The 72,089-nt window shown below is 36.8% G+C and overlaps 2 protein-coding genes across 2 annotated transcripts; one reads left to right on the forward strand and one right to left on the reverse strand.

The window, feature by feature from the left end:
* Window positions 1-14,877: 14,877 nt before the first annotated feature.
* Window positions 14,878-15,807, forward strand: LOC309575730 (heparan sulfate glucosamine 3-O-sulfotransferase 1-like; the record flags this gene model as incomplete). Its single annotated transcript, XM_082286502.1, has 1 exon — window positions 14,878-15,807. The coding sequence occupies one exon, from the start codon at window positions 14,878-14,880 to the stop codon at window positions 15,805-15,807; it is 930 nt and encodes a 309-aa protein (XP_082142628.1).
* A 12,840-nt stretch (window positions 15,808-28,647) lies between these two features.
* On the reverse strand, window positions 28,648-51,791 carry LOC309575412 (endogenous retrovirus group K member 5 Gag polyprotein-like; the record flags this gene model as incomplete). The annotated part of the gene is made up of 2 exons (XM_082285828.1): window positions 28,648-30,483; window positions 51,609-51,791. The coding sequence occupies 2 exons, from the start codon at window positions 51,789-51,791 to the stop codon at window positions 28,648-28,650; spliced, it is 2,019 nt and encodes a 672-aa protein (XP_082141954.1).
* Window positions 51,792-72,089: the final 20,298 nt, after the last annotated feature.

Here is a 72,089-nt window from a genome sequence, read left to right on the forward strand (position 1 = left end):
TTTGCAAAGAATCCTAGGGGTAGGGCTTTCCAGGAAGTCTGAGGGATCTTGGTGTCCATCTCTAATTTGAAATTCAAATTTCAAATGAATCAGTAACTGAAGCTCCTTGGACTCCTTTGAAACTCTCAGCCATTCTCTTTTTCTAAAGAGATGTCTGGTGCAAGGTTGTGAATTAACTGGGTGTTGAGGATTTCCTGTGTATTCCTGTACTTTGCTTTCCGAGCTATTTTTTTTAATCCACATTGAGTCTTTGCTTTTTTACCCTGAAACTAATAGTGAAGTATTTTGTCAGAAGGGCAAATAAACTTTGCCAACCTGTTTTTTCACTCCATGTTATTTAGCTTGCATGATCGATGGAATCCAAAAGCAGTGTAAAAATTTTGCTCAGCAAAATAGGATGTGTTTGTTCGTATGGGAGGGAGGTATAATCTAAATAAATTGATTTAGTTTTAGCATATCATCACTCCTTTCCATTTTCTCATTAATTTTGATGTAATTTCTCTCAATTTACATCAATGATCATGACATTTTTGGTACTGTTCACAGGTTTAAAATATCTTTCAACATGTGGGCTGATATTGCTTGGTAGTTTGTCAGCTCTGTAATTTAAAATCCTTCCAGAACACCTGGATGTATTTCTAAACATGCATAGTGATTTAATATTTCCTTTATTGTTCAGCTGTAGCAATGCAACGCAGCATTTCAATCTTAAAGAATTCATTTTATGGTTTCCTCCACTTTTCTATCACCTGGACATTCAAAGTGTTTGAATTTGTCTTTGTAATATAACTACAAGGTGAGAAATACAATTCTGAAAAGCACAAGATGAGGAAGAGAGGGGAACATTTAAAAATGTTCATAACTTTGCTACTAAGTAAATAATTCTATTACTGACTTCCGTGGGACTAGAATGAGACCAGCGTAAATGGTTTGGAAAAATGTTACTCTCAAGGCATGTCTTCAAGGGGATAATACTGTGAAAAAGCTGAGGTGTAAATTTTAAAACACATTAGCTGCTGAGCATTAACTCCCCCTGTGAATAAACAGAGTTTGAGTAAGTTGCTCTCTCTGGGAAGCATGTGATCAACTGTAAATTCAAACTCCCTCTCACTTTGTTATGGCATAAGTTCCCAAGGCATGTTTGATCCAGTCCCCACAAGAACATGTGGAACCTGAACTCCAATTAATTCAATTTCCACTTGAATCTACCACAGTACCATCCTTAACCACTTTTGCCTCCCTTTGTACCTGCACTATAGTAGAATCTAAATTTTCTTAAGGTTTGATATGTAGTAACAAATGTAAGTTCTTCTGCACTTGAACATTTGATTCTGACCATGTTTCCAGTGTACACACATTTATCTATTTACAATGCACTTTTACAATCTATGTTTATCAGCCTCGGCTGCATTGCTCATAAACCCAAGTAATTTAAATTCTTTAATCTGCCTATATTGTTTTCTATTACTGTCTGTTCTTTATTTCTCTGTGTGCTATATATGTGTGTCTGTGCGTATTTGCACAAGTATAGAACCTAACTCTCCTCACTAAAATGATTTATAACCTTTTTTTTTTCCCTACAAATGTTTCATTTTTTGCTCTTCATCACTTCCCTTGATTTCTGCACTCCTTTCCTCTTTCACTACTGGCTTTGTGGTGCTTTTAGTAGAAGATGGTTACGTGTTATAATTTAAAGTACTTCACATTCAATTTCTCTTGCATACTCACACATACACAGCAGATCATGATGTTTTATGAAATAGGCTGGACTTCATGACATTTCTCCTGGTACTTTTATACTTGACTGAAATATTTCCAGACTCTGAGTGACAGATATATCAGCTATATTTTTTTAAATGTCAGAGGAAATAGCTTTATTTTATGATTTTTTTTTTTGACATGCTAAGCCCTAATTTCTTATATAATTTTGGTAAGCTCCATAGCATAGGAATCAAGACTCTTTCACATTCAGTAATTGAACCCCTTATTTCTCACACACTGACACTTCAATGTTGTTTGATCCTAGTATCTTGATTGTGATCTCAAAATTTGCTCTGAACTGTTTATTATCTATAAACTTAAAGTGACTTTTTCTTTTGACTGTAACTCCTCTTAAGGTATCAGTGGGTGTAACAGTTTTCCTAGTACATCCATGTTGTCTCCCTGGACAAAAAACCTTGCAGAAGAAATTTAACCTTCAATTAATATTGTTCTTTTTGCTTAAAATTGATAGATTCCATTAAGACTATGTGGGACATGAGTGTAAAAACATTTTAGCTAAGAAATGCCAAATTACAAATCTAGAGATGAAAATTCAGCATTAAAAATGTGAAATAATATATACAATTTATAGTCTGTAGAAGAAATACTGCCCTCCCTTGAGAGGAAAAGCTATTACCATTGCTTTAAAACAGAGCTGGCATCAATAACCAGTACCTTACACTGCGTATTTGCACTACCTTTTTTAGTATGCTACAAACAGAAATAACTATTCCATATTTTATAGTTACAAATTAAATTTCAAATCCAGATTTATTTTCCCCTGTGAGCATATATTTAAGGTAAGAGGAATGAACATAATCATAATCAGAATGCACAAAAAAAATCCTTTGTTGTCACAAAATTAAACATGATGTTGCTTTAAATAGAAGTACACATTTCTCACAAACTGGGCTCAGGGGAAATAGTATTATGACTATGCTTTCAAACCACTATATGTGGCAGTGGCCAAACACTGAGGTACTAAACCCTGAGAGCAGGAGGATGGATAGGTTGTGGAAGTAATTTGGGGATTCCACCAGTGATCCTCTTTCCCTAATTAAATTTCATATTAATCTTTCTGAACTACTGTGTCTATGTGAGGCTTTTTCAAAATATTAAAGTTCCTATGAAATGGTACAAAGTTTGGACACATCATCAGCTGCAAAGTGGGAGGCTGCAAATGTCTGCCAGAGAATCTTTGCACATACTGGCATATGTTTCTTCCATGTTGCTGAGTTGGAAAATTGTTGTACCAGTGACTGAAAACAGGCAACCTTCAGTGGAGTTCTCAGCCATCCTAAAATGCAAAAAAAGCCTCATGTGCTCAATATCTTTAAAAATTGCACTGCAATTTATGTAGTGAATTAAGATACTGCAGTCTTAGCTTCAGCACTATCCAACTCCATCTCCATTTTATTAAAGGAGTAAACTCCTGGTCACTGCAGAAAATGGCAGCAGAGCGTCGTTCTGATTTTACATGTTTCTAGGCAGTCCGATTTGAAAGTGTTGGTTTGGTGCTTCACTTTCCATTTTTTTTCTATGAATCCCACTGGACTTGCAAATTAACTGGTATTCACGTGTTGACATTTGTTCAAAATGTTTAAAGTAACTGCTAAGACACCGATGAAGGATGCTGCAGAAAAAAACTGCTAGTAATATACTGTTAACACTGCAAAAACTCAGAATGCATTCACAAGGAGGAAAAATGTCAGATATAAAAGGTGCAGTGAGATAATTATTTTCTTTAAAATTGCACCATCCGTAGGGACTGCTGAGGGGGTTCATGGGGCAGAGAAAGAAGGATCAGGATGCACAAGATGTGTATTTTATGTTTAAAACCACCTCATACTAAAACCTACATCTTTGCTTTATATAACAGTGTTTTACTGGTAGTGGAGAATAAGGAAAAGAGAAATGAGTACTGATCAACAAATTTTCTATTTTTTGCATTTCCTGAGAAAAAAATTAAGTGGACTAGAACAGTATGGAATGTGTGGATCATGAGCTATATATACTAATAAGAAAAAATTACCTGGAGCTAGAACTTGGATCAAGGATCACAAAAATGATCACCTCCTCCTACAGAAAAAGTAAAGTTTTTTTGCCAGTTTGGAACTAAAATAAGGAAATTTTGTGCTTTGAGGGGTTTTCTCTTTTATTTGGGAAGGAAGGAGACTGAGAGGGAAAATATAAGATAATAGAGGTGCTTTATGCTATGTTGAAGTATTGGTCCTTGGGGACATATCCAGTTGTTGTGGCACTATGAGATCAGTCTGCTTTGTATTTTGAGTGGCTTCAGCTTGAGTGGATGAAATCAGGGGATTTAGAATCAATTAAAGTGCATGTGTTGTACAGTCTACCCAGTCTTAAGAAAATGGCTTTGAACATTCTAACTCTTTATTGCTCTAATTGATATGCAGTTAGTTATGAGAACATATCAGACCCCTTCCCTACCTCTACCTCTTTCTCTGCTATAGGTGTTCATAGCACCTTAACAACTCCCTGAATACTGATAAGACCATTCAGATTTAAGGAGAAAAATATGAAAAGGTCATTATAAGATACCTAGGTGCAACAGATGTTTTCCAAATTGATACTACAATTTCAAATAAAAAATTACTACTAATATATTTTATTATCATAAATAGCAAACACAGTATTTGAATCTGAGAGCAAATCTTACCATGCTCTTATTTTGTCTCCAACCACATCTATTGTAGCTCTTTCTAGTCAGAGTTTCTAATGTGACAAATCCTCACCATTTGTCACAAGTATCACAAATCTGAAGTCTTAAAAGTCCACATCCTGAATGTATGTGATGGCTCCTAAATATGATTCTATTTAAAAGACTTAGGTGAAAATTAACAGAGCTTAAAGGTGCCAAAAAATTGCTGTAGGCACTCTCAGCCATTAAAGAGCCTTTCTAGGAAGCTGTAACTGATTTGGAGTGAAGTAGCATTAGAGGAACAGTGTAGAAGACTTGTTTGGGTTCACCATGGCACTGAACTGTGGGGCAGAAGTGATGCTGTGTGGTGAGGAGCATGTTCTGCTTGAATTAACTGTGCTATTTAATGCAGTGGTGTAACAACAGAAAGTGTTTTTTTGAGGACACCTTAAACCTGTAGATGCAGAGAATGTTTTCGCACAGGGAAGTTGTCATAAATGTCTGGACTGGGGGTAAAGAGGAGAGGGATTTGATTTGTTTTCCACTGAAGTGTAAGGGTTTTTAACATGTGTAAGTATATCTTTGGTTGGAATACTGACATGCCTACAGGTTCAGGCTGCACATCAAAGTTTGAAAAATTTGGACTGCATAGAAGCTTTCCTAAGTTCTGTCTTTCCTAACTAAAAGGTGCAAAAGACAGTCAGATAGGAGCCTACTAAATCTCAGAAGAATGGAGAAAAGCATTAGAATTGCTTGGTAATAGTTATCTGTTCTCAAACTCTTTGGAGTGGCGAGTATTCTTTCACTATATTTTAACGTGCTACTTTGGCAGTGGAAGAAGGTTTGGTAAGGAGCAAGGATCTGATTTCTGACTTCCCATAATAGCCAAAAAATAATCTGCCTTTTACTTACTCCAAATTTTCAGACTGTCATCTTTGCCTCCCAGTGTCAGCCCAAGGAGCAGTGCGAGAGACGCATGAGTGTCGCACACTGGGCTGTTTTATGTGTTGTACTGTGGTTATCAGGCATTTTCAAATGTTCCCTAGGCTGCTTTCATTCCTGCATCTCTACAGCTATCTGCTGGGCTGAACATGCACATGGCTTGATGATGAATATGTGTTGAAGGCACTGAGCCTCTATTCAAGAAAAGTATTGTCTATTTGTTTCTTTTCTAATATGTTTGCCTGTTCTGTATTGCAGTATATTTACCTTTTTTATTAGCAAGGATTTGTTTACCAGGGTCAGACAGTGTTTTGACTAATATATTTATTTTACTAATATATTTTTATATATTTTACTAATATATTTATTAATCAGTGTTAAGAATTGCTAAAGAGTTGCTTTCCGTGGTCTCTTACTTCAAGTCGTACTTGTTTGTTTACTTTGAGGAAAGATGGACTATAAGGTCTTTTCTGTATAATTTTTGATTCTTTGATGCCCAGAATCTCTCAGCATGCCTAAACTCAGTGTGGATTTAGCATGTTTCTTAGTTTTGTAAATCCCATTATTTTATCAAACATTCATACTCACTCACACTTTTTCTCTGATATTTATCTTGATCTTGTGTCTCATCAGGGCCTATGCCAGTACCCAAAATTTCAAGTTTAAATTTTCAATCTTAAGTCCATCATTGCTTTATTATTTCAGCTTCTTTATATCCTCTTACAACCTCTGTTCTGTAGTCACTCTTTAAAAAAAAATTGCTCCTGAGCTGTTATTTTTTCTTGAATTTTGTTCAGTCATCCTTTACAAGGCCAAAAGATTTCAACTCTGATGGGCCTTTCAGCTGCTTTGTTTTATTCTGGGTGAATTCCCTGCTCACTTTACATCTGTGCTTTACAGTGTAACCCTTAGCCAAGAAGTCAGATCCTTCTCTTACTGTTTGCATTTGACACTAGAAGGTGTCCAACCTGCTGATTGTTGGATAGCCAGACTTCTTACCAAGGGAAGGATCAATTTGTTTCATGCTTTGTATAATGTGGATATGCAGCAGTTATAGAGCAATTTTATAGACACCCAATAGAGCACTTCTTATCAGACAACATCCTAGAACTACTTCCCAGGGACTAATGCCAGAGCTTTGGTAAAATTATTCAAGAAGACATGAACAAAGGGTAAGACACTGACCTCATCAGGCTCATCTGAGATGTTTCACTGTTGGACAGATTTCAAGGTGGGGTTAAAGAAGCCTCCCTGCCTGCAGGACTTTTGCTGCCTGGCTTCTCTTACTGCCCAGCTCCCCACATGTCACTCCTGGCTGTCTGAGGGTGCTCCCTGAGCAGCTGCCGCTGTCTGATGAGCTCTGCCTACAGTACTCTTCCCCTGCACTGGGTCAGTGCTGCAAACAAAAGGCATAATATTGGCAAGTGCTGCCCAGAAGAACTCCTCTGTGAGGCAAGATATCTCTTTTGGGAGTCTTTGAAGTTGTAATGCCTTAAAACCAGCACGGGTTTGTGGTTTTTCTTTGGCTTTTGTTCGGGGCTTTTTGGCAGGGGTAGGATTTGGTGGAGGGGTTTGTGTGTGTGACTTTCTGGGTTTGTTTTTTTAATACCAAGAACCTGTGCTCTTTTCAAGAACATCAAAGCTGTTAGGGTCAGTTATTTGACATGGATGTCCTGTAGGAATTTGCTGGTTTGTACCACAGAGTTAACCTGTCCTCATCCCTTTTGAAAGCTTCTCTGGCCATCTCTTACCCTCTGAGGAATCTCTTCCTTTGAATGACAGGTCTCTCATAAATCCTCTTCATCAAATTCCAATTTTATTTCCTAAGCATCAGTGAGTATTAAGGTGTAGTTCTTTGTGACAATGAGTGTGGGAAAATTAATAATATTGAATTAATTATAGCAGAGGTAGAGAGGCTGAAGTTTAACCTTATTGTTGTACTGTAGAAATATACACAAAAGCTACTTATCAGCCACACATCGTTACATCTTGCACCTTTATAGTTACATGATTACTGCTTGTTTGGCTGAAGAACTGGCATGGCACCTTTGTTACTTCAATTTATATTAATTCAGATGCTTAATTAACAATTAGAGGTGTAAGTTTAATTCAACCAAATGGTACTGCAATTCCATTTGAAATATGCCAATGTGGTAAGTAAAATTGGCCTTCTCATCTGTGCTAATCTGACCACTATCCACTCTTTACATCTTAATAGGAACACAATTTTTATTTATGTCTCTTTAGAAGTATCCTTACAATGCACCTCACTTTATGGACTAAACATATTAAAGATCTTTATGAAATTGTAATTCAGTGACTTTTATGTGGATGGTTTGAGTACGATATTTTTCAAAGATACCATAAAATATAAGTGTGTAAGTTACAGCTGTAGAAGGTTTATTTAGCTCAGAAATTTATTAGTGTATTTATGCTGTATATATTACTCTACTGCTTCATATTTGCAGTCATATTATCATCAGGCAATTTTCTATCTTGAATTATCAGAAAAGGGAATTAGGAAAAGTAATGCTAGCCTTAGGGAAGCAAACTTTTTTCCAAACTCCTATCTGTTAATATCACCTGCCAATGATTTAATGGTGTTTTTAGTTTATGCTAACATTTCTTAGCTTTCCTTTTTATCCGTTATAGTCTGTGTACCTGGTAGAAGCCTGCAGCCAATTGCTCTTACTTTGCAGCTCCTATCTTTACTCACCAAATAGCTATTTTCTTTTTTATTCCTCTAAGGTAGTAACTGTTGGCTGTTATAAAACTGCAATCTCATTAGAAAAGGTTCACACAAATAAATTCACTGCTGAGATTAGGACTTTAACATGTTAATGTCTTTGTCTTTCTTTGTGCTAACATATATTTTTGTATTGATGCTTAAAAAGAAACCTATAAACTCTTTCATTACCCAAAGAGGTGTTACAACAGCAAGCCAGCATTTCTGGACAGTTTGTGGGCTCATGAATTTTTAGGCAATACGTCATTTAGGAATTCTTAGTGCATCTCCCTAATGAAAATACATCCATAGTTTGAGTAAAGTGAAAGTGAACAGAATTCTTAGGTGCCTACAAGACTCTTAAGGTTCTTTATCAACAATATGAACTGCTGCAATATTTATCTGACTTTGGGTCTGTGCTCCTTTTTGTACTTAGTCCTCTGTTCCTTGTATGAAAAGAGATCACTGGAGCTCAACTTGTAGCTCTGTTACAAAACTCCAGTGTTGTATTTTACCACCTCTTACCCTTTCTTGCTTTCTCCAGTTGGAAGACATTTTCCATGGCTACAGATGTTCTTCATGTACATCTCTGTATACTCATGGAACTGACTGACCTCTCCTACCTGATTCTGATAAAGCCCAGTAATGTCAGTGCAAATGTTATTTAGTCTGGGAACTAAGTTATTTAGTCTGTTACTTAGTCTGGGAATGGAGCATAGACTAAAAGTGTAGCAGAAAAATTTCATGCCCTATAAAGGGTCATCCTGTGCTGGGATAACTGTCCTCTCCCACACAGTCTTTAGTTTCATGTAATAGTTAATTTGGGATTCTTCTGAATCAATTTTCACTTCTGGGGCACAGCTCTAAAACTATTCCATTGCACCTGATGGATCTCAGCCTAACATAAACCTGAAGTAATTGCTTTAATAAAATTGCAATAAAACTAAGACTTACAATTGTTTTTATGCGGGAAACTTTTCCAAAATTTTAAGCATTATTCACACTCAGAAATGTGCTCTCATTGTCTCCTGAGCTCTGCCTAGGCATATCTCACATGTGTGGAAAGAAGTAGCTGAACTGTATTTGCTTTCATTTAATATTAAAGAGGATACTTTTCTGTTCAACCATTGGACATGCGCCAAGTACTTTTAAATGTCCATTATTTTATGAATTATACTATAAATCAGAATTAAGGTATTATGAAGAGGACTTTTGATGATAGTATTACTTCTAATATTCAATGCTTAGAATTAATAGAATTAGTCATTGCTTAATTGGATTTGAATACATTGATACTGGATTCTATTAGTAATGTGTCCTATATGCACTGGATAGTTCATTTGCCTGTTTTTAAGAAATATATAGCCCATACTGAGTGCAGATTTGCATTTATTATGCTATGCAGCTAACTCTAGTTTTACTGCAGGAAAATCACCAGCCTAATGGCAGATATTCGAAAACTTTAAGAATTATATTGTTGTTTAGAATTATTTATTACATAAGCCAGTCTTTGTAGGGATACCTTACACTGATCTGATTGTCATCACAGTATGATTGTCCTTCAAAAAATTTCTGAAACAGTTCACCTTATATGACCTTTGGTTGTGAATACAGTTAGGCTGCAATAGTTTTTCTGTATTGTCAGCATTAGAGATGTTCTTAAATATAGAGGTATAATTGAGCTGTTATAAGTTTGTGTGGCAGTAAGCCCTAACATGTTTGAACTGTACTCTTCACAGTGATTGATCTTTGTGTTGGGATCAGTTCATATCTAATAGGAATTAACAGGAAAAGTGGTACCCTTTTTTGAATCCCAATATATTTTTAAAAATCAAGACTTAAAAATCAATTCAAAAATTGGTGTTTTGTTATACTTAATCTGACCACCTCCCCTTGTTGCAGTTTTCAGTCACCAACAGAAGTATTTCTGCACAAATACCTTGAAACAACAAAATCCTGAGTTTGTACTTGATTCCTTTTCTTTTCTTTTTTTTCTGAGGAGCAGGTGGGAAGAAATAGCTTTACTCCAAAAAACACTTGTATGTTATGCTGAAACATTGAGGAACCTCTTTGTTTTTCAGTTCAGTGTATAATCCAGCTATAAATTATCATAAGGGTTGTGAGAGGCTGCTGTGGAATGGCATGAAGTTAGAATTGGAAGGGGAATTGGATGGAGAATTAGAAGCCCCGGGGTTTTTATTCTTGGTTGGACTATAAACCTGCTGTATGACCTTGAGCAGATCAGATTAACCTGACTTTCCAAAGCATTTGCACTCCTGAACTGGCTCTATAGGTTGATCAGTTGCAATTTCCTGTAAGGTGAGAATGGTGCCTTAATAAGGTGGAGGCAATTCATTAACAGAGAGTGCTGCAAAATTCTCCAGTTAAAAGCATCACAGGCAGTGGGAAGTATTATTAGGAACTAATAATGTTATAAATTATTAATAATAATATATTTAGGTTTACGCTATGATTTTGTACTTTACCCCAAAGCAAGATAAATCATAAGCTGCTTAGAAGATTTTAGAGTAGAGTGCAGCAGTTAAGGGTCTTTAGTACATTTCTGTAATATTAAAATGATTTTTCAGCCAGCATAGAAGCTTCTCCAGTCTGGTCCAAGGTTTTAAGAAAGTAAAACAAACAACAGCCCAAGGTATTATTTACTTAATTAGTCCTTTCTGCAGCATGAATTTATTTCTGAAGTTCATTTCTGTTTAATAAGTATCATATCTGTTGATGTTCCTTGTGTTATTGAACAGCACCAACACTACCAAATAATGGGGAAAAACGGTAATAAGGCACTGTAATTCTGATCATGTGTCATGGGGTTAATTTCATAAGAATAATTTCAGATTCTTCATTGGTGCAGTGCACCAATGTAAAATATATTGTTTTCATTATAAAAAGCAGTTAATATCTTCTAAAAATGTACATTTAATTGCATAAAGGCATAAAAGAAACAACACAAAATTATTCAAATAACATTCCAATTATATATGATAAATCCTCTTTAAAACCTTTACATTTATCTAGCAATTATAACCTAACCACAGGATACAACATCTTAGAGCTTGGCTGGAATCAATCAAATATCTTAGGCCAAAGCAGGAATGTTGTTCTGACAGAGCTGCTCCCAAAGGCAAATTTGATCTATTTAGGCACCAGTTTTACAGCACACTCTGAAATTGATTTTATCTGTAGTTTTTCCTGGGTAAGGCTTTTTTCTAGCAATGATTCTAAGAAATTTGTAAAACAACTAATTAATTTGAAAGCTGGTTAAACTAGTTAATAACTATGTTTAATTCTTTTTCAAACAATACTTCAGTCCATAGAAAATGTAGAATCCCTTCTGCTACTTGGTGTCTGAGTATGTCTGAGATGGTAAAATTAAGCAGACTCTCACTCACATCAGAATATTTTGGAAGACCAATCTTTCCTCAGTGATAAGTATGACTTTCTCATTTAGCTTGCAGTCTTCTTTGGGTTTCAGTATTTGCACCTGATTCTTAGGTGCATGAAACTAGTTAGTTAGGGATGAAATAATGTTAGTGTGTTTGAATTTTTTAAACAAAATTAAAAAGTGAATTTGAGAATTTTTTTACCTGTCACCAGATCTAGGAAGAGCACGTCTCTGTCTATACTACTGCAGAGTCCCAGTATCAATTACTTCTGTTTCTTTTTTACTCTGGTTTTAGTTTATTTCAGAGAAATTCCTACTTTTTCCCTCTTCCTTTCTATTTTTTCAATTTAAGCTACTAACCTAGTTAGTCTCAAGAACACTCATTATCAAAAAATCTAAAAATAGTTTTCTTTCTGGTTAAATAAAGTTGCCTGAAATGTCAAAAATCATTTAATGAAACTGTTTCAAAATGGGGTAGTTACAGAATTTAAATCAAATAATGAACTGTATGTCTCCATGTTGGTATTTATAAGTAATCCCTTGCTTGGCAGATATTCATGCTGGTCTTGCCTCAGTTCAAAGTACTTGTAACCTAGTGCATAGATGTGTAAGTGTATTTATAATGTATAACGTGCTGTATTAGCACAAAAGAAGTAAGTTGAGAAAAATTGTAAAATTTTTACAAAAACAATTCCTCAGCCTTCCTGAAAGAATTTTAATTTAACAATGAAGATGAATAGAATGTAAACAAACACTGGGATTTCAGAACAGGTTAAAGGGAAGATTAACTGCTCCCTTGGCCCCCTCTCCCAAATCCCAGCCTGCTGGCATCATAGGTCTGGAAAGCTGCCATAGTGTCATATGTTGCTACTTCCGAAACAATCTTAGACATAGCTGTGCCTTTCCTCAAACTGAACTGTTCAGGAACCTTGTGAATCATGAAAAATTTGGCTTGAAATTATTAAAGCAGAGTCCCTTCTTTGAAAGCTGGCATTCCAGGAATCATCTGGGCTGTGACGCTTCAAATTTCATGCTCTGTGTCCTACAGAGCTTTCCAAAACCAACATTAGCTGCCATTATAGCAGAATGCATTTTAATTCCTCAGCAGCACCAAACTTGCCATCCAAAGGAATAGTAACTATAAATGGTTTTGGTATAAACATACCTATTCTGTCCTCCTGTTAATATTTGCTATCTATCTGTGAGTTTAGTGCTCATTGAAGCTGACAAGAGTCATTCCCCAGATATCCAAGAAGTTGGAGAAGTGTTGGGTTAACAGGTGTTGGTGTAAGAGTTAAACAGAGAATGACAGCAGCAGTGCTGGCAGAAGCAGCTGAAAGTCTCCCTGACACAGCGTGCACCTGAGATAGAACTGAAGGAACGAGTTCCTACTTCTATGTCAATATAAGACACACACACTCTACACACACTCTTCATGCTCCTTTACCATGGCCTTGGAGAGAACAATGGAAAATGTCAGGAAGACAGATTTATTGTAGGACCGTGATCACATCTGTAAACTGTAACCAAAAAAGCTCTTAGAAGTATGGATATATACATATACTGATGCTTCTGCATAAACCTTAGATTCACCTGCACCTCTGCTGTTGGTGAGTCTCATTCCTTCATGTATCATAGAGAAGGTTTCAATAAGATTTAGAAAACAGATCTAATGAATCTGCTGCATTGCCCAGACTGTTACCAAAAATTTAAAATCTTTAAGCCTGTAAAGTAAGACTCAAAGTAAACAATTTTTAAATAGAAATACTGAATGCTCTCAGGGCCATGACAAATGGGAATTGGCTGTGTTTTCTAAGAGATGAATTACTGTGACCAATATATTCAGAAAAAGAAAGGAACAGTGAACACTGAAGAAAGAGCTAAGTCACATTTCTGAGACTACTTTAAAATACTAGCCATAACTTAAAACTATTCCAAAAATGGTTATTGTTTTTTAAATGACTGCTGCTTCACTGTATGAAATAGCTTGTTTCTGCATGCTACATTGAAAACAAAATAAGTTAAGAATGCAGATCTGTCCCACAAATCTTAAAATTCTATAATTGCTCAGAAATCGAGTGAAACTCAAGAATCCTTTCAATGGGAATTTGTCCTGTAGGATTTTCAGACAGCAATAGGCAACCCAAGCACAGTGGTTCTAGAGCAGATGTTGCCTTAATCTGAATTTATCACTGCTGTCGTGATGGCAGATCTGTAAGCAATCTGTTTCAAATATTATATACAAGAGTTATCCAAGAGATTTCAAATGTTAGTAACACAATTACACTTACAGAGACGTTTTCTTTCACTTATGTGTGCACATGCACATACCTGTGAGCCTAAAGTTTTCACAAATTTTGAAGATATTTAATGTTTGCCACGTCTTAAAATAACCATATGCGATGTGGATCAAATAGAAGAAGCTATTTGGCTTCAAGCAGACTTGCTTTCCTGCAGAAATCTCTGAGTGACCAGAAAACATCTGGGTATCTCTTATACAGAGCTTTGGAGGAACTTCAGAATGCTATCTGAAGATCTGATTTTGCCAAGATTTTTTCCACACTTACATGACTATGTATCACAACACTTGGATAATTGTAGAGAATCCATCCACCCTGAATCATTTATTTTTTTCCCCCACTATCCAACTTAGCCACTTTACTCTTGCTTTGACACAGTTAGTTTTCTGCTCTAAAAGTCTCAGATTCCAAAACTTTGCCTATATCTGTGTTTTGTTTTCTGTGTCAAACCAAACAGAATTTTTTGGTATGATTCATAGCTCACTAGAACCCAAAGGGTGGCACCATCATCCATGTCTGTTATTTATATAAGAATATACTATTCTAGCAGGGAATTTGAGGAAAGGTGTTGACATTCAAATATTCTTTCAAGTTATTATCATCATACTGGGTATGGTATTTATAACAAGAGAAGTATGTGGTATATATGGAAGACAATTAGAAAAACCAAAGCAAGCAACAAATGGTCAGGAATTTAAAATCAGGTAAACAATTCTAGTCTGCTTAGAGGAAATAAAATCTGTTGAAAGAAATCTGTATCCATCACTGGTCACCCAGGGTAAGGAGAAAAAACCCCAACACATGGGACTCTTTCGTCCTTCTGAAATAAAGTCAGGAAAAAAGAAATAACTTCCCTATGCATTTTCTTCTGGGATCACAAATTAGATATGCAAACTGAACTGTGAGTTGAATTTTCAGCTGATGATGAGTTTAGAAAAACTGACTTGTCTTGTTTTATTTTGTAGATGCTTCAGAAGCTTGCTGTGTGCTTACCACAGGTTCTGCCAACCACCTCAAGAGGGGACTCACCTATTCTTTCTTTAGTCGAGCAAAACATTATCTTGAAATAATTATTCCTCTCCACATGGCCTTCATACTCGTGTCAGCTTATCTTCTGCTGACTCATGCTCAGGGTGCTCCTGTTGAGAATGGGGCACTGTTGGATACACTGAAGTCACGAGTGGGATTATTCAGCAATAAAAGTGAGCACTATTCAGCACAGGTGAGACCTCCTGGCACGAGCCGGCAAATACCTCAGACAATCATCATAGGAGTTCGTAAAGGAGGAACGAGGGCTTTGCTGGAAATGTTGGATATTCATCCTAATATTGTGGTAGCAGCTACAGAAGTCCACTTCTTTGACTGGGATGAAAATTACGTGAAAGGAATAGACTGGTATAGAAATCTGATGCCATTTTCTTATGGAAATCAAATTACAATTGAGAAAACACCAGGCTATTTTACATCACCACAGGCTCCAGGAAGAATTCATGACATGAATAGTTCCATTAAACTGCTGCTCATTCTAAGAGATCCCACTGAGAGAGTTATATCTGACTATACCCAAGTATATTACAACAGAGTAGAAAGCCACAAGCCTGTTCAGCTCTTTGAAGATATTGTTATTAAGAATGGAGTGCTTAATACCAAATACAAAGCTATTCAGAGAAGTCTATATGATGTTCATATGGAAAAGTGGCTTAAGCATTTCAGTTTGGATCAGATTCACATAGTGGATGGCAATACTTTAATCAAGGACCCTCTTCCTGAACTACAAAAAGTTGAAAGATTTCTAAATCTTCCTTCCCGAATTATGTCTTCTAATTTTTATTTTAACCAGACCAAGGGATTCTACTGCATCAGAAGTGATGGGAGGGAGAGATGTTTACATGAATCCAAAGGGCGTCCCCACCCTCTTGTTAACAGCACTGTTTTGGAGCAACTATATTCTTACTTCAGAGAGCACAATGCAAAATTTTACAGGATGGTTAATCATTCCTTCGACTGGCATTAACGTATTTGGAGTCAATGTTTCTTAAAAAGGGCCTGAGACAAACTTTCAGACTCATCTTTCTGAACTGTAATGACTTGTATTGTGAGAATTGACATCCTGGTTACATGCTTCATTGGAACAACACGTCTGTTGACTCATTGAAATGGTACTCTCTATGTTGGGAATAATAAGTTTTATGTATTTGTATGATTACTGGGAGTCATATTCTGATCTTCTTTCTCTCATCATGCAAGTACATTAACTTCAGCAGACTTAGCAAAGACATATCTCTACAAGATTTCTGCTGCTTTGGAAAAATGCATCTAACTGTAAAAAATGTAAATATTGGAAATGGTATTATTCTAACTGTTCTGTATTTTTTGTTGTTAGTATTTTTTATATCCCACGATAGTGGTGTTGATTTATAGATTTTTGCATAAAGTAAGTTTAAATTGTATGTTAAAATAGGGGCATACATAGTAGCTCCAATAAATCAATCATCCTCTTTAATATGTTGAAGTAATTAATTAAAAATAGAAGGAATCTATTTCACCTGTAATTTTGAATAGGTGAACTAGAAGTTACCTGCCTGTATGACATTAATATTAAACCACACTTACTATCATGGGTTTGCAAAAAAAATCTCCAAAGTAAGAATATGAACTTTTTGAAGAATGTTAAAATTAGAGTTCTGAATGTAAAGAAATTAAAATATCCCAGGAACACCGATACTCTATACACTAAAAAAAAATCAATACAAAAAAATTATTAATATGAGCAATTGTACAAATATTTGATTATATAAATTATGTCACTTTGCTCTTGAATGGAAAAGCTCTTAGTACTACCACATGAATTATGTTTGTACTCTGTGACTAGTTATTCTGTTCTCCTGGCTTTGGTTTATATATCTCCATTGGCACAATGATTCTTGTTTAAAAAAAAATTATTTGCTTGCCCCCTGAAGCATGATGTAGTTTTATTTTGCCATTTCCAATGCAGACCATGGGATAGTCTCAACATTAAAATAACCTCGTTTCATTACTCAGACACAATGTTCAGTACACTCAGTATGACATACTCTGGTTGTCTGTAAGAACCACAACCATTTATAGCCTTGCATCAGGATTTTATTTTCAATTTTTTTTAACAGTATTGTGCTGATCTTTTCTGCTTTTTCATGTAAACGTTTTATTATATATCAATACCAAAGAAGAAAATCTGAGCATCAAACCCCACTGAACCCTGACAAGGGTCAGGCATCTGTGTCCTTCTGTCTAAGTCACTGCTCATCCTAAAGGAGTGTATGTTCCTACCATGGGATTCTTCCACTTCCAGGCTAAAAGGTATGTACTGCTGGGCTGACTTTTAGGCCTTTAATACTTTGTGAGTGGGCTACTTAGGCAGATAGCAGTATTCCTCTGAAGCTGGATAGAATTGGACTCAGATTATGTGGAAATAGCCTTCATCAAATATTCTCTCAATAAATGTAGAATGTTAAAAATAATATAATAATTCTTATTCTTTATCTGTTCCATGACTTGCTTATGTATGTATGAAAGAAAATATACTGTATATATGAGAGAAAATTATTTTCATTAGCATATAATTAATCTCTGAAATTACCTTTCTGAAGTAGGTTTGTTTACTACAACTCTGATTGCTATAAATGGCTCAAATTTTCTTTTACTTCTGCCACTTTTTCTGAGATTGTGGCTTCTTAATTATTAATATTGATACAATATAGGCACTACAAAGTACAATGTCAATAAGAATCTGTGGAAATACAAATGTATTTTGTTTCAAATTAATCAAAGAACAGGATATTTATGCTGGTCTTCTACCGTCTCTACAAGGACATTGGATAGGCAAACTTTAATAATTACAGTTGTGCAGTCTAACTGTATCTTCTTTGTCTTTTGTCAAGTAAAAACCTCAACCAGAATATTTCTGAACTCTGAATTAATAGTGTGATTCTATATCAGAATAACTTTTTCTATTTTGTGGGCACAGCACTTTTGTCTGATAACAGAACACCCAAATCCAGATTCCCAGTATTGTCTAGCATGGCTGGTTCTTTCTGACCAATCCAATCTCAGTGATAAACAAAACTCCTTCCAGTCCACTCATTTCAGAAATACATTATTGAAGGGAGCAACATAAGTGCATCTTGTATCAGACAGAAATATATAACTTTCTTATACATTCCAAAACTCTCTTTGTCTTTTTCCTCTTTTCTTATTTTTTTTCCTTACAAGAAGCAAATTTGAAAACAATGTATGCTGTAATAAAAATTTCAGGTGGATGCTGGTAATTGAAGAATTCAGATGTCCATATGCCACATTAAATTTCACAGCCTTCCAAGAAAAAGGAAGGGAGAAAATTCTAATGTCTTTCTATATTTATGCTTGCAGGCATCAAGTCTTTCTCTTCTCTTCTCTTTCTTCTCTGAAGTTTACAGCTAATCTTTAAATGAGCTGAATGCAGGAGCACCAGCTAGCAGAAGCTATATGCATCTTTGAAAATGCAAGTCCCTTTCTGGAATTTACATTTCAAGGAGAGCTGAGCTGTATGGATTAGTGATGCTTATATCTATTTGATTTGTTATCACTCCTCATTCCTGTTCAGCATTTTGGGGAAGAACAGAATTGATGGAATGAATTTAATGATTATTTTAGAGTTTACTAATATAATGAGAAATATATTAACCATAATATAATCTGGGTGAAGAGGTGGTTGGTTTGAATTGGTTTTATGTAAATCAGATTCTCACCAGAAATTTTATTTTGATAAATGATCAAAAAATCATACAATTTAACCTCTGTATGACAGAGGTTAGACTGTAATTTTACATTGCAGGCTTTCAATCAGTTTCTCATTTTTTGGTCTGAAAAATACTCTTTCATGCCATCCTGACCTTTTCCATTCTTAAAGTCTTTAAGAAAACCCTCCTTCCCTCATGCTCAGGAAAGGAATCAGATAACCTTAACAGAAAATCCACTGAGCCATACTTGGGTAATACTGAAATAAAAAGTACTCACTTTTTGACACTTGGAATTCAAAAGTAGTCAGTTTTTTGGGAAGACCTGTCGGCTTGCAGTCAGTATAAAGATGTTATTAACAAGACAGTTCTCAATTTAAGCAATTACATACATGTCATGAATTTACACAACTGATAGTAAACCAGAAATTACTTTTCTCTAAATTGTTTATCAGAGAATTTTCATCTCATTCTCTGATACTCAAGAGTTGTTTGCAAAAGTAAATTTCATGTGGGAAGGTCACTTGAAGAAATCATGCAGTTGTTTCAAAGGTTTTTGGGAGCATCTGGAACAGATGATACAATTATGTGTGCAAGTCTACTGCAGAATTTATGATGATTTGACCAGCTCTTTGATGTTCCACAAATACTAAATTTTAAATTCTGTTCCTTTCCTTTTCTAGTAAAAATGCCACAGTTATAGTTGCTTTGATTTAATGTTGCAGAGAATTAACCATATCAAGCAGCTGTAACTGGATCAGTTCAGCCATGATAAGCAGCACACACTTAATATCCAGATGAGTCTAATATCACCTCGTCTTTTTTTTTTTTTTTTTTTTTTAATTTGTACTATATATACTACTACAGTACATAAAGGAAATTATTGGGAAACTTAAAAGATAGGATTTTACCCCCAAAACTCCTAGTACTAAACTAATGGGAAAGAAGCAAAGGAGTTCCTGCATTGCACTCTAAACCATTATTTTACCAGGAAAAGGGTTGGATTTTTTCGTTGTATCCCCTGTATGCAAATGCTCAAAGGCCTCGGACTTTGGCCTCTGGTCTTTCACAATTTAGCCTTGAAAGCTAAATTTAGAGTTCCTCTTAAAGGATACCTATTAAAGCAGAGACATTTTCTTACTCTAGAGGACTTTACAGAGGGCACACACATCTTTACATGCTGCTCCACATCAGCTCCTTCACTGTCCTCTTGATACAAAATTAATAATCCTATGAAGATTATCTATTGAAAGCTGATCAGATTGACTACTGTAGGGAAGCATATCTGCATAAGGAGTTTTCTGTCTTCAACACATCGAAAAAAAATTTTTAAAAAAGTTTTTTCTGTCAAATTTGACTGCTTATTGCCTCTGTCAATTCAGATGCTTTCATGAATTAGACAAAAATTTTAATATTTTTATAATCCCTATAATTTCTTGTTTAATCTATGTGGTCAAAACCAAAAACATGATTTATCAGTTTACTTACATAGTTTAACTGAAAAAAAAAAAGAGAGAGACTTACCCCTCAATACTTTGATTCATAGTAAGAATTGCACATTTCCTTGCAGAGAAAGACGTATTTAAATTATTAAAGTAATATACCATTGTAGATTATTATTTTCTATACTTGTGTATTTGATCTTCATTTCCTTCATAAGCTTGAATTTTCTCATAGCTATGAACAGACACATTAGAAATAAAATCAGTAATTAGCAATAGTTAATGAGCAGTATTTAGTTATTGGCCAAATAGTTTCCTTTTTGATTATTTCAAGTTTCATGGTGACTTACTAAATTGTTTTGCTATTTTCTAAAACTAATTTAAAAGTTACAACCAGCAGTGCTAGAAAGACTGTAGTATCATTCTGTAATTACAGAGGAATTGTATTGTCTTGCCTTTAAGGTTAATTAACAGTGACATGAGCTTACCACAATTCCTGAAAACATTTTGGAAGCCAAGACACTAACAGAACTGTATAAATTAGTCCTTGAAGGTGAACCTGCTACTTAGGGAAAATACAGCAGGTTAAAACAGACTAATGAAAATAATAGTTTTCTGTGAAAATAGATGTGATGCAAAATGCACACTCTCCTGTATTAGCCCATGTAACAAGTACTGAGAGGTCTATTTCTGATGCAATATAGTTTTACACTTTTACATTGTATATTCTTTCAGTGCTGTTACAAAAACCTCTTAGGAAATGTTTAAAAAAAATACCTTCATGTAAACTCTTAACCAGGGGTACAGTTCTTCTCTCAAAGGCCATTTCTCTAGTTTTATACTGTTTCCTCTGAGATAAAAAAGTGGTTTGAGTCACGCTGCAATGAAAGTAGCAAGTTATTATGCCAGAATTAAGAATATTACCTCAATTTATTACAGTTCTCAGTGAAAAACATTTCTATACAGGGACATATAATAGTTTAACAATCTCAGTATTTTCTCTCTCTTCTTTAGATAACACAACCATGTTCCAATTTTTCTTGTTCTGACAAATGTTACACTAAACACATTGTCACTAAACCACTGCCTTAAAGATTTAAATCAATGGCAGTAATTAAAGGGAAGCACAGGTAATTAAGGATCCATTCCCTTTGCTACTTGGACTGGACAAGGTTTTCTTTTTGATCCATCATAAACTTTCTGTTAGGGATGTACCAGCCAAACTTGCAATAGGAAGAAATAAGGGCAACTAGAACACAATAAAACCTGAGCTGAAGGCCCTCTTCTGCTAAATATTTGTTAACCCAATATGGCACAGTTACAATCAAAATTATGATTGGCCTGCTAAGACAATGCACAGGACTAAGTAAAATGCTACTTCAGGGATTTAGCTAGGTATTCCATATCTGAATGAATTTTACGATCATTAGGCTATTAGAAATATACATTAATATACATTTTCAAAATACTCTACTTCACCTTATTAGAGAGTACTACAGTGCTGTAGGACAGGTTGAGTATATTATGCCTATCATTGGGGAAATTCTGCAGTGATACCCTAGTAAATTGGATGGGAAGTAACAACTGTCCTCACTAAACGTTGGGCATTTTAAAATGCCTTATGGAAAATCAGCAGCACTAGATGCAGCAGGGTTGTTGTTGATTTGACAAGGACTGTCAGCCTAGAAAAATGCTGTGCAGCTGTCATGAAAAGATTGAAGATACCTTTTCTATACTCTGCCATGATATAAATCTGCGATTCAAGACAAGTGATGCAGATTGAACACTGCAAACTGTGGGGTAGCAGTGCTGCCTCAAGTGAAGGAAGATTAAGGGCTCATAAAGAACATATGCTGTAGTTACACGGGTGCATCATACACAGCTTACAAAATACACTGAGTCTAAAACAAAACCAGGCAGAATCTACAGCTGCGCACTAAAGTGTTGCTGTTGAAGGCATACCAAACCAGAGGTAACAGTTATATATGAGCTATCTGTAACTTATTATTTGTCGTATTTATTATGTGTTTGCCAGACTACCAGTGTTTACGTGACTGAAGTTCTCTGTCAGGTGTACATAGGACAAATGAATAAAACAGATGCACAGATTGTCTGGGGAAAAAACAGCCAGTGGATCATATACTTAGGGCCTATTTATGCACAGAAAGCACACCAGAACAGGGTTCGAGTAAACTGCCTTTCATACTTTTGAAAACTAAACTTTCTCTGTGTTTTAGTTTCCTTTAATTGTGTGTGTGTACGTGAGTGTAAAACCCTCCATTTTATGGAATTTTAAAATTCAAATGCATCCAAGAATTTAAAAATACTTTGGTTTCAGTGTCCTAAATAAGGTATTACCATTCAAAAGTTACTACATCTTTAGCAGCATTAGAACACCGTTTACTTCCCGTTTAGTTCCTTTATGCCTTGCACTGCTCACTCTCATCTCTCCCTTGAAAATATATTTTTGTAGGAAATACCTTTTTTGCCAGCTGATTTCAATGTTATATGGGTACAGTTCACAATATGCATCACTTGCATTAAAATTACAAATATTAGGCATGGAGATGGCCAAGTCTTACACTCCAGATGAGTGGGGAAAATGGCCTAAGAAATGTAAGAGTGGTCACTTAAAATGGCCACCTGCAGAATCATACTGAACTGTGTGCTCCATATTAGAGAGAGCAGGGCTCCTTCAGCAGTCAAATGTCTTGAAACAGTTTTTGAGAACTTGGGAAGAGTGGTTTCCCCCTTCCATCAAACAGAGGTTCAGGCTTCTGATCTGTTAATCTTTTTCTGGTTGGTAGGGTGCTTGTGTGCCTTTTTACCCCTCAAGTCACCCACAAGACAGATTTTTGCCAAATTGCAGTATGTATTTCGCTGGTAACAGCAAACTAAATTTGGAAGCCCCATTTAATTTTTTTTACTAGATTCTAGATCCTCCATTATTTTTGTCCAAAGCATTGGTTTTCACAGATGGCAACTATGCTAGATAAATAAAGCTACTCAAGTATGAATAAAATATACTAATCTGGCTTTCTGTACCTACTGGATACAATGAGCCAGAAAATGCCTAACCTTGTTATCTGTCTTCTTAGAGTCCTTTGTCCATGACTCCTTTTAATCAAATAAGAATTGGGTACAGTTGTATATGCTTGTACGACCCCCTATCCTGATTATCTGTGTATTGTGATCAAAGGGAACAAGATTATGTTACCTCACTTTAATAGTAAAACCCAGGATGTTTATTTCACGTAAATACAACTTTCCTGCCAGTCACCCACTATCTTTGATTTTCTCCAGCTATAAATTCTCCCTGTGTTTGATTTTGTTGTTGTTGGGTTTGGGTTTTTTTTCATTTATTAATTAATTCTGGCTTTTCTCCTTTATGGAATAAATAGTTTTGATCTTAAATTGAGCTTTCCTGATCTGAGAATGGTAAAAGCTGAAACATACACTGTGGTTTGCAAAAATAAATACATTTTATCTCTGCACTGTGTTAGTACATCAGGGAATCAGATTACACACTTGCAAGCGATTAAGACAAAATAGCAAATCCTAACACACACAGCAAGCATAATTAACGATATTTTGGGGGGATAGGTTAAAAAAAACCACCTTCAATTTAAAAAAAAAAGTATTTATTTAACAGAAGCATTTGGATTCATGTGTTTCACTAATGTAAAGTGACACTGATGACATTCCGCTACAGCAACTGCAGTAAAACTACTTTAATTTTGTTAAGAAACCAGCCTGAAATTTATATACGTAGAGAATACTACTTCAGTCTTAGGCAGCTGATAAACTAAATTAAATAGCTGTACTTTTGGAAACATATATACTCTCATCACCTAACACACAAATTAAACATTTGGTAATAATACTAATATAGAAGCTGTTTCTCTCCTAGTTTGATTTTTTCTGCAGAAATTCTAGTCAGTGAGTTAGTCAATGACAAGCAATAAACTGCAAGGAGAGGAGGGGGGAGAATTCCTTTATTTGCATCGCTGGCCTCATTCTGTCAACATATCACCCAGATTGCTGGAAACACACAGAGATGCATTCTGGCAATGTTAGGAAGGGACCTGCATTTCCTGCTGTCTATTTCAACTTATTAGTAATAGGATGATGCTTCTGGCACGTCTAAAATAAATTAATATTGGATTAATTCACTTCAAAAAGGCGTCAAGAAAACAAGTTGCAGATTCATTCATCACAAACTTGAGACCAAAATGTTTTAAAAAAGAAAACCATAGTAATTATATTTACATGTATAATTGCCTAAAGCTGAGCCAAATGACAGAATATATTCTAACACTTCCCAACATGCCTCCAGTGCTGATTAAACCACCAGTTCTTAAAATAAATGTAGTATTTTCAATGCTAACAATAACAGAATGAAATTATTTTAACAGTCTTGTTAACTTTAGAAAATGTTTTATCTGAATTACTAAAAGATTTTTTTTTATTGCTTTTGATTCAAAGTTGTGTTCAGTTACTATTTCTTTGGTCTTCGCTGATGGTCATTTAGGTATCTTTGAATATCAAGGAAATATAGTTCAGCAGTGCTCTTTTAGTGGTAATAAGCTGGGCAAGGACAACTGCCAAACTTCACATAATTGCCTTAAGTGAAGTACTGCTTGGAACATTTTATAAGACTATAGCTATGTTAAATACAGTATAATACAATGCCAAAAGTAAGAGCAACAGAAAAATCTGAATAAATGTTTTAGCATTTCCACTACCTTATCTATAGGAAGATCAAAATAAACAAAACAAATGGGAGCCTGAATCTGTGCCTTTGACCAGAAAAAAATCCTACCTGTTACAGACACAACACCTGAGCAGAAGTTGCAGATCTGGACCCCTGATTTGGATGCGCCTCTATTCTGATATTTTATTCACACACCTGCATCTTCAGTAGGAGCTCAGGTACAGTTATATTCTGCTCAAGTTAAGTAAACCTGTCAGAATTTTACTGAATGTGGGTGCAGTGTATGAATGATGCACAGTCCCCAGTTGCGGTATAACTAGAAACATTTATTAAAAGTGTACATAGCTTTTATAATATTTTCACTATCAGATTAGAATAACACACACCTGAATAGCCAATAGTATAACTGTTCATGCATCTGCTAACCAGTAATATAAGTGATCACGTTCCTAATATTCACATCAGCTATTCTTCCTTAAAACAAGTGGTTTTGTATAACAATTTTTTTCCGCAAGCTGCTGTGGTTCTGCTACCTGTTACATTTCAGAAACTTTGTTACATCTCTCCTGCCTTGACTGAATAGCCCTTGTTTTTCTTAACCAAGAGGTCTTTGTTCTCTTATTGCTAAGCATTCTTTGTTTTCTTGCCCCACATCTCCCCTTTTTTTATTTACAAAGCATTGCAAAGTGAGTACAGTGTGTGTCTGCATAAGCATTACCTGCTTTATGTTTTGATTGAAAAGCCATTGAATACAAGAAAAGATGCATGGTGAACATAACATAATCATCAAAAGTGCTCTAAGTCCTATTATAGCTAAACCAACTATGTTTAACCCAAGGTCCAAAATTGGAACTTCCCAACCAGGAGAATAAACTGAAAGGATCCCATCCCTGGTTTTGCTGCAGTTCTCCAGGCAGTTCCTTCAATTCCTGGATGCTTTTGTGAATGGATTCATAGTGGTCACTCAGGTTCATACAGCACATTCCATCAAAGACTTCACATCTGTGTCCCTGGGCTAACAATAAAAAGTCTATTGCTGCTCTTTTGTTTAAGAAGCATATTCTTTAAAAGGGCATGTGTGTGTTCCACAATAGCTTGACCTGTTGAAGAATGAGGTATGCCAGTTAAGTGATGTATACCCCAAAAGTGAAAAAAGCGTTTTCATTGATTGTGAGACATATGCTGAACCTTTATCAGTTTTCACTGCCTTAGGAACTCCTAAGGTAACAATAGCTCACAGTATGTGCTTAAAGACATCTCTTGCCTTTTCCCCTTTATGAGCAGAGGCAGCAAAAAATTTGAAATATGTGTCAACTGATACACACACATATTTTAAGGTGCCAAAAGAAGAAACGTGTGTAACATCCATCTGCCAGAATTCATTGACACCGAATCCTCTTGGATTTGGACCTACTGCAGTAGCTAAACGTGTTAAGCATGCACAATCAGACCAAGAATGAAAATTTGTCTAGCTTGAGAAAAAGTAAGATTAAATTGTTTACTCAAAGATTTGCATTCTGATGATAGAATTCGTGACAACTTTGCTTGTGTAATTTGATTTGGAACTGTTGCCATCATAGTTAGGGGTCTGCAACTGCATTGCCTTCCACCAGAGGTCCAGGCAAAGATGAGTGAGACCTAAGATGCATAACATAAAAACAATGAGATCGGCATCGAACATAATCATACAGAGCAGATAACAGTATAAACAAATTCTTGTTGTGCACTTGCTTTAGAAAGGAATGTTCAATATGGTTTAAAATGCCAACTACATACAAGGAATGTGATATTAAGTTGAAAGGCTCATTTTGAAACAAAAAGCCTCTACAGTAGCTGCTAATTCTGCTAGCTAGTCAACCCTGGGTGAAAAATCAGTTTTCCCAATCCCCTGTGGAATTTTTCCAGGCAACAGCAGCTTTCTAAGTTTTCCCAGAGCCATCGATGAAGACTGTCTTTGCTCCAGGCAGGGGCTGTGACGATGTTAGAAAACGCAGCTGTAGAGAAAGGTCATTTAAACTTTGGAAAAGTTTACTTTTCGGCAAAGAATTAGCAATGTTTCCCAAAAAGTCTGTCAGGGCAGCCTGTAAAGACTACGACTCCTGGAATACATCCTGAGAAGCGTCTGCAGGCAAAGGAATGTGGATATGAGAAGGATCTTCCCCAGTTAGAGTTTGGCATTGTTTTCATCCTGTGGAAACAAGTCTAACAATCATGTCAAATAATGTGGTTACTGTTTTTGAAAATGTGTGAGGTAAAAATACCCACTCTAGCCTCCGCAATTGTTGTTTATCATCATACCACTGTGCAAATGCATATGGTTGGGATTCAGCTATGATAACAAAAAGTCTCAGTAGTTACTCCTGCTTGTTGTTTGGTTACAAAGGATGTCTGAATTTTATCTGTCACAATTTGCAGTTCTTCACAGGCATCTGGATTGAGTTCATGAGGAGATGTTAAATCTGTGTCCCTTAAGTAAATTAAATAAGGGTGACAATTCTTCAGTGGAGATACCAAGGGTAGGTCTGAGCCAATTAATTGTTCCAAATAATTTTTGCAAATCATGTAGTGTTTTAATAGAGGCTCGCAGCACAATGGGCTGAGGAACAATTTTCTGTTCAAATAATAGGAATCATAGGTATTACCAAGGTGGGACAGTTTGAACTTTGTCTGTTGCAATACAAAGATCAAATTTGTCAAGAAAATGATGCAAAAAGGCAAAATGGCTTTGCAATACAACAAGAGTCATCTGCTGCTAGCGGTTTATCACCCATATAATGATACAATAGACCTGTTGAATATTGTTGCTGCAGCGGTTGTAAAGCACTTGCTAACACAAATTAGCATACTGTAGGACTGTTTTTCATCCCTTGTGGTAACACAGCCCAGTGATACCTTTGCACGGGTTCACTGTTGATCAAGGATGGTAATAAATAAGCAAAACGAGGTGCATCATCAGGATGCAATGTAATTGTGAAAAAACAATCTTTTAAGTCAATAATTAACAATTCCCAAGTTTCAGGGATCATTGCTAGATTAGGAATTCCAGGTTACTGTGCACCAATTGGGGCTGTTACTGCATTGATAGCTCTCAGATTTTGTAAGAGTCTCCATTTGCCAGTCTTTTTTGGAATCAAAAATATAGGGGTGTCCAATGGGGTAGTGAAAGGAGCTGTATTTCCCAGATCCAATTGTTCCTTGACCAGCTTTTGTGCTTGTGAAGCCATTCCCCTCTGAGGGGTCACTGATCAATCCGCACAGGAGTTTTAGTGCTCCATGTCAGTTTAAGTCTAGGCTGCACAACAGTGACCCCTCTTAGAAATTTGTTGTCAATGTCAGTCCCCACTGTGACAACAGATCTCTTCCCCACAGTGTACATGGAATAGAAAGTACATACGGTTTGAGCTGTGCTTGTTTCCCTTCTGGCTCATGTACCATGAGTTCTTTTGCTGACTCCTGTGGCATCCGCTGACCTCTGATGCCTGCAACGATCACTGCTGGAGTTGTTAAGGGCCATGTGGGTGGCCATCCACCTCTATTGATGATGGTTATGTCTGCTCCAGTATCTATTAATCCTGTAAAAACTTGCCATCTTAGAAAAGGTTGTTGTACTGAAATAAGTTTAGACCAGTAAATGTTAGGAATGCCTGCACTTTCAAAACCTCCAGTGCCCCTGTCAGCATTGACAGATGGTATCGATTGCATATCTGGCAATATAGGGAGTGGTATCAGTTGAGCAATGCGTGACCCTGCTGGCATAGTACAAGGTGGGTTAGGAGTCCAAGCTATGATTTTTATTTCGCCCCTAGAAGCAGAGTCGATGATTCCTGGTAAAGAAAAAAGTCCACTTTCAGATGATGAAGACTTCCCAAGTAGCAATGCATAGCATTTAAAAGGAAGGGGTCCATTTAAACCTGTAGGTATAAGGTGAACCAATGTGTCATTTATTATGGTTGTGGTGGAAACTGCCAAGTCCAAGCCAGCACTGCCTGGGCTTCTCCTGCTGTAACTTGAGCTGTGTTGGTTTGCTGTGGCTGGATCCTGTTTTGTTGTGGGGCACCGGATCCTGCTCCCTGCTTTGACTTTCCCCATTGTGGCAGAGGTTTGCCGTCTTTGTCGTACTTGGAATGGCATTCATTACTCCAGTGGTAACCTTTCTTGCATCCGGGGCACTGTTTACTGGGTTTTCTATTCCCTTGCTTTTTCTTTGAGCACTGCTTTTTCACATGACCTTCCTCTCCACAGTCAAAGCATTTAATTGCTGCCAGAGCCACTTTTAGCTGTTGAGCTAAGGCAGTTGCTAGTAAATCTGCTTTGTATTGTTCTGTACCAACATGTACACAAGTTTTGATAAAGTCAGTTAAGGAAATATTAGGATTGGTTTTGATTTGATCAAATGCTTTACGACAGTCAGTATTAGCATTTTCATAGGCTAAGGATTTCAATAATATTTCTGCTGCAGCTGGTAAATCAATTTGCCTGTTCACAGCTGTTTGCAAGCGATCGCTAAAAGTAATGTAGGGTTCTTGGGGTCCTTGCCTTATGGTGGAGAAGCCAGGTTCAGTTTTGTTAATGTCCAGCACTCTTTTCAGAGCTCTTATAGCCAGCCCCCTCACTTGGTTATAAGTCTCTGGGGGCATTCTTAACTGATCTCTTATGCTTGTCTGAACTCCAGTCCCTGCCAAATGATCCTTTGTTATTCCAACATTACCAGTGTTCACGTTAGCCCATGGTTGATTTTCACATAACTCTTCATACTCTGTCCACCATATCAAATATTGTCTTGCTGTCATAATCAATTCAAATAAAGCTTTCCAGTTAGCAGGTAACATAACATAGTTTTTTGCTATAACTTCTACAACTCCCATTGTATAGGAAGACTGCAGACCATTTTCTTTGACAGACTTTCTTAATACCTTAACCATTTCATAAGAAATTTGCTCATAACGAGGCTGATTGCCTTGATAGACCGTGGGCATAGCACGGAGAAAGTCAACATCCCCAAGATCTAATGCTTGTCTTTGGCAGGTGTCTAGGAAGTGTTTTGGCTCAGGGGACAGCAAAAGTTCATTGTCAGTCATATGTCTTAAGGGCTCAGAGGGTGGGGTACGCAAGTGCTGTTTTAGCACCTTTGCATCAGTAGATGGTGATGCAGCCATAGTTTTCAGTGGCTGTGGCTTTATGGCAGGATATAAATCACATTCCTGTCTTAGATCAATAGCTCTTAGATTTACAAGACTGCCCTCCAGTTCCTCCCCATTCATTCCCTCCTCCACTTGCAAAACAACCAAATCAGGATGTGAAAGTGGTGCTGTGTGTTCAGGGGAAGAATCTGCTGATGAGTTTATGGCTGGGTGTAATGTTTCTTCTGAATCGCGAGAAGCTTGTAGTGCAGAATATACAACTCCCCATGTAATAAATTCATCACAGTTAGCTTCATGACTGTCTAATTGATGAGTCTTTAGAGACTCCCCCACTTGCTTCCAGTGATAGAGGTCATAGGAGCCGTCAGGGGGATACCAAGGACAGTAAGTTTTCACCCATAGAAGGAGTTGTATAAGCTTGCTTTCTTGTATATTATAGCCTTGTTCCTTTGTAATATGCAATAAACAGTCTTTATGGAGAGTTTCCAGTTTACTCATATTATTGCCCATTTTTATGGGGAAGTTTTCCTGGCCGCTCATAAGGCTAACCTGTTCCTTAGCCAGCGATGAAAGGAGTCCTCGGCGATCCCTGCAGGCCACTGTTGGTACAGTGGGGATACGCCGCAGGTCCAGGATCACCTAGGAGATTGTAAATCCCTGTTCAGGGAGCCGTTTCCAGCATAGGAATGATGCATGGTCCCCAGCTGTGAACAACTAGAAAACATTTATTAAAAACATTTATTAATATTTTCACTAGCAGATTAGAATAACACGCTCCTGGATAGCCAATACTGTAACAGTTCATGTGTCTGCTAACTGCTAATATAAGTGATCATGTTCCTAATATTCACATCAGCTTTTTTCTCCTTAAAACAAGTGCTTGTATAACAATTTTTTCTGCAAACTACTGTGGTTCTGCTACCTGTTACATTTCAGAAACTTTGTTACATCTCTCCTGCCTTGACTGAATAGTCCTTGGTGTTCTTAACCAAGAGGTCTTTGTTCTCTTATTGCTAAGCATTCTTTGTTTTCTTGCCCCACATCTGGGGATGAATTTGGACCTACTCTTCTTGTAGTTATGACAGGCAGATGAAATACAGATGGAGTAATAAAGATACCTCCAGCAAAAGAGTCTCAGCATATTTAGTAGCCGATCTTTGTGCACTTTACAAGTGAAGACCATAAAAATCTTATTTGTCTGAAGTACTTAATATCTTATGATTTTAAAAAAGCAATCATAAAAGCATCTTAAAGATTCTTAAAAGTACTGGAATATTTCATAACCAGTGTCCAAGGCAAAGAGTGATGTCTCTAATAAGACTAGGATATTCCCACAATCTTTCTTCCTTAGTCTGCTACTTTAAATCATAACTGCTAACAGTTAAATAATTACAACTGATAGTACTGTCATGCAAAGCTTAGGTGGAAAAAATATTTTTAAATATACTCAATTTATCACACATCTGAGCTCTGGAGGGAAAAATTCCACACAGCCAGTACTCCAGAGGAAAAGATACTGTATACTCTCAGCAGGCTCATTTCAGAAAGCCCTCAGGCCCCAAATCTCTCCCTCCTAGCCATCAAGATTGAAATGGAATACAGGGCATCAGAAGCTCAAAAATGCACTTGGGATGCAATCCTCTTGGGACTTTAAATATTAATACGAAGAATCTTAAACCTTCGGCTACCAGGCAGCCGAGACAGACAGCAAAACATTGTGAGGAGTCACGCCCCCTTCTGTCGATCTATCCTTGCAACAACACAAAATTACAGTGAACCTGCTGCAGGCAACAGATCATGTATGCAAGATGCCCAATGTGCTACATGTATTTCATTAATCTGTCTGCCGTTTCACAAAGATACGCATGGTGATTCTGATCAGGGAATTCAAACGCAGCATGGTCTCATTTTCATTGCTGTGAAGTTACCGGCTGGCTTCAGGTCTGTGTGCTGCAGCCTCTGGTCAGTAACTGCACAGAGCCTGCACAACCTGCTGGCCCTCAGGGACAGCACCTCACCACCATGCAGGGGAACAGCACCTTCTTCAGAGCTCCTGCCCAAGCCCACCATTAAGATAAATCTGCAGGGGTTTGGCTCAGCGAATCTTGCCTTTTGATCACATACTTCAGTCATATAAAACTCTTGTTTAGTTGCAACCGGATATAAATTACACTAATACTAACTCAGGCCATCTTCCTCTCAAACTCTCAGTAAGTCAGATTGTGCTTTCAAATAAGTGCAGGAACCAAACCCGACCCCTGTGACACACAATGCAAAAACAGGCAAGAAAATAACTAGGTTCAGAAATATTCTGGCACCACTTGCCACCCCAGGTAGCTCAGGAAAATAAACCAATCCCAAAGAAATGCAAGACTGAAAGAAAAATCATGTTTCTTTATGCTCATCAGTTTGAAACAATGCTCTATTGTTTAAGCCTTCAGGGTGTTCTAGTGTCATATTTCCATGCTTTTCTCTCTACAACCAGAAAACATAAATGCATGCTTTAATTAAAAAAGAGTAAGGCAAGATACTTAACTAGTATATTTCTGAATTTTCAACAGCTGGAAAAAAGAGCAATTACCTTGACACTTGAACTTCAAATGTAGAAGCTGGCAAAGTGGGAGAGAGATTGATCACACACTTTCTAATTCTAGTTTATCAGCTGGAGACCTATCTGGATCTGCAGCACCAGAGAGAGAGAGAATGCAAAAGGTGGTCAGGTACACAGCTATAAATCACAGGGGCCATCATCTACTCATCAGATACTCATTTTATTTTATGCTATATGCCATAATTCTAATAATTTAATCTGAATTTGAGTCATGGTAGGAATTTACAACACTGAAATCAAACTCTGAACAGAAAATTTTTTATTATCTAGAAAAGATACTCTTTTGTTGACAATCATCAGTGATGCATATTCCTTACATTCTTTTTTTTTTCCTTCTAATGAGACAGGTTATTCTTTAAAAAGATATGTCAAACACATTTAAAAGAAACTCCAAATTTTCAAACTCTGCCCTATAGAGCTCTTTAGATTATGCACATTTCATGTGGATTTTGCTGTTACTCAGTCATGAAGCTTTGTTGTATGCTTATGCAATAAAGGAGTTAAACCAGATGAGGCCTGTATTATCGCTCCAATACTGTCAGGCATTCTGCATACAGGAGTGAAATATAAATTGCATAATTTAATAAATGTTTAATTTGATAGCCATCATGAGTGTGATTTCTTGATGAATAATATGTAGATGTTAGCAGTTTTCTTATTGATGGAAATGACACTGACCTTGTATTTATAAGCCCATCAACAAATCAGAGATCAATTATTTTAAAGAGCTGAGAAGCAAGAATTCATGAATTCTTTAGTTTATCCTCAACTAAATACCTGTACTCTGACACTTTGTAAAACATCACAGTGTGAAATTTCCTTCCAGTCTTTGGAAGCCAGTAGTGTTTGCTTGTAGATCCTAATCTCTCCTCCATCCAGTTCTCATCTATTTCAGTTTACCCTTACGTCAATCACTGCAACCAAATAAACTACTTTTTTTTTCCCAAGCTTTTTGTAAAGAGGAAGGAGCAGTTTTCTCTGTAAATCTCTAGGCTTACCAGCCAGCTGTTAATTTACTGTGACTTCCTTCTGCAGATCTTAAATTGGATGCACGTTTAACCAGGGAAAAGGTTGCAAAAAGCAAAGGCAAGTACTGCTGGAACAATTTCTTTACATGATGTTACAGAATTTTAAATCAAAAATTAAAAAGCCACACTCCTCTTGCAGGCAATGCCTCCACTGATGTGAATGACCATTAGCATCCTTTATGTACGGAATTCTGCACCAGCCGCTGCAGACACCAGGAGCCTTATTCCCTAGGCAGCTTCCTGGACTGTGCAGGCAGAACAGCCACACTGTGCCAACACCTCTGCTGTGGGCAAAACCTCCCCAGGGACAGGGAGCTTCTTCTCTATAGTGGTGTATCAGTGGTGGTTTATCAATCTGATTTTCTGCTAGCACACAACAAAGAAAAGCAGAAGAGGAAATAAAGTCTCTTCCAAATTTCTCAAACAAAATTGATCCATATCCTTCAATACTGTGGGGTAGGGGCTAGAATATCACACTACTGGGAAGGTCTGAGAAAGGAGAGAGAAAAAGTCATGCATTTATTTACACCAAAAGCAGACATTCAACTAAACTTCTGTACCAGGAGAAATTTCAAACCCCCACAGTAAAAGTCAGCATTTAAAGCATTCCTGTCATACATGGGGAATATAAAATGGTCCCTAGATTTCATGTTGAAAAGGTTAAAATTATCCAGATTTACTTTGATGCTGGGGGTCGAATCTACAAATGTTAAATAGATCTTAATTTTAAAAGAGAAAAGAAATAATGAGTTAAACAGTAAAGAAAAAAATTACATATCACATAATGAGAACATTTACTAGATTAAATTTATCGAGGGACAGTTTCTCATGTATTTTATGTAAATACATTATTTGAATGTGTTCAATCTCATTCATTATATTGTTGTTTGTAGGTATAGCAGATGATTTTTACCTCTCAAGATTAATCAGTGTTTAAATACTCACTGTAATCTCATTAAAATACTGACGGTTTTGGAAATATTCTGTATTATAGGAATTATCTCTCAAAGGAATTTATTTTATCAAACATGTTTTTAATGATAGAAAATGATAATATGAACATTAACAACCAAACATGTTGAATCAGATGCTGAGACATTAAGAACATTTTCCAGAAAAAATAAAGCCACGGTGGCTGTTCTTGGATTTTAAAGATACATCTTGGCTGTACAAGTTTCACCCAGCTGATTAGAATGACTAGCAGGCTGAACTGACAGATACAATTATTTTTTCCTGCCACAGCAACAGTTTATTTTTTTTTTTCTACATAGTTGCTTGTGTTTCTTTTGTGAAAGCAAAACAAAAAAAAGAGCACTACAAAATTGGTTTTCATTGAAGAAACCTTGCCTGTTTTGTTTTTACTAAAACTAAGTCTTAATTACAAACATGTTATTTGTTCAAATATTTTTTGCATCTGTATATTATCTTTACTCATCATTGTAAAACAGACCTGCAGGATTTTCTAGGTGGTCATAAAGAATCTGGCACTAAATACAGATTTTTTTAGTGTATGCAAGTGTGCAGAGCATATTTCTATATATAAGTATTTTAGAATTTGTTATTTCCATGTAAGTATAAGGAGAAGTGTAGCATCAGTAGATTTTTCAGATCCATCTATTTAAAATGCAAAGATGTGCATATGTGAGGGTAAAGGTCTATGTCTATAAAAAGCCTTTTTAAAAGCTCAAATTCCTAATTATTTTTTTAAAGATTCATGGAGATTCTTTCATTCAGATCACCTTTCAATTTTTAATTTACTTTATTAAAATCTCAATAAATCATCATATTGTGAACTTCTCTATCTCGAATTCATTAACAGATCAGAAGATAATTTATCAACCACATCTCATATATTGCTTCTCATACATCAATTTGTCATCCTCTGCTTTTATTCTCTTTTATGGCTAAGAAATCTTATCTAATTTGAAATTTCTATTCATCCAGGACATATAAATTTTGACTATTTAAAGTCATCTAAATGTTTAAGTTAACTAAGTTTACATATGCCAACTTTTTAAACTTTTGTGCTTGATAGATGAAAGTCTTAAGATACCAAATACTATTTGAGGGAGCAGAAGTATATTTTATAGAATTCATTTAGAGTATGCAGACTATCATTAGATAAGAACTCCTTGTGGATTAGCAGAAACTGGAAAGTCACAGAGACTTTACATCATTTAAACATATTATTGCCTAATTCTGAAAAACACAAAAAAGGCAACTCTTAACAATCTAAGCAGGCCAAAACCAGTCCCATTTTAAAACTTTGTAATATAAACAAAGGAATGATTCCATACACATCTGATAAAACCCATCAGCAAGGATAATAAAAAGTATATGATTTTGTAATAGCACTTTCTCAGGAGGGAATAGAAAAGAATTTATGGAATGGAGACATGAAGTTGAAGCAGAAGAAGCTGTAGATAATCTCTCAACATTTTGCAAGACTGCAACTATGAAATACAGTTGTGAGAAACTGTGAGCAATGATCACTATAACATTAATTCCACCTGAATTCTCATGCTTACATTGTAGCTACCTGCATATAAGTATTGCCTGATTTTTTTTATTCAATTAGAAGTAATATGCAGAAGGGGAAGAAATATTCACTTATAAAACACAGTTCATCTGACCTATTTTAAACATCTATGCAAAAGAATACAAATAATGCCCTAAAGATATCTGCTGCCATTCACTGAAATATACATAAGAGTTAACATTTGCAAATATATGGACTGAAAGTGTTTAAGTTCAAGCAGATGAATCTTACCCAAATTGTTATCAATGAGAAGAGCAAATGAAAATTGTTTATATGTAAACTTGGATGAAAACAACCATATTGTCTCACTCTGGCAACCAAAAACATTGTTGTGGCCATAAATAATTGTGGGAGTTCAAGTAGAATGTATTCTCTTTAATTCACATACTGCCTATTTTTATTTGCCATTGTGCTCAAGGTCCTTGCTTTTAAACCTGCATCTCTTTTATCCATTCTGCAAACTACTCAAAGGAAAAAAAAATTACTAACTGCTGTTAATGAACCCTTAAAAGCTGCTACGATCAGCTCTTGACTTGCCTCAATGACCTCCTGAAACAGCAAATGCTAATGAATGGTTATACTCCAAGAAAAAAATTGCTTTGGTCCTTAATTTCACTTTATCTCCTTACTTCATACATTGAGATAGAGGTAAAAGGAAGACAGTAGTCATTTCTTACTAATCTTCTCACTTCAATCAAATCCCTATTATTCACCTTATTCAGACTGAATTAGCCTTGCTCTTTTCAATCACTCTTTGTTCCTATAGAAGTTCTACCACACCCTTAATCACCTTCTTTACACCTACCTGGATGCTTTCAGTCTCAGCTTTATCTTCCTGAGGCAGCTGCCAGAGAAGGCTCTGGGATCACAAACAGGTACAGAAACTGCAGAAACAGTTTCTTACATACAGATTCCCAGTGAGCTCGTGCACGCAATTGTTCATTCCTCCGACTTGAAAAACGAGTTGTTCTTGTGCCAGTTTGTGGACTGTAAATAATCTTCTAGATTACACAATAGGCTGTAGAATCTGTGAAAGTTTCTAATGACAACACAAACTTATAAACTTTTGTAAATAAAATATAGTCACGAGAACAAAGAGGCAGCCTTTCAAAGTAAATATTTTACAACTCCAGGGGAGTAGTGTGGGAAAATACTGTGAATTGTATGATAGAAAATGCAGGCCAAGCAGTCACAGGACTGAGAGAAAGTATAAAGAACATGAAGAGCTGAGTGATACCTGAAGAGGGCACCTAAAACCAGAAACTAGACAAGAGTAAGTAATACAAATGTAAGTATTTATTTGAAGGGCCTTCAAAGGTCCACCCTGGGAAGTCCAGAGGCTACTGCCAAAATGGACCCCAAGATGGACCACAGGTCACGAGTTCTTCCCAGTTTTATAAGTTTGGTTCATTTGCATATCAGGGTTAATTCTCCAATTAAAGCTTCAGTTAATGATGTAGTTTCCCCAAGCTTCCCCCTCTTTAGATACTTTTGGGCCTAGGACAGTCTGAGTGTCCTTGGAGAGCAGGCCTGGAGAGGCTTTGTTATGTCTACCTGACATGAGAGAGCAGAAGTTAACAGGCTACAAGAAACTTCAGAGTTATACGCTAGGCAGTACAGGATTTGAAAAATATGGAAGTTAAAAACCTAAGGCATCAAAGAAGTCATAGGAAATTTTAAAAAGAGTAGACAATTAGATGATCTAGGGTACCTGCCTAGGTGGAAGGAGAAATAGTGGTAGGAGAAAGACACTGAGAGTTCAGGGATATTTTATTCTGGTAAAAGTATCAGAGGAAATTAATTCTGACAAAGTCCTTATAAAATTTTGTTCTGAATCCTATGAAGTTTATCTGAAGTTTATGTCTTCTGCCCTCTCCCCTCCTTGCCAAAAAAATGCATAATGATCAAGTGAGACATTTTGCTCCTTTAAATTAAATTGGATGCCAAGAATGAAGCATTAAAGAACAACGTTTCCTGGACAAAATTACAACTGCATTTGTAAAGTTTATTGATGTTCATAAAAAAAGGACAGAGGTGGCATAACCCAGCTTAATGATCTTGGAAGTAAAACCATCACTGAAAATCTTGAAGGATTTCCTACATATTTCAGTGTACATAACATTGATAGAGTATTTGGGCCAAATTAACCTGACTGTTGATATCAACCTAATTACATGAGGGACAAGTGAAGTCACATTTTCTTGAAAAATTTACAGCTATATAAAACCAAAGAAAAAAGAAGCTACTAAGCATTTTGTCAAAAAGCTTCTTAAACAGATTCTGCATGGCCACAGGAAAAATAAAAATAAAAATAAATAAATTTTTAAGAAAAGAAAAGCTACAGTTAGCAGACAACTGTGATAGCCAAAGGGACAAGACCCACCAGCAGAGATGCAGGTGAATCTAAGGTTTTATTTGGAAGCACCAGTATATATATCTCTACTCCTTAAAGCTTTTTTTTTGGTTACAACAAATGCTCTGTGTTGACATGGAAATTGGTTCATCCAGTTCTGTCTCAGGTACACACTGACCAGGGAGATGCTGCTGCTTTCTGTTTAACTCTTTCCTTACTCCATCATCTGTTACCTCAAAAGAAAACTGTTCACCAATCATTCTCTTTGAATCAAAGGTTTTTAAATGGTTTTTAGACAAATTCTGTTGCACCAGGATGACATCAAGTGGCTACTCAAGCTAATTACTCTACACTTGCTGGAAACAGTCATTATGACATCTCTTTAATAAGCTATTCCTATTGTGTAACCATAATTGTATTACCAACAACTGCCTCTATTTTAAATTCAAATTTTACATGTTTTTATTTCACATCCTCTGTGCTTTCCTCAAGCCTTTTAAAAGAAATAATAAACCTTCCAATTCATTAAATAAATAACTTTTCATATAATACTTTTGAATTCAGGGAATCATAAATGCAGGCTTCTGTGGATTTAACAGATTTATTAAATTTTATAGTAACTGGAATAATTAGACTTAACCAACCATTCTTTAACTAGAGGGAAGAAATTAATCCTTGAAAGATCTTCTTGGTATGTAAAACACATGATTAATAATTGAAACTAGTCTCACATTCTAAGCCAGTGAGAACCATCAGTCACTGATCCACCTCTCCAGAGATATGGGAGAGCTTCCATCACTGGAGGTTTTCAAGATGTGGTGGGACAGGTTGGAAATAATCTCATCTATGCTTCCCTTTGCTATGAAAGGCTGGACCAGATGATCTTTCAAGGTTCTTTCTTGCATAGGCTACTCTGTGATTCTGTATTTTAGACAAAAAACAGCTGTGGCTTCTACAAACTTGTATTAAGGCCATAAAAATATCAAAACCAGTTTAGAACTAGTTAATGGATAAAAATTTCAAGCACCTTTTGACTTTAATAATAATATGGTTCACTACAGTTTGTATTTCTCAAAACTTATTTCAAGAAATGTCCATGTCCTTCTTCAAACATGGCAATAAGGATTATAATCCAAAATTGAGTTTGCCAAAAATCAAATATTTCCAAGTATTTAACAAGACAATCTTTTTACAACATAATGGATGTGATCTTACAAGGTTACATGTATCCTTCCTAGATGCTGCACAGAATTTAAGAAATTCTCCAAAGAAACAGAAACTAATTTTTCAATAGCAGAAGTAATGAAACCTTCCCATGAATTTGTATCACTCGCTCCCCCTACCAAGCTTTACTAAGCTCAAGAACCTCACACTTATTCCAAAGAACCAGGTGTATTCTGTCTGCTTTTCATTTAGTGCAACATTATTTTGAATAAATCTGCTGCATGTAAGTGCCACAGATCTCATAGGAATTGAAGTATATTTCAAATTTGTTTGAAAATAGCTGTCATTTCAACAGTTATTATGGGTGCAGTGACCAGATGGAGAGAAGCAAAGAGAGACATCATTGCCAAGTAAGCCCTGTCTCCTCAAGGAGGTAGTAAAAACAAAAAACATACACAAAAAACCCCACAACCACCACAAAACAAAACAAATCTCAAACCCCCTACTATTGCCCTGAACAGATATCAATTTTTAAGGTGTCTGTTTCCATTGTTTCTCTTGCTCTCCCAATGTCCTATATGAATTTATTGTAGGCTAAGAGTCTTCCACATTCCTTTTGTTCTTTCATTTTCACCAAGTCTAAATGCACTTTAAAAGATCACCCACTCTGAAGATGTCTTGCAGAATATACCTACAGAAGATTTGTCCAAACCTTGTCTTGGCAGCAGTTTCTGCTCTGCTTGCACGTCAACTGACATCTTCATTCAAATACTCAAATGACACCAAGCTGCCAAGTTCTGCCAAGGGTTCCTCTAAGTTATGCTGTCATGTTTTTATTTAAAAATCTCTGATTGACTCTTGGAAGGATGTTTTTATCTGCTATGAAGCCCACAGTAAGCAGATCTATGCTAACCCCTAGAAAAGCAGGCCTGAAACAAGTACTCATCTAGAAGAACTAAGCTGCCCTTCAGAGTCTGATTCACCCAAATGCCCTCAGGGACTTTTCTAACAAGACAGTCACCTTGTCTTTTCTGAGCTTTGGGTTTCAGAGCTGGAGTTGATAAGAACTGACAGCTCTTAGTCATGGCAGACTCTGGAACTAACAAACTTCTTTTAGGTGACAGACAGAAAACTTGCTGCACTGAATCCATGATTTTGTGGTATTGGGTATAACACACTTTTTCAAAAGTATTTGCCCTCTAAATAACTGTGTATTTTTTTCCTCCAATCATTTATTCATATTGAAAATAGTTTTAGAACAATATAAGCTTAAGGGTTGCATTATCAGGGTTGCTTTAACCAGTGTTATAGTACCAGCAACTTAGTAATCACTAGAAGAAACAAAAGTGCTTGATTCTGTTTTCACTGAAAGTCACAGCAAAATTCATGAATTTTAACAGGAATACACTTGTGGTCCTAAAATTTTTAATACTTTAACTTTGAATTTTTAAAGTTTTTCCTTTAGTAGCACCCTGAAAGTTCAAGCATCTGTTAAATTTGGGCTATTATCCATTTGAAGACTTTAAACTATTGCTAGCAGCTTAGTCTTACAAATAATGAGCCACATATTTAGCTGAAGTAGTTCAGATGGCTTTTTCTAGTGGTGTTTCCTTGTAATGTCCACCTTTGGTAGCTCTACCAATTAATTTTCTTTCCTCCCTGCAAGATCAAAAGGACATTTGTTCGTTACATCTTCGATTTTCCTTGTTCCAAATAGTTTTGGCCGTCCATTTTTAGGATAAATTAGAAGTGAACTGTGATTGCCATGATGCACAGATAAGAAATTATGCTCGTATTTCAGTCACAAACTGAAATAAAGAATACAGAATTAAGTGCTAACCAATTAGATAATTCAGTCATTGTCTGTAGAACATTGTCAGAGAATGGAAACATGGGACACTCATCTAGAGCACTTTATGCACATTATTCCAAGTTATTTGATAAATAACCATAAACATTCAATAATCACATCACAAAACCTAAAAGATAGACAGGACATCTTATCTATTAATAAAGGACAGATATAAGCAGACTTGTTTGGGTTGGAAGTAACCTAAAGACTGTCTAGTTCCAACCCCCCTGCCATGGCCAGGGACACCTTCCACTGGACCAGGTTGCTCAGAGCCCCATCCAATCTGCCCTTGAATGGTCCCAGGGATGGGGCAGCCACAACTTCCCTGGGAAACCTGTAACAACATCTCACCAACCTCACAGTAAAGAATTTCTTCCTAATATCTAATCTAAACCTACTTTCTTTCAGTTTGAAGCTGCTCCCCCTTGTCCTATCACTACACACTCTTGTCAAAAGTCCCCCTCCAGCTTTCTTGTAGACCCCCTTTAGGCAGTGGAGTGTGCAAAACCCGGTGCTGGTGTTCTCCAGGGTGAACAGCCCCAATTATCTCAGCCATCATAGGAGAGGTGCTCCAGCCCCCTGATCATCAATTAAGAAGCCTGTTCTTATTGTTGTCCTATACACGTTCCAGTTTCCATAACTTCCTTTTCAAAGCTTTCAGGCTTTTTTTCTCTAAATTAAGGCTAACAGTGTGTGTGTCAGAGAGAGAGAGCACGAGCAAGCACAAGGACAGAGAGACAGCAAATGTGCACACAAAAACTGCTGAAAGTCATTTCTCACAGGCTTGAGCTCTAACGATGGAAACAATGTCACAATAGAAAACTGTAGCTATTTAAAAAAAATATCTACTGGGGTTCTGTTTTAACAATAATTCAACATACTTGCCAATATGTTTCCACCACTGGAAAATTCAAGTATTTCCAAGTACAGGGGCAAAGGAACAAAGAAATTGTAATGCAGCATGCATAAAGCCAAAGAGAAAGGCTTTCTTTCCAAACTCCAAGAGAATTTGCCTCTTCACCTTCTTTTGGCACAAAAAACACTGAGAAGGACAATGTGGTCTGAGTACTAAACAGGATGTTTGCATAGCTTCCTTTTTAAGGAAGAGGAAGTATCTACAACAGTAGATGAGAGATTCATAATGAATGCTGAGTACTTTGTAGAACTACTTAGTTTTGATTTAATTGTTTAATGATAAAATATCTGAAAGTCTAATAAAAATCTGTTAATGCATTATCACTTAGCAGCTTGAGGCTTGTTTCAGGTTTGTTTTCTTCAGGGTCGGATCCTTACCTGATGGAAATGCACATAGTCCCAAGTTGGCTGTAATCAGATGAAGTTTCATGATCTACAGCCTATAACCAACAGAAAACATGCAGCATTTATAACAGACAACAAATGTTTTTCTCTCTGATGTAGAGTGCTATTATAACCTGAAGTATAATTAGTCACAAAAAAGGACTAGGGAAAAGGAAAACTATAAATCCATTTCCAGTCCTACTGTCATAGACAGAACACAATACTGCAAATTAGAAGCAGACTGTAAAACAATTAGATAAAATAATATAGTTCTCTTTGATTCATTAATGCAGTCATGGACTGTGAATCTAGCCATAAAGAATGCTTATGCTGTTGCTTAGTCAACTGCAGGCAAATGAAGGCTTTAGAAATAACATAATGCAGGACTGCACCCTTCCATCAACACAGCTACAGTTTCCTTTTGTTCCTACTGTACTGGTAGAATCAGTTATGGCTTCTCCTTATGTCCTTACCTGGTGTTAGCTCCAGCTAAGCCTGGCTTTAGAGATGTCATCCCTAAGCAATGCTTTTATAGCACCTTTGGCACCTATTCTTGCTTCTTATATGCCCTCTTTTTGCATTAAGAAGCCATTGCTGATATTTCCTGTTGACAATAGTCTGGTAGCAGGAGGCTGGAGTAGTTAGCCCTCAAAGATCTTTTCCAACCAATATGTCCATGATTCTCTGAATGCTTTTTTTTCACTTTTATCGATTTCTAAAGCAATATTAAACACTATATTAATAACAGTACATATAAAATTTAGCTTTTAATGCAATTTACTCATCAGAACACAGTCAATATTAATTTTGGGAGCCACAGAATACTGCTCCCATTTAGTAATCAATGGTCATTATCTCAGAAAGAAAAAAAAAGCTATTTTCACAAAATCCTTGGTGCTTGTACTGAACTGTCATTATTTAAATACAAATATTTTCTTTGAAGAACTAATACTGTGCTGGTTGTTAATATCTTAAGAAGGACAACAATTTCAGGTCCTAAATTACTGGCTGCTCTCATCTGATAGTATACATAGATGTTTTATTGAAGACAGGTAAAAAAATATTTCATAATTTCCACATCATGTGAAAACAATCAGACAAAATCACTTTATTTTGCCACAAAGGGTTCAATTTCCTACTTCTTTAAATTTCATCACAATAATTTACATCTGTTCAGAAGGTATGCAATCTGTTACCAAACTGGTCTGGTTTCATTTAACACCTAATTTCACTCTGCATATGTGCAAATTAATACCTGAGGTGCAAACCAGTGGAGAATTAGGATTCAAGGCAGAAAATTATATTCTGGTGATTAGAATTTCATAATGCACTTACAGAATGGAAGGTCATCTGAGACAATTCCTAGAGTACAACTAAGTACACACAAAGTTTTTTGAAGTTCTGTAACCTGGCAAGAGAACAGAGGTTTGAGTTAGCTCGAGGATGTAAACGAGAGGAGTTATTCACAGATGATCATCCAGAAATAGCTGTTCCCAGCTGTCTCCAGCTCTGTACTACTGGGATGTCCTAGGCAAACTAGGCAGCAAAACCAAAGGATAGCAGAACTTGTGAGCCCACACTTCCTTGTGGAATTTGACCCAAGATGTGAAGAAATTAAATATTGTCACAGGCAAACAAGTCTTAACAATCAGGGAATTTATTTTAACTTAATTTAATTTATTGCCAATTAATACAAACTTACAATGACTGATTCAAGTATTGGGGAAAAGGAAACACAGGTAATTAAACAAACACTTATGGAAATATCTTTCTTCCCCCTTGCTCAGGCTCAGCTCAGGCCAAACTCATACCCTCTCCCACTTGCAAGTTTCAACTTTCTTCATTTTTCCTATGGCTTCTGTTCTGTTCATCCTGATTTCCTCAGTGAGGTGATAGACAATGCAAAAATTTGGCATCAAGTGTGTAATGGCTTCTTTCTGCAATCTGGGCCAGGAAAATGAGCTACACCACCAATAAATGAAGATAACATCAAAAAGAGGTTTGAGTTGCAGGAGTCACCAGTATTTGAAGGGAATAAGGAAGATTTCTCGTGGGAAGATTAAATTGGCACAAGGCTTCTCAATATTTTTTGCCTTACTTAAAGAACCAAAAGAAATTATAAAGTCCCTGGGAAAAAGAGTTGTCATGCAAATTTGCTGCAGGAACAGTACAATCCCCAGCAGGCAGATTCCAAGGTAACAGCGTGATAAAGGACTTGACAGCAAACTTAAAAGCTGGAAGGAAGAGCCTGTAGGAGGCTGAACCAGAGCTAAGAGGCTGACCTTCAGCAAGATTGATTTAAAAACATTTCAGCCTCAGAAAAAAGTGAAGGTCTTTCCACAAAGGGAAAGAACATTTTACATAGTCTAGAAGACAGTGTAAAGAAACAGAATAGATAAGAAATAGCTGGTGTGTGTAACTATCAGGCCAGGGAAAAGCTAAACAGACTTAAAATTAATTTTCAGTGTCCACACTAACAGGAGTCATTGTATGAAGCACCTAATTTGCGTGCCTAAACTCAGAAGTTTCAATGCAGAAACACAGAAGTTTCCAGGACTGTAACACCCAAGCATTAATCTCCTTTGTGCTCCCCTGCCTTTGATGCTATCTCTAGTTCAAAAGGCATCCACTCAACATCACTTTGTTCTTTCTCACTAACAAAATGATATTGGCATCTAGTGGCAACACCCTGATAGAAATTAGCTCCAGGATTTTTGGTATTGGTTTCTTTGTTGCCAGGATTTCACTCACTCATGGCACAATAACCTGCAAAATGTCAGTTGTTTCCACATCAGGAGAATCATCTTATGTGGAAGAATGCAAGATTGTCCTGATTTACCTGTGCTAAATCAGGTGCCAAATGTGATAGTGATGAGTTACTGCATTGTTCTGCCTTGAGCAACTTACCCTGCTTTGTCAGCAAAGCAGCCAAACTAAGAGCACTGATCTTCCAAAGCTCTTCTGCTTCTGAGATCTGAGCAAGTTCATGGCACTGCCTTGTGCTGTGTCAACACTTGCCAGCAACAGCTGGATTTATGTGAAAGTGGGGAGATCAGTCTTCTAGGCTGACTTCTCTGGTTTGGACCAAAATATAAGCAAGAATTGATTGAACACATACCAGAAATGACTGAGGAGAAAAAGGGAATTTAAATGCAAAGATTACAACAATTAATTTCTTGGTTATGTTTGTAAGTGTGCCTGTGAATTGTTGCAGCTGAGCGACAATGGATGGGGGCATTTTAGACTCTCTGCTACTTCCCCATAATTTGCCACAAAATGCACAGCCTGTGACAGGACCAAGCCAGAAATACTATACAGTCTAAATTTACAGCAAATGAAACGTATTTTGAATGGCCATTTCTCTTTATTTGTATTTTTAGTATGTCTTTTATAAGACTCTATCCAGAAAACTCCTCTGGAGGAAATAGTTCTAAAGTTCAGCATGCAGCCAATCTTAAACAGTCCATATCTTTTGAACCCTGAAGCTCATTCCTTTGAGATTTTTGATCTTTGAGTAATGCAAAAAAACCCCCTCTGTAATCAATGAATGTAAAGAGTAAAGTCTCAACACTTATTTTGACTATATTCTAGATACTGGTTTTGCCCATTACTTTAGTTTAAAGAGTCAGTGCTTAGAGAAAAATAACACCTTCCAGTTTTTCTGATTAATAAGGTATATAAGTAGCCTCTAGCATAAAGATAACAAAAGTTATTGCAAAAGATACTTCTTCCTCTGTGGACAAAATACACTGAGAGTGCATACACTGTCCATTTCAGGTGGCTCCAAATTAATCATAGGAAAAGGTCAGGGACTAGGATCACTCATGCAGAGTTGATGATGAAAATATTCACGAAAATATGCCATTACATAATCTCTTCAACAGCTTCTCTGGAACTAACACACATCCAGACTAATAACTTCCACATAAGAGGTAATGCAAAACTGGCTTCATCTTAGTAATTATTGTTTGCAGTATGAGTTCTATGAGTGGAGAATTCAACAATTGAATAAATAATGCTAAACTCTTCATATTCTTGTTACAGGAAAGCATCAGATAGTGCAATATATAACTCAAATTAGGGTAGACATTAAACAGTCTGTTCATCTTTAAGTGAAAACCTCAAAATTTACAACAAAGGTCATGGTAAAAGTTAAATTAAGAACCTATGGTAACAGATGCACAGCAAGTTTATATTATTTTAAATTTGTAATACTTAAATGTGGACAAAATTATCCTTTCTTCAAAGTGAATTGCAATGTCAAAACAAAACATAATTGCAGTTCAGGTTCTGGGGCTCAAACATCCAGCTTCTTGTGTAAAAAGGGTTTTATTTATACATTTTAAATATCAAAAGCAAACAATCCTCTCTCTCTTGTCTGTTTTTTATTCTCGCTTATCTCTTGCTGTTTTAATTTATAGGGACCTCAAGATAACCTAAACTTGTTTTATTTTTCCATTGTTTAATTAAGTTCAGCATAATGACAGCAAAAGGAGTAGCAAAGACCCTATTTCAAGCAAACAAACCAGGAGTTTGCTGAGCTGGCAAATCTTCCTGGGCTCTCACAGCTGTAATTTTGACACTGAAAGTCTGATCAAGTTGCAGTTTGAAACTGAAATGTGACTTGCTGCTGCTAGATTCAGGGCTGGTAATTACATACTGGGTTTTGTAGAGGGAAGGGAGAAATATCTGTGTAGTGCCTTCTTACCTCAACTTGGCAGAATGCCTTCCTGCTATTAAAAGTCCACTCAACAATAGTTTATTGTGCTGCATTTTCAGTTTTGTTAAGGTCATTATGAAAGCAGGCCCCTTGGTTGAGTTCAGCTCTTCTCAAGAAGCTCATCTTGGATCTGGGAATGTACATAAAGCAGAGATCTAACAATACAAGTATTTTAAAACATTAGCCTAACGTTCCAGATATCCTACAATAAGCAGAAAAACTTTGTATACTATAACATTAATGTACAATATGCTTTGGAGCAAAATCCAATTTAACTGCCTTTTGAGTAATAAAGATAGCAATATTTGAATAAGACAGCTAGTCAGATGGTCTAAATAAACTGAATCTTCTATATGCCAGGAAGCATATGCTCTTTGACTTTAATGTCTATAATTATCTTTAAATATGGACACTAAATACAAAAGACCTATCTTGGTTTGATTACAAAATTCTCAGAATGAGAACAACTAAACTGATGAATGTAATTATAAACAGTAATTGCATCCTCCCACCACATTTATTCAAATGAAGAGAAATAGAACAATCTGAAATATAGTTTAATGTCAGTATGACACTTTCCTGCAGAACCAGCTAGTGTGTATATATCTGACTTTTTTTAAGGGGGTGTGGAGGAGAAGGAAAAAAAAAATCTCTCTCAGCTCTGTATGTTGTTAACAAAAAACCCAGGGGGAAGCCCAGAATTTGTTTTTGTTGGCTCCAGGTTTACTTGGGACTGAGTCTCAGCCCTGTCCTTCTAGGCTGCTCTAAGAGCTCTTGCTTATCTGCTCCTGGGGCAGCCACTGGAGGCGGTAAAACAGCTGTTCTCTGAAATCCGAGGGCTGATCTTACCATCTGTACTCAGGCTCCTTGGTTCCTTCCAAGCTGCTGCTTGTGGAAGAATGCACTATTCAGATACAAGCAAGAAAGGCCAAAGCTAAGTCTTATCTAATCTTCACTGCTATTAAAGTACCTATGAAAAGGATAGTGGTAATATTATTTCCTCTCTCACATACAGAGATAGTGTGCGTAGAACCTGGGAAGAAAGGGTGCTGTGTCAGTGCTGATTCATTGTGAATAATACAAAAACTGAGATGTTGTGTGTGACCAAGCACACAGAGGATCTGTTCTATGGGAGACTAGAAATGAAGCATTTGCTTTACAAACTCTCCAGCCTGTAGGCTCAAAATTCGTTACAAATCAGGAGGTTGGTTTAGATTCAGTGTCTTCTTGGCTGTCTGAGAACAGCTAAAATAATTTCAAAAGCCTACAAATGGACACTGTTTTAGATGTTTTGATATGCATATCTCCCAGTAAGATTCTGGAACTCCATCTACCTCCTGCTTATAACAATTTATATTCACTTGTTAATTTTCTGTCTTTTAGGCTCTGAGTGCTAATGCCTCAGAAACAGCCACTCTGGCCATTGGGTACCTGGATATTTTTATTGTTGTGGTTTCTTAACCACCAACAGAACAGTTTGAAGACTCTATTAGGACCCCCAAAGCTCTAGAAAGCATTGAAAATGGTCTTTTGTAGTATCTTGTATCCTGTTAACAGATCTACAAATTATAATAACTTATGTCTGGCCTGGGTTTGGACAAAGGACTATGCTAAGCATTTATATCTTGAGTTGATATTAAGAAATTGAATTCAAAACAAAACCCTGAGATTCTTTACATAGTTGTTTCATTTCACTTGGCTATTACTGCCATCTAGTGATATAATTTACAATATTCAAAACTTTCCATTTAGAAATTATATTGCATCAAAAATATTTGGAAATGTGCAGGATATATTCTAAAAATCAATGCTTCATTTACTTAGTTATGTAATGGCCCATGCTGGCATGCAATTTTATACATATTCAGTTTTGAAGGTTGATGTTTTTTCTGCCTTCTTTATAAGAATGTACTTGAAGACCCAGATACTTGCCCATGCAGAAAACTTTTCAGAGCCATAGTTTATAATGTATTCAACTTCTCTTCAGGCAAATTTCCCTAGAAACGGCCATATAATTTATTACTGCTGTAATTGTAGTTGTTAATAAATGATTCATAATTATTTATATCAATATAAGTTTTGAAAATAATTTGGATCAAGTAAAGAGAGCTAATCTCTCCCTCTTTTCAAAAACCAGAAAGTGTCCCATCTTATTTGAAAAGTAATCACTTCCCAAATCTCCTGCCTACCTAGCTGACTCCTCGGATATTACCAGAGGCTGAAGATCAAATGCAAATAAGGCACACAATCTTAATCACGAAGGTAAATTGCCTATTTTAAACACTTATTATTTGTCTGTGATTTGAGGTCTTTAAATCGAGGTTTATCTTTCTAAAGAATTCACTGGTGCTCAAATTGGCAGCTTAAGTCCTATGAAAAGATGGGGGTTTTTACCATCTGGTTTTACCTAGTGATTTTCTGTAGCTATGTGCATTTAATTTTTTTTTTTTTTTAGTCAGATTATCTCACTTACCTGCATGGTCAGCCAATTAATAGTGTTTCTGAGTTTAAATCAAGTTACACATAGAAGAAAAAGATACTAACAACAAAATCTGATGCTTGATATTATCACATCAGCCACATTCGGATTTGGCTTTGATTGTTAATTGAACTGCACATAGAAAGTCTTCCCACACAATTCTACCCTGGGACAGTTCAGGCTTTCCAAGCTTGCCAGAGGTGTCTGGCTCACAGACCGACCACTGAGGATTTAGTCACAGTGAGCTCCTCTAGCTTCTTCTCAGCCTTATGTTCCTCCAAGTACTTCCACAGGCCTCTAGGGCATGTTTTTATACTCCTTTAGATGTCTTTCCTTGGTATCTTCCCTAGCTTTGACACTCTAAAGAATGTTGACATTCTTTAAATTAAGTAATCCTTGAGTCCTTTATTCTAGCAGAAAATTGAATAAAAAACACTTTGTCTATCATCATCAGAGTGAGCTGATGAATATTTTGTTTTAGTATTTCCAAATACCAGATGTCTTCCTGTATTTTTCAATTCCCAGTGTTGAAACAAATATGTATGTTTAAGTCTGATTTCAGACTTAACTCTCTGTACAAAATAAAACTGATAATCTAGCACAAAGGTAATCCTTTTGTCACATGTTGCAGCAACCTCAGTTCTAGACAACTTAATTAAAATCATCTCCAAAATCCCAGAAAGCTTAATTCTTAGATTTTCAGCTTTTGACACCTGGATAAATCTCATTGTAACAATACAAACAGGCAAATTATAAAGGAGAAAATGCAAGATAATGTATTCTGTACAGTGGATTTTCATTCTTCCTGGAATCTCTTCAGATTTACATACTATTAATAAATATACACTCTGCCATATTACAGTCAGATATTCAAAACACATATTTCTAGCCACTTTAGTAAACTGAAAGAAAATGCTTCTTCTGTAATCAGATGTGTCTTAGCATCATCAATTAAATACACAGATTATACTGTTTAGAAAATGTATGACTTCTTGCATTCAAGGATCATTGTCAAATTAACTAAGCTGATGGACTACTAACAATTCTAACTTACACTATTTTATGAGTCATAACATATCCAGTGCAAGAGATGACTTCAAGTGATGGAAAAGTATGCATTCCAAGTTATCTTTTTAAGAAGCCATCTGGCATTGTCAGAAATGCAAGTTGGGATGGAAAGCAGAAACCATGCTCATACAGAAAATTCTGTAACTTGCCAGAGCCGGTGAAATGGATCAAAGAGCTGCTTCTAAATCAGGGTGTTACCCAGAACTAGTCCAGGAAATACAGACACTCAGTATTTAACTTTGAAATGAAATAAAGATAATAAATAACAATTCTTCTTTTCTGAAAACAACTGTTAGGCTGTTGCAAAAAATAGCAGCATGGGATGGTTTGACATTAGGCCTTGAAAAGAATCTACGAATTCATCATGACCAAAAGGGGGGGATCTTCCTCCTTCCTCCTCCTTCAGACTATAAACACTGCCCTTTCTCCTTCTTTCCCGTTCTGGCTCTCCCACACATCATGCCCTGAGTTGAGCCAATTCAAGTTGTTGAAAGAGAAGAAAATTAGCCTAACAAAGAAAGAAAAGTGAATAGTTTGTCTATGATTTAAATACTTGAAACAATTTATCCAGTGGAGTGCTGGAGCTGGTGTGAGGGAGAAGGTGAGATCATGCAGCTGGGCCCAGCTGAGGAGTGATTAACCCATTCTCACAGGAACGAGCCGTTCCATCTCATCACTCCACAGTGCAACTTTATCTTCAAACTGTGCTTCCAAATCCTCCGTCTCCGTGTCATCAATACAGTGTTGCACCCTGCTATGTCTCAGTTCTGGTGCTTCTTCAACCCGGGTATTGTCATGAATAAAAGACATTATTTTTTCCTTTGTCACTGACATACTTTACTGGGTTACATTGCTTTAAAAAAAAAAGTCAAACAAGCCATGCTGAACCTGACCTAGTGAAGTGGCAGAGATGCTTGACCAAGGCACTTCAAGAAGCCAGGCTAGTCGATCATACTGGTTTAGCTTGACACTAAATTGCAGCCTCCCTCAGAATCAGAAAAACCTGTTTTCCTCTCAGTATTCTCACTTTTCATTCTATTTCTTTCTTCATTTATGGGCAGAATAGCAGAACAGAGCAGCTAGAAGATAGAATTGGGCCATCATTTGTCAGAAGGACAACTAGAAGGTAAGTGGGGAATATTAGCCCACCCTATTCCTAACCTTTCCTGCAACCGGGAAATTATCTGAGGCCAACAGCTTGAAAGTTTCAATAGTAGGTATCAGCAGTATGTAAAATTATTTCATTGTAATGATAATTGAAGAAACTTAGCTGAAAAAGATTACCATATTGTGATTAATTGAAAAACCAAGACTGAGCTAAATGTCAAGTCTAAAAATAGTATAATCTCATTAAACTGATTCATTATTTGCTGTAATAAAGGCATATCTATTATAACTATGCCCCTATAAAGACAATAGGCCAGAAATTATAAAATAACAGCATATGAAATTATAAAATTCAGCAATAACATACCCACTATAATCATAGTCTTTATAATATCTCATTAAAATGAATTAAAAACACAATAAATATTTTGCCTTATGACAGTGAGCTATGTATCTTCATATATTGAAAAAGTAGTAACACAAGGTATATGGAAATTTTTTTCTGGTTATTATAAATATGATTTTTTAAAGCAAACACCTACATAGCAATTGCAGAAGGAAAAGGGATTAAATGTTGTGAGTTATGTTCCAGTTTGGAAGTAAAATGCTCAAAATTAAAAGACAGGAACAGTCATGTTTTCTTTTTTCCATTTTATTAAATTTTATACTTAGGAGAAAGTTTTGAACTTGCAACATTAGAGCTGCAGTTTGACAAAGCTGAGGACATGCAGCAGTCAGATATTGAACCAGGCCAAACACATCAGCTCTGCAGTGACCATCTCTGGGTCAGTCCATAACTCACTTTCCTCCAAACCCTTACCAGTTCTCATTGCACTGTTGAAAAGGATTTGGCTAACTCAGCTGGGATCACTGTGGTGGAACAATCTTGAGACAGGCCCTTTTACTCCTCCAGCTACAGCTCAGTGTTACGGCCGGATCCAGAAAATGCAGCTTCCAGTGGAACAGATGTAACCAGGTCTTTCTGCTCAAAGCAGGGTCAGCTTTGAGCTTAAATGAAATTACCTGGAGTTTTATCCCTTTAGTTATTGAAAAAAGTCCAAGGACAGACTGTTCAAGTTCTCTGTGCAGCCTGCTCCAATGTTAATGCAAACCTGTCCTGGAACAGGATGAGTGCTCTATTTCCTTTGTACGGTCAGACACTACTGGGCAGCAAAAACCACTAAAGGACTGTGAAGAATTTTGGTGTAAAAAAGATTCTGAAGTCTGACTTCTGGCAAAAGCAAAAGTGAAATAAATTAAACAGTGGATAAATATTCAGCAGAGCAGCCTCCTCCTCTCTTACAGTGGCCATAAGGGATACAAGAGGAGCACCCCCTATAAATGCTCTTTGAAATACTGATCACTTCTCTGCCTATATTCCTCAGAGCAAAATCACCCAAAACCCAGGCATTTTTTCTTGCCTACTTTTTTTTTTTCTCTGATCTACTACTTCTTCATGAGAGGTGAACTAAGACATTGAGAAATTCTGAACAGCTGGTAATTCAGCTAACATCCATAAAGGCAGTTTTCTCTTAAAATTCAGGTGGCTGTACATTTAAATGAAACAAGGCTGAAAACAGCAGGTTGCAATTATTTCTCTGAGCAAGGTCACCTGGCAAACTGAATCTGAAAAAAATATAAAATGAACTGACTGGATTGAAATCTTAGAACACTCACCTGAATGATGAAATCACTACCTTTGCAATTAGTTACACACAAACACTCCTTCTCAACACTGGAAACAAGGCAAAGGCCCAAATTAAAATCAAGATCAAAGCACTTTGAGAATATTCTATCTATATTTAATTTCCTATCTAAATAACTCCTTAGAAAGAGCTATACATTATCACCTTCCATAAGTGTCCATTCTACCCTCCTGGGCAGTAGTTAAAAGAAATTAATATTCAGAATTAATACCTTCATCATTTCTGAATTCATAATTTCATTTCTATTAAAAAATAAGTTACATAAGACAATGTCAGAAGTAGACAATTGAACTTCTGATTATTGAAATAGGATAAAATACTGAAATCCTTGTGTTTTCAATGAAAAGCTATCAACTGTGAAAGGAAAAAACATATCTTGCACTGAAAAGTTTGAAAGTAAATACTGTTAGTGGTTTGCATTTCAACTTTGCAGCTACCAGAGATCAACAGGGTTTCACATGGTTTTGCTGTAACTCAGCTGCAGAGGAGCTGTTTGGGCTTTGGTCTCACAGAGTGATACGAAGCATCTTTATGGGGAGATAACAGAATTATCTCATTACTAAGGAACAACCTAACAACCAACACCAGAAGTAGAAAAAGAAATGCAGGGTGATTAATCACAGTGGAGGAGAGGGGCCAGGGATTACCAAGAAAAATAACCGTCCCATCTTTTGACATTTAAATCAAAATGAGGTAATCTTTTGAAAGAAAAACTACAGTAAAACAAAATTAGTAGGATCAACAGCAGAGGTAACGAGGTAAAACGTAAGAGCCTGCAAAGTGATCACCTGCTATGAAACCTTCCAAAGCTTCTTGTTGCCTCGAGTTCCATGAATTCCTTCTCATTTACAATATTTTGCTTCAAAAATCATACTTTATAAGTTTCAGAACACTTTGTACTGTATTCATAAGAGGGGAGAGGAATCTGTATTAAGCCAGATCTTAACTGAGGGAGAAAAGCGAATTAATCCCAAGAGGGTTTTTTTCTAAGGCTTAACATCTGCACAGAAAATTCATTTGGACAAGAAGATACAAATCTACTCCCTACATTTTCTGGTAAGGTGCATTTTCTGGCTATAGATTTGAAAATGAAAAATGTTGATATTCCAATTTAAATGAGCAATTTTTTAACAGCAATTCTGGTCATTTTTGTGTAGCCCTGCATTTCACCTGATTTCAGAGCCCGATTTGATAAGTGTTTTACAGTTGCTGGGAAGGAAGGGCATAAAATAAATAGCTTTTGATATTCCCTAGGTGAATGAAATTACTTTCCATGTAATAAATCCTTTGAAAAAAAGGAAAACTTTTCACCACAAAGAAAATTCAGGGTTATCAAAGTTCTGGTTTATATACATTCTGACAAGCTTCAAATTCTTGATTTTATTGGAATATTTGAAAATATATATATATCTACACACACACCCACACTAAAAAGAGAATTTAATTTTCTGTGAAAAAACTATTTTCAAAGTTTGGTGAAAACATACACGTAAATAAAAAAAAAGGGGGGGGAAGTATAAAATATTGAAAGGCCTTTAAACCCTCCATAAACCATTTTAATAGTTACTCTGTCTTATTTTCACTAGCCAAAATAAAGTTCAATATTTTTCTGATGTTTATGACACACTTGCATCACCCAACGTACTTCAGAACTTGGCATAAAGAGTTAAGATTTGAAACCACTTTTAAAGAGTGAATCCTTACTGCATAAAAGGAAAATATTTTTCTTTTTGCTGTTTATCAGTCTCTCTCAAAACAAAGTTGCTGCAGATGGTACAGAGGCTGCTTTGACATAGTCTCAGCTAGAGATACTGCTAGACATGCATTACATTAGTTCATAATCTGAAATAGATTACTTGTTTGCTTTCTTTTAGGAGCTCACGATTCTGCTACAAAGATGTAGAAGTCTGTCACAATCCATCTTTTGACAGAAGAATCGACCATTGTGCAATCCTGCACTGGATGAATCTTTTGGGACACATGAGCCATTAGCCAGTAGTACTTAGGGGAGTCACTCAAAGCAAAACTGAAACTTGTCTGTGTGCATAGCTACAGAAGGGTCAGGAGAACCCTGGGTTCAGGTGCATGAAGTACAGTAAAATCAGAATTTGGAGGACTGTAGCAAAATCTTGACCTCTTTAGATCTACTAGAAATATATATGTTTTCCTTCAAGAGAGCCATAACCTTTTCCTGATGCCCATCCATTTCCACCTGAGCTCATGCCACTGTAGGTGTCATGCTGATAAAAAGGGACAGAATATATGTCTCAAAGCATCTGTATAAAATGCATTCATTCTCACGCAGTTATTAATAACAATTCCCCTTCTTTAACTTCACATCTCAATCCCCTTCATGACAACATGAAGTACCTTCTAGTTTATCTAATACTGCCCTGGTTAAATATGAGATCCAGACATTTCCACTTTGCTTTGTGTTGCCCTTTTTTCTCTTTCTACTTGCACACTCTTTACTATGACTCTTCCCTAGTAAAGGATATTTAAATCATAGAGCCATAGAACAGTTTGAACTGGAAGGGAGCTTGCAAGGGAGCAGGGCCATCTGCCACCTGTCTGAGCAACCTGGGCCAGTGTTTTTACATCTTCATTGTTAAATACTTATATCTGGTCTAAAATGACACCCCTTCAGTTTAAAACCACCACCCCTTGTCCTATCACAACAGGTCCTGCTAAGAAGTTTGTCCCCATCTTTCTTGTGGGCACCACTTCAAGTACTAAAAGACTGCAAGATTTCTCTGGAGCCTTCCCTTCTCCAGGCTGAACAATTCCAATTTTCTCAGACATTCCTCACAGGAGAGCTGCTCCAGAGAGATATTCCTCTCATAATCTTTGTGGCCTCCTCTGGACTTGATCCAAAAGGTCCTTCCTGTGCTAAGGACCCCAGAGCTGGATGCAGCACTGCAGGCAGAGTCTCACCAGAGCGGAGCAGAGGGACAGAATCTCCCTCACCTGCTGCCCATGGTGCTTTGGATGCAGCCCAGGACACATTTGGCTTTCTGGGCTGCCAGTGCTCATTGCTGGGTCAAGTTCAGCCTCTCACCCACCAGCACCCCCAAGTCCTTCTGGGCAGGGCTGCTCTCATTCTGCTCATCCCCCAGCCTGGATTGATACAGGGGGCTGTTCCAACACAGGTGTAGCACCTTTCAGCTGGTCTTACTAAACCCCATGAGATTCCCATAGCCCACTTCTCAAGCTTGTTCAGATCCCTCTGGATGTCATCCCATCCTTCAGGAGTGTCAACCTCACCACTCAGCTTGGTGTCTGCTGCAAATTTGCTGAGGGTGCACTTGATCCCTTCATTTATGTTGTTAATGAAGATATTAAATAGCACTGGTCCCAGTACAGACCCCAGAGGAACACCATTTGTCACTGATGTCCACTGGCAGGCTGAGACTGACCACAGTGCTCTGGATGTGACTGTCCAGCCAATTTGTCATCCACTGAACAGTCCAACAATCAAATCCATCTCTCTCCAGTTTAGAGAGAAGGATGTTGTGGGGGACTGTGTCAAAGGCTTTACAGAAGTCCAGACAAAGCCCTTCCTTTGCCCACTGATGTATCTCTCCATCATGGAAGGCCCCTGGGTTGGTCAGGCAGGAGTTGTCCTTGGTGAAGCTGTGCTGGCTGTCCCAAATCAGCTCCCTGTCCTCTATGTGCCTTAGCAGAGCTTCTAGGAGGATCTGTTCCATGATCTTCCTAGGCACAGAGGTGATGCTAACACGGAAATAGGTCCCAGGATCTTCTTTTCTACCCTTTTTAAATATGAGTACAATGTTTCCCCTTTTCCAGTCACCTGGGATTTCACTTGACTGCCATGACCTTTCAAATATCATGGAAAGGGGATGGACAACTACACCAGCTGATTCCCTCAGGACTCCAGAATGCATCTCATTCTTCAGGTGATCAAGACCTTGATCTTTACTTGCAGTGGGGAATACTTTTCTCCCACAGTCCCCATCCTGCTGTCCATCAACTCCACAGATGTGGGAAGAGAGGTTGTCACTGATGACTGAGGAAATTCTGGGATGCAATTTAGCTAGTACTTGCTAAAATTCTCTGTTTTGAGAGCAGAAATGCAATGCTTCCTGGCCTGTTTAAGTATAATCATTATTAGTTTTAGTATAACCATTATCCCATGATACTGCATATATAAATTATTGCATGACCATATTTAAACTAAGATCTGAAAACATATAATGTTGGCACCAAAATTATGCCCTAGAGCACACTCTTTCTGAAAGAACAGACATTAAAAAAAAATAGTGTTCTTAAAAAGCAGGCTAGAAGACTGTTTATCATAACCACCAAATATTAGCAAGGAGTCTACAGCAAATATGTCCAAGTTAGTATGCCCTAATGAACTAAATATAATATTAACAAAATCTCATGTCCTGAAATATAAATTCTAATAATCATAAACGGAAAGTGTGTTTAACTGTTTTGCAGCAGGTTTCAGCTACAAGTAGAAAAAAATTCTTCAAATATATGGAAAAAGTATGAATTTTATTCTTACTCCACTTAATTATTTTATTTTGCTGACTATCTGAAACTGAGCCTGAGGCAAGAATTTTAATCCTGATTAAGATCAGGATGCTGTATTTTTGTCACGTTCAAATTAAATACCTGAATGGAACTTTGCTTTTAGAACATGGGTGAACAATATAGTAATTGAACAAATCTTTCTATCAGACTACAGAAAATATGAGCAAACTGTATTTGTACTCAGAAATTTTAGAACAGACAGGACTGCTGGAACACTGTTTCAGAAGCACAGTAAGTAAAATGTAACTGCCCACAATCAGTTAAGAACCGTTGACCTCTTCATGTCCATAACTTCAACATTGTGTCATGCTGTTTTCACAAGAATGCTCTCCAAACAGTTTTCAAGGTTAATTTTGCTGTTACTCCCTCTGGCACGGTAAGCAGATAATTCTGTCTCCTGACTAATTTTTTTCCCAGCTTCTTTGATATCAGTAACTGGTACCCATGCTAAATGAAGTTTTCATATTTTGCCAAGGCCGCTGTTTGAATTTGTCTCTCTGTTACATTTCTAAAGGCAATACTGATACTTCAAAGGATGTAGAAGAAACATTGTCTGCTTCTTGTTAGTGAGATTGCTGAGAATGTTGTATACCTTCAGTGACAACATTGTAGGGCAAGCTGCTGTATTGTCTCCATTTCTATTTCAGAGTAATTAAAATTGAAGAGGATTTGCTTGAACCTGATCAAAAGTATTTCCTCCTGTGGCTGTATAGTCGATTGGGGAAAGATATAAATCTCTTGGTCACAATGTCAAACATGAAGATTTAAATTAGCTGTGTAAATGTTAAAGTTTTACTTTACAGATCATGTCCTTCAAAATGTGTTCCATTCCTTGTATTACTCACATTATTAATTCTGCTGAAATAAGACTATCCTTCTAAGTGTAAACATGTAGAGTTGTTTAATTTGGGGTCTGTGAAGCTTTTGGATACAGTCAGCTTAGTTGCTTACGAAATTAATAGATTCAAATTTAAGCTATACAACAAGTTCCTAAATATAAACGTATGAACTTTTGTTCAACAGCAGGAAGTCTTTAAGGCCTGCTGCTGTGAATCAACATAATTTCACCCCACTAATCTTTACTCATTCATATCAGCTGGAGAATCTGTCTACAGGAGATATTTTACACTTGAGGCTAACAGATTGTTCAGAAGTGCTACAGCCATTTACTTATCAGTCAGGAAAATGCTTCAAGTAGTTGAAGTCTTATGAGCCAATACATATATTTACAGGTTAAATAAATCCTCACATTTTATTAACACATAGGTATTTTTCCACATCTGAAATGCATTCTTTTTACAAAACGGTATCAATTTTAAACTGGATTGGAGACAAAACCTGGTCTGTGGAAAAGGCACACAGCAGTAACAGCATTCTGAGACAAGGCACAGAAAAATTCCTGCAATTCTGGCTTTTTAGGCTTTGAAGGTATGGTGCTGCAGTCAGGCCAGCAAATCTTGCTTTCTTGCTTTTATGAAAATGGGGAATCTATTTCCACTTCTTTTTTTAATTAATCCCCTATTGAAAACTAACTGGTGAGTTGAACTGGCCTGTGAAGAGGAGCACCAAAAGCCAGAATCAGCACAGAATAAGCAACAAAGGCACGTGGCTGGGACTCGGTGGAAAAGCAAAGAGGTAGCAGTGCTCTATTAAGATTTTCTCTGCTGATGTCAAGAAACAGAACCTTTAGAGAGATTCAGAACTGACTCAGTTAAGGATTTACCTTAATTACCCTACCTTCTGTCAACATCCTCCTCTATATTTCCACAGAGATGAACAAGAGGTTTGTCTTTGAGCATGCTGGATTCCCAGTATCATACTGAATGCATTAGTACTTCAATTAATGTACTAATGAAGCACAATGAATGAAAAGAGCACAGTCACCTGCAAGCAAAAACAAATTGAGAAGAATTTTAGAAACTGCTCTACATGCTCCTTTCTAGTGAAAAACAAGGTGACAATGGTTCAAATACTTCTCCTAATGCTCATCTTTAAACACAGCTTTTTTCCTTAAAGTCAGTCAGTCTTCAGGGACTTAAAATGCAAATTATTTTAGAGTATACTACACTGCTGAACTAATTGCAGCGATCCACTCAGGTCATATAGGAATACACAGTTCAGATATGAGAGGCTAGAAATGCAAAGCCATTTTGTGGAGTGTTCATTATACTCCACGTATCTGGCAGAGATTAAAAGGCTTGGGGCAGCTTATCCCCAGTCATAACATTACTATAAGCTCAACAATCCTTTCCAGGGAACTGTGAAACAAGTTGTTTGTCCCACCGAGGACAGGAGGGAATTGTCAGCTACTTGTTTGTTCAGCTTGTTTCCTCACTGATACCCTGGGGAAGACACCTCTGTGCAAAAGCATCTTGCATCCTTTATCACATACTGGAGATGGATCACTTAGTAGATGCATAGTGGAGCATCACATTTTAGTTCAGAAGCATCACTTGCAAGGGAGAGAGTGACAGCATCAGCACACCAGAAATGGTTCAAATTTAGCCTACCCTAATGTGCAAAATTGAAACCAATTATTTTTGGTAGCCCAGAGCAATCTGTGGTTTAAGACAACTCTGTACCATGTAAGTGAAAAGTATAACTGTGTATATTCAAGTTCCACCAGTAGATCACCCTCCAAACACATAGCTAAACAGTGCTTTGAATGAAGAAAAGAGAGTAAAAGCCACACTTGTAGGGAAGAAAAAAATTTATCCCGAATCAAATATTGGAAAGAACAGGAGCCTTTCATCTTTTAATAGATCAAGAGGCAATTGAAGGATAGGAAAATATTTTTAGGGTAGTTTCAAGATATGCTTGTATTGGTTAATGTCTATCAAGTTGAACTTAAATATAATCAGATCAAACATCTTCATTTAAAAGACAAATAATTCTACTAGTGTTGGAATTCTGGTGCATCTGTACAGTCAAGCAGGGCTTCAGCTTTGATGTGTAAAATACTGGCACTTCATATATCCCTCAGAACAAAAGGAGAAAAAACACCCCAAAGATTTTGGGGATCCAGTGTTTTTGCTGGGAATCTTTTGCTGACTTCAGTGGACACTGAATCAGATCTCTGAATATGAGTTTATTCCAGTTGATTTTCATAAGCTGCTTCCTGCAGTTTGCATACAAACAACTTTGTTCACATGACTTAGAAAAAACACTTTTGAAGGCCAACTACTATATCTTGTGTTCTTTTAGCAGTTAAGATATTTGCCAGCTTCATTCTTCCAGACAAAATATGCATGCTTGCTTTCCAACAGCTTTGACCATTACCATTCCTGACAGAAGCATAGTTTTTATAATTTATGCTTCAACTATCTGCTCACATTTCATGCATCTTCATTTCAAGGCAATTTAATTTAAAAAAAAAGAAAATATAATAATGCATCTTGTTACAAAATTATAATTTGGCATTTGCAAACAAGAATGCTCATTCTCTTCTGCTTATATAATGTTCTATAAACAGATTTTGTGCAAATGAACATTTTTTGCAAGGATCATTCACTGATGGTTTTATGCATGCACTACATTTTCCTGAAATGAATTTGCAGTGGTCATACTTTTAAGCTAAACATCGAAGACTTTAGGCACCAAACAGTAAAGTACTTTACATTCCCAAAATAAACTGAACCTGAGCAGAACATTATTATATGAAACTTCCAAAGCATTATATATAAATATTATGTATTCAGTATCTTTTAGTCATGCTTTCCATTATAGAGTTTACCACAAATGCTACAAATAACAGTAATTTAATTATATGTTTGTCCAGGTAAGTATGTCGTATTACAGAATAAACTAAAAACTTAGAACCTAATTCAAATTTGGCAATTTTGTCTGCAAAGCCCTTCAGCTTCCCCGGTCACCTATCAAGAGGTTGTGTGTTGATTTTTGTTTAGTGAATCACACAGGGCAATGTAGGGCTGTAGTTTCATTAGGAGCAGTTCTTCATTAGAGAGAAAGACCCTGAAAGGGTTCTGTAAAATACAACACAGAACGAAAAAAATATAATCCTTGCTCCACGCAGTGAAGTACTAAACAGAAGATGGGAGGAGGTTAAAACAACAAGACAATTAACCTCACTAATTAGTGACAAATTAGTCAGGATGATGAGCAATATGATCTGTCCCATGCAACCTATCAAGATGGTTCTTGTTAGGTACTCTGGCAAAAGGTGATTTTTAACAAAAGATTTCTAGAAAGCAAATAAAGAAATCTTTGTAGATGTAGAACAAAGCCTTGTTGTAGAGTGGAAAGAAAAAGATCCTTGTTTGAAAAAGTAACAACAAATGCTGTCATCCTTGGTTAAGCAGAGGCACAAATCAACTTCTCAGTAGTGAATAAAAGGAGATTGATACAGGTACTGATCACGTATGGAAGGCCTGGAAAGCAAAAAACATCCCTACACCACGATGTGCTTATGCCTTAGATCTGAGACAAATCCCAACTCAGGCCACTGCAACCAAAAGCACTTTTAGAATATAGCAACATCCATTCTTCAGAAGGTTTTTAAAGCTGTTTTCAGAATATGCATTTAACTATGATAAGAACTATGAAGGAATATAATCAAAAGACAGAAACTTACTGAGCTCACACTTGTATCTGCAAAAATGTACATGCACCAACCATATACTCTTCAAGAAAGTCGGATTCATTGTGGACACCGAGCATCCTTACACATCAACTGTCTGCAATTGCACCTATGATTGTCATAATGTTGTTGCTTAGAAAAGGTCCATTGGTCCAAGAAACTAACTCTAAAGAAAATATGAATCTTAAAGGTAAGAAGAAACCATTTATACGAGTGTGCATGTGTATGTCCCATTTGAAAGCCAGCACTGTAGGCTGGTAGATCCCCTTCCAGTTAACAGTTTTCCTCAGTGTGTATTCATAATACACAAACAGTAACTCCATTTCTGCTCTTCCTCCTTTTGGTCATTACACAGAATGTGCAATTATGGATGAGTCTTCCAGTTTTAATTCAGATGCTATGGTAGAAGGTCTAACAAACACCATTTCTACATTTAAAATGTGTGAGAAATTCAATAGAAAAGGCCTGACTTTTTCATATCCTAAGTATTTTGAGAAATACTATTCTACAAATTTGAGCTTAGTTTGATTGTAAGTAGCATCTTGTAATAGTGATCTCACAAACTGCTACTACAACTTCCTGCAAACTATGCCTCCAGCCTAATCATACTTTTCCATGCTGCCACACAGGTCCAATGAATTGCATTCCAAACTATTGTCTTTCAAAGCTACAATTCAAATATTATAAATCATGCAGCTGATGGGAGATAAATCTAGAGCTTACAGCCCAATTGGCTTCCCCTTCTGGCTGCATCTACTCTGCAGCAATCATTCATGGAAGGACAGGTTACAAGTGTTTTAGAGGAGTAGTCTAGAATAGCTTTTAATATTCAAAAGGGGATGTTCAGAGTGCTCAAAAGTTGGCAGCTACATGCAATTGAGAATGTTCTAAGACCACTAGATTTTAAATATCCCTTTAAAAATGCCAAACTCTCTCTCTTCCCCAAGGCAGTGATCAGTAAATTAATAACAAGTGCACTGGGATAATGAAGGATGGGGGGTGGCCTGAGTTGTTGGAATTGCATTTTTTTCAAGAAACTTGGTTTTATCCTCTCTGGTCATGGTTCAAAATTAGCTTCACGAAGCTTGTATGAGTCTTTTTATACAAAGCAGTTGTTAAATATTTATGATCTCAAATTACACATACAACACAAAAAATATTGGAAACATCTAGTCTTGAATGCATTAAAATTTCAGGCTATTTGTTTTACACTAGCTACCAACTCTATGTGGCTTTCAGAGGAGTGCCTGAATGGAGTACATTTCAGAAAACATGCCTCGAGGTTAAAAAGGATTAGGTCACCACTTTGTATTCAACATCAAAGCCAGAAGGTTGACCACTGTGTTCTTTTAAATTTTTTTTCTAAAATTTTGAAGTTGCCATCTCTATTTGTATATCTGAATAAAACACAGTTTAATAAAGGTTTGATTCTGCAATCCAAATGAAAACCAGCTTTAACTGTGTTCTAAAGAAAGATTGATACATTACAAATCACCTGTAGCAGGTTCTTTCCAAATCCACAAATAAATAATAACAAATATAAACCAGAAAAATCAAGAGACTGCTCTTTCACACACAAGTGAACAATCTTACTCTCAGTGAGGACCCTTATCAGAACCCTCAGAGCCCACACCAGAGTTCATTATGGTTTTCTGTCGATACAGCCCTTAACGAGAGCTTCACACACCATCTAAATGGCATCAGATGGCCTACCTAGAACTCAGGACTAGAGCTTAAACAGCATCTACATTCCAGCTGCCAATCCAGCAATTCAGTGTTCAACTCCCCAGGAAAACAAACAAGCAGAAAACAAACAACCTTCTCTCTCTCTCCCTCTGAACACCACACAGCAAAACCAAAACTGACAATTTCTCTAGCACACCTCTTTTATGAAAAACTGTTAAAATGTGTTCACAGAAAATGTTCACAGCTCTGAACACTTTCTGGTTTTGTGCAATTTTTCTCTTTCCAGGTGATATAGCTGTCTGATTGAAGGCAGAAAGCCCAGCAGAGTTGAAGCAAGCATTGAATATTAAAAATAACAAAACAAAGTACTTGCTTCAGGTCACAACTGGGATGGTTTCACAAACACAGAACCTGAAGAAGAACTGAAAGAATCAATTGTACTTTTGTAAAAATCTAGGGAAACCTTCATCCTAACCTGAAAAACAGATTTTGTTTTTTAGTTCAAGGTACTATATACATATCAGTATGCAATGACTGTTATGACAGAAAGGAACAAACTGAACCTGAGGTTAAAAAAGGGAAATTAGGAAATTAAAGAAACCCTGAAATCTTCTGACACTGAAAGAACACACAATGAATTTCAGGGGTGTGCAATGTTACAAATAAACAACAGCATGTAACAATTAGTATTGTGGCTGCTTGTGACACTGTAGTTCTCTGAATTACTTTGAACCACTTAAAAAAATTTTAGCTAATCACTTCAGACTTCTAACATATAAACCAGAGCACCTTTACATAGGAGATGCAGTTTTAGAGTATAATTAATATCCTAAAAGAAAGACAGCAACCTGAAAGCAAATGGTTAATGAATTTGTTAGCAAATAGGACTAAATATGGTGAAAGATGTTTCCCAGCCTTGGCATCCAGCACGGAGCCTCACTGGTGCCTGGATAAGCAGAGGAAAGCCTTGTACACAGACCTTGCTATCTCCCCAGTAAAGTCGTATTTGCAAGTGAAGGACATTGATAGAGATTCTCAAAATAGTGAGCTGGGGAAAAGGGGGGTGGGTTAGACTGAAAACACAGCACAGGCTTTGAGAACAAAAGGTCCTCTCACAGATTTATACTTTCCAAACACCATTGACGTATGTGAAAGAAAACACAGACAATAAATTCTCATTCTCAGCGCAGATTTAAAGACAGCACTTTAATTATTCCTATCAGTTCTGTTGTCTATTGCACTCCTCCAACACATGAGCGATACTTCCCATGTTTTCAGCAGCACTTTTTGTGTACTCAATGTGCAGGTGCAGCAAATACCTTGGCAAGGGGCAAAGTGATTATCACTTAAGAAAACAGTAACACTGTATAGTTCATATTCCTTCAAGGTCTTGAGCAAAGCATAAATTCTCATGGAAACGAAGTTATTGCACTTCAAGCATCAGACAGCGAACCAGGTAAGACTTACTGCTGCTTGTAGTGATGATCTTGCCACATTTTGTAATTTACAGACTTTTTTCTTTCCTTCTCTCTTGCATTTGTTCAGTAATTCAAGTAAGTATTTTCTCAGGTCTTAAATGTAAAAGCCTCAAATATTGTGCAGTAGTGCAATATATGGTAAAAGGGGATATTGCTACTAACTTGTAATTAATTTTCAGGTCAAGTCTACAGAGCTGCACTTCATTTTTCCTAAGAACTCTACACTTTCTTGTACGTATTTCAAAAACATTCACTGATGAATTTTTAACATACTAAGTACTGTTGAGTCTCTGCTGAATCCTTTGCATTAATGTTGGTTATCTCATACTTCAACCTCTGTTTTAGTCTGCAGTAATTTTTAACAGCCTTATAGTTAAAAAGAAATGGTACTGTGTAAGGAATAGAAACCATTTTTATTCTCCCTAATATACACATTTATATTCCAGGCTTACTCGTGCCACAAGTGGAGTGGATCGTGATCTGGCTCGTTGTTCCTTTTTCCTATGCATATACTTCTTTGAGAATTGCTTCTAAAGAGGTATAGGGCATGGGAAAATGGGGCAACTGAGATACTTCATTACTCATCTCAAGCAGCATTGCAAAAGCAACAGTAGAAATGTTTAGAGAAAACAGATGTGTGAAGAAATGAAAGGTAAATTTATGAAACTCCCAATTAACCCTCAAAACCTGCACTAAAAGATACCGGCACTATTTACTCTGATCTAACAGCTAAATATTGGTTTCCTCTTAAAATCCCATTTATTACAAGAGCAATATTTTAAGCATTTCTCCAACTATATTATTAAACATATCCTCCTTGCTCTAATGTAAAACACATGCATTGCTAATAAGTTACTTCTATAGTCCTTATTCCCATAAGCCTCCAACTGAAAATAACAGAAATGCAGTCACACACACTGCCAAAAATGCCACTCTTTCTCCCTGTCTCACAGGTGCTGGGAATCAGCTGTCACTGAATCCAGGTAATGCTGGCTCACGTGTGTAAAGCCCAGTCATGCAAATGCCACCTAAGTGGGTTGTCTGTAATACATCACTTATTCTTAGGATTTTATCCTTTAAGATCCTAAGTACCTTTTACATGATGCCTGCATGTGTAGAATTGCAAAGTCTTCTCTTATAAAACCCAGTTAATAGTAAATCAAATTAAAAACATACTAATGTCTTTTTCTTTCTTTCACCCACAGGTATCTTGGAAGTGGAAATATAAGCTCTCTTTGCTCATTTCATTTAGTAGAAAAACAGTCATTAAACACAATTTTTATGTTTCTGTTCAATTACTTTCATTTACTCTAAATAGCAATGTGTCACAGCAATTCTGGGGGGAAAATACTGCTGTTATGAAATAATGTAACTGTATATAATGCGTGTCAAATAAATATCTAGTGATTCAGTCACAGATCAAAAGTTTGTGTTACTGCATCGCAGTTTCTAACAATTGTTGTAAAGCTGTGGGCTCAGAAAGAGCAAAACAAGGTGCATTACAAGTTATTTCACTCGGTGGTTATTGTTATGCTACACCATTCAATATTAAATGAATATTTTAGAAGTTACTTTTAATTTATGTCTAATAGTGTCAGAGGACTATTCTTTTTACATATCACTTTTTTCTTAAATTAAAAGTCAATTTAAAAATTACATCCACAACCATATCTTTATTCACTAATTTCATATCAAAGCTTGTGGTAAAGAGAGTTTGTCAGGGATTTTTTTTAATATTAAAAAAATATTAAATATATATAGTTATTAAAGTCAAAAGGAACCCCCAGAATTACTGCATGAAAGGTGGAAAAAATACACACAAAACAAACAAAAGTATAAATAAACAAGAGAAAACTCCCCATATAACTTAGTCTCTCATATTTCACATAAATTTCACATTAATATAAAATTTAAAAAGCAATTGCACCAACAAAGTGTATATTTTACCTTTAATATGTTTCTTGTAAATCTCAGCCTATAACAAATCCCAGATCCCTATGCAGCAGGACTACAGCTGATCCTTTTTCTTTTCTTACAGCACAGAATGCACAGTTTAAGTTCAAAGCTAATAGGAATAATAATGTCATCTTGGCCATTACCAAAAACAGAGGCAAATAAAGTGTTTGAGTTAGGAGTGAAATCTATAAAAATAGGAGGCCAAATACGGTAGCAGCAAAGCAAGCAGCAAGACTGCACTGAACAACATGAACTGATAAACAAACACCTCTTTTACATGATTTTGACATTTTATATGATTTGGGGTTGTTGGATGTTTTGGAGTTTTTGTAATGCTTTTAAAATCATTTAAGGAGAGCAAATCTAGTTCTCCCTCCTAATACCGCTGGTTACTGACCCCACCTTCCACAGCTAAAGTGAAAACTTCACAAGCCATAACATAACCTGTAATGGTTCTCAAACTCCAAACACCAGTCTCTGTAAGCATCTATAAAGTGATGACACAACAGGACGTACAAATGTTGAAACTCTGAGCAGGTACTGAGACCAGAGCAAGCAGATCTGGAGGAGGGGTGGGACAGTGATGAGACAGTGAAGCCCAGAGTATTTACAGGGGTTTTTTTACCTCTATCCAGTTTGTGCTTTATCTTTCAAACACAAACCACAACCCTATGCATAAACACCTTCCTGAAGGAGACTGAAAGGAGAGTAAAAGACATGGTTAAAATGTGGGTGGAGAGACCTTCCCCCTACCCCTTTTTTTTTGGCACAGTGCAAGATACACTCTAATTATCATTAAAAAATAATTATTTTAAGTGGGAGCAATAAGCCTAGGGGGTAAGGACAGGATGATCCCATTCTGTAAGGCTTAAATAGACAGAATTTTAGCTATAAATATCTTTTTCACATCCTAAAAACATCAGGCTAAGGTGAACTTATGGAACAATGTAATGAAAATAACATACCAAGGTACGTGTCATATTGTTGAATAGTAAATACTCAGTGGTGTAAAATGAAGGGCTGGAAAAACGCAAAGAACTTTGCAATACAAAGGAAATCAGTATTAAGGGTTGTACTGTCCAGCAAGTGCATTACAGTTTGTATCCCTGCCTGAGTTAAATGGGCAGTGAAAGTTTTAACAAAGTTCCTGCTGCTTGTTTCTGTTTGTCATTGCTCATGTAACTGCTGGGAAAAGGGAAAAATTGAACACAAGATGTCTTTTTTCAGAAATCATGCCCTCATATTTGGAAACACTGTGCATGGCATGTCTAATATCCTGCAGTTCTCGTGACTCCCTATTCCTACTTTTACTTCTCTGTATGCAAGCTTTAAACTACATCAGAGAACCAACCTACCTTGGTGGGGGGGGAGGGGGAATGTATCAGAAAAAGAATTCTGCTCCCCCTCTCAGTGGAATTACTTCACTGATCTGATTCCTTTTGTACCTGCACAAACAGCTGCATCAGTATAATACTGGAAGAAATGAAAGAAGAGCAGCAGAAGTTGCTTACGCTGGAAGGACAGTTAGGAACTTCTTTGGAACTGGGTACCCTTCCCCTGTACCCAGTTTGCCTAACACAAAATACCCATGACAGATTTGCCCTAGAGAAAAGTCTTTATCTCTGCCTATTTCAAAGACTCACAGAAGCTTGTAAATGTAATTCTTCTCTAAACACCACCTGTCAGCACTGCCATAAGTGACAGTGGAAAAGAAATAAGGAATCATGGTCTGTGCATCCAAATGCAGGGGTTTTGCTACAAACACAACACAGTTAGCAGCAACATACTATGCTATGGACACTTACATTCATTGGTCACTGAAACTGAAGGTAAATCTTCAAGTACTATTCCAGCATACACATAAAATTTTCTTTTTAAATTTTTTTTGAAGATGCCTATAGGTCAGCTTTGTCACTTCATGTGAACAAGAGAGGTGTAGTTCCATATGAAAAACTGAGCAGATTAAACAACTCACTGATGCTGGAAAGGAGTCCTTCACCACTTTCTCCTCCTCCTGCTTACCTTGGACCAATGCAGACTAATTTCCCAAGCCCCAGATAATTCTTACCAAAGACAGAAAGAGGAAAGGGGAAAATTCTTGGTTTTGGGTTACAAAAAAAAGACATACCAGAACAAGCAGGAAAAAACTTCCACCAAAATGACTTCATGTATTTATCTTTGTTAATTTCATGAGGTTTTTTTTCACTGAAGAACTGCAGTTTAGTGATAATTTACACACCATGCATAAGTAATAGACGGAGGAAGGAGAATTTACACACCGTGCATGTGCATAGAGGGAGGAAAGAGAATATGGAAAGCCTGACTCAATACCTGACCTCAAATAGCTCAGTGTGGGACTAACCCGAGGGTTTCTTGCTCTAGCAAACAAATGCTACATCAATTTAATTAATGAGCTCTAATTCTTCCATCTCTCAGTACTTGGACCAGACAGTTAGATCTCACACAGCCCCCAGAGAGGACCCGCTGGGATTCAGCATCTCCCAAACCCTTCCCTCCGCTGCGGCCGCTGCCGCGCCCTCGGCGCTCCCCCTGCTGCCAGCGCCCGGGGCAGCCGGCACGGAATGGCAAATACAGGGAGACAGGGTTTACAAAAGCAGAGGTGAAGGAAAGGAAGGACTGGATGTTTATGGAGCGTGTTGGAAGACAAGATCTATTGCGAGGATAGAAGAATTTGGGGCCTTTAGGGTTTTTTTTCTGAGCTCTTTTCTTTCTGCAAGCCATTCATTTCAATAGTACAACCCCCTTCAGAACTTGGGGTTACAATGCTTATTCCTGTCAGTAAAACACATCTTTTACCATTATTGATAGTCGGCTTTGATATGCATCCACATTATGGATTTATTTATTTATTTTTAAAACCAATCTTTGTAACTATTACGCAAACTACCGGGGCCTTAAAAGTAAAATCATTCTGGCATTATTCGATCTTAAATCCAGTTCATAGAATATGCATTACGATGCGGTCTGAATTCAGTCTTTTCAGTCTGATAAATTATTACTTTTTGTCCCCATATTCTTTCTCCGTTCTGCAGGACCAAAGCCTCACAGATACAGGTATGGGAAGCTGTAGATCAAGTGAAGAAGGAAAAGATAAAATAAAGAAGTATTACAATGAAGAAAGGCTAGTGACACAGCAAACAACTTATTTCTACTGTCGGGCGCAGGTTTCCCATGAGATGGGTAAAGTTTTTTAAGCTAAATCTCCCTGGGTTTTTTCCCTGTTGTTTTGGTTTTTTGATTTTTTTTTTTTTTTAATGCTTTATAAAATGTCAAGGGGGTTGAATTAAGATTAAGCAGTATTTGAATTTTAATTCTAAAAAGTAAGTATTGTTTTGCATTACAGCGAGGGGAGGGGGATGTCCATTATCGTATAATGTAATTCAAGGAAGAAAAGCACTTCCCAAGCCAGGGAACGAGGCACTTTCCGGCGGCCGGCGCTGCCCCAGCGCGGTGACCGAGCCTGTCCCCAGCACTGCCCGGTGCCTCTGGGCGGCGACACCGGGAGGGAGGTGGCCAGCGAGCGACACCCTGCTGGAGCAGCGCTGGAGCAAGGAGCAGAGGGCAAACAGCTCGAAAAGATGGCAAAAAGGAAGCCCTGAAAATAGAAATCGTATTCAAACCAATATTTATTTACTAGTGAGTTACATCTGCATCTGCACATCAATCCAGTTCCCACCGTGCTCTACCGTAGTCTCCATCTGGAGAAAGTGAGGAATTATACTGACCTGCTGGCTGTAGAGACACCTGCATTTACTTATATAAAGCAACAAATCGACTCACTACTGAATGAATCAGCCTGTTTCTTCCTCTTTCCTTCCATGCTTCCAGCATTGCTCTGTGCAAGTTAAAGAGCTCATCCAACCTTTCAGTGAGTGGGTATACCTCCAAGCTGTTAAAAAAAAGCCATTTTCTTTTCTTTTTTTCTTTCCCCCCTCTTTCCTGCTAGCTTAGAAACTTAAATGGACTCCTTGATAGATCAGAGGGTCACCTAAACTCAGAGCATATGGGAAAAAGCATAGCC

This window comes from Coloeus monedula (assembly GCF_965178545.1).
Source record: "Coloeus monedula genome assembly, chromosome: 8".
NCBI classification, from domain to species: domain Eukaryota; kingdom Metazoa; phylum Chordata; class Aves; order Passeriformes; family Corvidae; genus Coloeus; species Coloeus monedula.